General features: G+C 33.7%; 3 protein-coding genes, 1 long non-coding RNA gene and 1 pseudogene across 4 annotated transcripts; 1 reads left to right on the top strand and 4 right to left on the bottom strand.

Moving 5' to 3' along the window:
* Nucleotides 1–513: 513 nt before the first annotated feature.
* On the bottom strand, nt 514–6,530 carry LOC112007702 (DEAD-box ATP-dependent RNA helicase 8; the record flags this gene model as incomplete). The annotated part of the gene is given in 6 exon segments (XM_065779682.1): nt 514–694; nt 784–1,035; nt 1,605–1,843; nt 2,077–2,311; nt 3,553–3,613; nt 5,354–6,530. Coding segments are annotated over 6 exon segments (1,315 nt in total), but the record flags the coding sequence as incomplete, so codon positions are not given.
* A 4,939-nt stretch (nt 6,531–11,469) lies between these two features.
* Nucleotides 11,470–12,238, bottom strand: LOC136070153 (uncharacterized). The gene is made up of 2 exons (XR_010631407.1): nt 11,814–12,238; nt 11,470–11,637 (listed from the first exon to the last, which is right to left on the bottom strand). It is a non-coding gene; the product is annotated as an uncharacterized LOC136070153 (long non-coding RNA).
* Nucleotides 12,239–24,078: 11,840 nt separating this feature from the next.
* Nucleotides 24,079–31,890, bottom strand: LOC112007716 (acetyl-coenzyme A carboxylase carboxyl transferase subunit alpha, chloroplastic-like; annotated as a pseudogene).
* A 1,373-nt stretch (nt 31,891–33,263) lies between these two features.
* On the bottom strand, nt 33,264–39,882 carry LOC112007680 (pre-mRNA cleavage factor Im 25 kDa subunit 2). The gene is made up of 6 exons (XM_065779681.1): nt 39,759–39,882; nt 35,293–35,386; nt 35,149–35,222; nt 34,507–34,593; nt 34,301–34,411; nt 33,264–33,846 (listed from the first exon to the last, which is right to left on the bottom strand). The coding sequence occupies exons 1-6, from the start codon at nt 39,786–39,788 to the stop codon at nt 33,775–33,777; spliced, it is 468 nt and encodes a 155-aa protein (XP_065635753.1). The 5' UTR covers nt 39,789–39,882; the 3' UTR covers nt 33,264–33,774.
* A 6,750-nt stretch (nt 39,883–46,632) lies between these two features.
* LOC112007678 (phenylacetaldehyde reductase) lies at nt 46,633–52,606 on the top strand. The gene is made up of 6 exons (XM_065779680.1): nt 46,633–47,101; nt 49,319–49,488; nt 50,224–50,415; nt 50,945–51,107; nt 51,870–52,056; nt 52,271–52,606. Exons 1-6 carry the CDS (start codon nt 46,984–46,986, stop codon nt 52,413–52,415), a joined length of 975 nt encoding a protein of 324 aa, XP_065635752.1. The 5' UTR covers nt 46,633–46,983; the 3' UTR covers nt 52,416–52,606.
* The last annotated feature ends 3,773 nt before the right edge of the window (nt 52,607–56,379 follow it).

The raw sequence follows: 56,379 nt of genomic DNA, 5'->3' as shown, positions 1-56,379 counted from the left end.
TGTGGAAGGTTTCCTTGGATTGCTTTTATTAGTTTCTGGATTTGCATTTCCCTGAGACTTTAACAGGATATGGAGTTTTAGATTGGCTTATAAATCCCGGGTAGATCCTGGGTCCAGTTCAGAGTTGACTTAGATTTTATTAACAGATTGGTATCATGCTATTTACTCCTATTCTAGTTTAATTGCTGTTGAACCGTTGAAGGGTCCCCCCCCCAAAAAAAAAAAAAAAGGCAGGGGGAGAACCAAGTCTATTCCATCTCCCTAAAAACCAAGGTTCAATAAGATGAGACTAGATCTCAAAAGAACTTAAGTATACACAGGTCCAATCAGTACAAATATAGGCTTCTCCATCAATCGAAAAACAAACATGGAAGCGAAAATACTTTGAAAGTTATGAAACATAGAGAAAAAATCATGTTGGTTGGAACAATGAACAGAAAATAGGGAATGGAGGGAAATGGTTTGGGAGGATAACCACAACAGCCACATGACTGAATGATTAAAATATCATACCAGTACAAACAAGATTCCTGCATGCACCATTGCGGAAATCATGAAACACTCTGTTACGATGGTCTTGCAGCATCTTTGCATGAATATAAAAACAAGAATAGCCAAGTTCTGTAATTTTCTTGGCCAACAGTTCAACCCGATTCACTGAATTGCAGAAGATGATTGATTGGTTTATTTGCAGCTGGGAGAAAAAAAATTCCATTATTATATCATATTCATATATAGAAGGAAACAAAGAATGCACGCATAAATAGTTCATATGAAACAAACCTTGGAGAACAGAGTGTTTAGGCAGTGGACTTTCTGTCTTTCTTCAACAAAAGCATAAAATTGTGTGATACCCTTTAGAGTAAGCTCATCCATAAGGTTAATTACATAAGGTTTTTGAAGATATCTGTCTTTAAAGTCCTTGACTGTAACAGGAAATGTTGCTGAAAACATCAAAATTTGACGACTTGTAGGCAAAAATCGAATCAGCTGCTCTACTGAAGGTTGAAATTCCGGGGACAAAAGCTTATCAGCCTAGAGACATTAACGAATACATCTTTAGAAGCTTGCAGTTCATGACGTTTAAACCAACCAAATTGCATGTAAAAGAAGAATCAAATAAGAACACTACCAATGTCATAATTTTATTCCACAAGTCAGATTTGAACTAGAACAAACAACTAAAGAGGCCAGGAGGAAATGTACATAATCAGGGATCAAAATAAAATAAAATTCACTTCACAATCATGTGTGTAAATATTCACCATAAAGAAGCTACATCAAGTAGGAATTAAAGCATTTTATTTCCGAAGTAGCTGGTAGAATCCGAGCCATTTGAAATATTCAAAACTGTAACACTTATAAATGTTTGGATATTTTGAATATGCAAAACTGCTGCTTCACCTATCAACTTGACAAAAACGTGCTGCACATTTATATATGTTCAGATACATTGAATACAATTATAGAAAAAGTATAAAAGAAAATAAAATAAAAAAGGATGAAATAAACTTGAGAAAACCCTCACATGCATTTTTTTAGACAGAAAATGAACAGTAAATAAAAAAACTATTGCCAAGAAAACTGAAACATCAAGTATTTACCTCATCCATAACAAGCATAGAACAGTCCTTCAAAATGCAAACACCTTTTTTTGCAAGATCTAAGATTCTTCCTGGTGTTCCAACAAGTAAATGAACTGGTTGATATAAACGCATGATGTCATCCTTTAAACTAGTACCACCTGTAGTAACCATAACTTGGATTTTCAAATGCTTGCCAAGCTCTTTACACACTTGTGATGTTTGAAGAGCTAACTCTCGAGTTGGAACAAGAATAACAACTGCATGAAAAATAACATTTCAAGTAAATACACAAAATGAAGACAATTCAACCATCAAAATAAATTAAAAATCTGTAATAGCTCAAGCTGTGCAATGAAGATGACAATAGCAATCTCAATCATGCATCAAAGGTTCCACATTCTTGTCTTAAATAACCATGATAGCCTCTGCCATTTGACCAACACTACAAAATGCTTTGTAATTAGATGTATTCAGATACTGGTGATCAAACCTTGAATAACATTGTTATCTTGATCAATCTTTTCCAATGCAGGAATGCAAAACGCAGCCGTCTTCCCAGTTCCATTTTTTGCTCTAGCAAGAATATCACTCCCAGTTAAAGCAATTGGAATACTTTCTTCCTGAATAGGAGATGGTCTTTCGAACCCCTTCTCGTATATTCCCATAAGCAACTCACGCTTCAGAAAGTAATCCTCAAATTCATTTCCCTTAGTTGCTGTCACATCCTGATGGAAAAGATTAATATGACCTTATCAGGCTAATTTGAAGATCATAATCTATATGGTCAACCAATAAACAGTAACATTCATTATTCCTTGTTGCTAAATACCAAAAATAAGAATTACCAGATCCAATACTTCAACAAAGAAAAAAAGGCTTATTATTAGTACATAGCATATGTTGTTCAGTGCCAGAAAACCATGTGACAAGATCAACTTCTGACACAATATTCAACACACAAAAGGAATGTTTATGAAGTTATTTGAACTTTGGAAACAATAATTTTAGCAGGTGTTTAATAACTTTTACTCATGTAAAATGAAATTAGTACGTTACCATTCCTTTTTTGTGTTTACATGAATAACACAAGAATGAAACTATATTTCACACAAACAGCAGGGTAAAAACCTTTCCTATTCAAGTAGACGCAAAACAGGTTAACATCCATGTACACCTTTAATGTTGCAAATTAATTTTAAAAAATTCTGTTCCCAGCAGACAAGGGCTCTGGCTGTGGGGTCTAAAAGAGGTGGTTCGCAGGCAGCCTTAACCCCAAAGGCTGATTCCCAAACTTGACTCCTGACACACCACTTGAGTGGAGGGCACTTGCCATCACACTAAAGTCCAATGTCTATTGTAACAAAGGATACTATTAATAATTATCCACAATAACATCGAAAATTTTCAAAATATATAATAATAATAATAACAAACCTATGTTTCCGTCCTAAGGAAAAATATTGAAAATAAATTCAGAAGTTATGGACCAAACAATAATTCGATTATAAAAATGTAGTTTGTTACTTAGTGTCAAGGCCTTCCAACTAGTGAAGGTAATGCATATACGCATGCTGATACAAGCATATTCTCTGTCAACTGTCAAGCAATTTCACTGACAGGGAAACTTATCCAAGATATGGAAAAACATACAGTAAAGAGACTTGTTGAAGTGATGTATAAACTTGGCAGGGTGTTTTATGCAATCCATAGATAAAGTAGTGTGCCAAAGTAAACTGAAACAAATTTCCATCCTGTAATCTAAATTACAAGGATCCTTTTAAAAATTAATTTCCACAACCATGTATCCATGCATAAATGCCACAATCAACCCAAGTAAATGGGAGCAAAACAAGAATAAGAAACTAATAAGAATACAATGCATTGAATTCAAGCATCCAAAGTTCTCTAAGTACATAACTGTTTAATGCTTTATAATAATTAATAACAAACACATACACAATCATACCTCGGTTCTGAAGCGTGTATCAGGTGGTGGTATCTTTAGCCTTGCCTTCCAATCTTGTGAACTAGAGAGGGGGGAAAATTAGGATTATCATTAATGTAAACTATCTGCTGTAAGATATACAATTTGCAGAAAACGAAACAGAGAGGATTCGGCAAACAATTGAACATCAACAGAAATAATAACATATGGAATAAAAAGCAAATCTTTTATGTTCACTACTTAGCCCCAATACAAAAATTCCAATGTAAAATTAAAAGCACTTGTGCATCAGCTTTTTGTAAAATCAAGGGCAATGTGAAAGATGCTCGATATAAAACACCTTGGGAAATTTTTTTTATGTGAAAGATGCTGATTATTGATTTGCAACCTGTTTTGAGTGGTCTCGAGTTTGGGGCTTTATTATTGTACCTCTGTTTTAGAGTTTCATGATTCTATTAGCTTTGCTTTCAGACCCTTTGTGTTCATCATCGTGAACATAAATTGTTTGCTTTTTCTTCAATAAAGAATTTATACTTATCAAAAAAAGAACAAATGCCTTATCCTCTACAAGTAACAAGACACCAATTAACTCTTCTCCAACAAAAAAGCAACCATGAACCTAGTTGCACAATGCTTCAGTCATAATATAAACTAAACCAGACCTCACCAGAGGCGCGACTTTGTAATTCTTACTACAACACACACTGAAGGACATAAATTTACAAGAAAAATTACTCACACAAGGAGTGGATTCATATTTACAAATGATATCGTATCTTTATCAAATTGGGCTACTGTTTCATGCAAAATGAGACTTTGTAAGAGACCTCTTCCATATAAATAAAATTTATAATCTTTATAAATACGAGATACATACATACAAAATAGCAGAAAACAAAAATTGTTTCAGGGACACTTCTTTCTAGATTTGGATGGCCCAAGCACAAGTTGCGCCAGGTCCTAGTCCGCTTTGGCTATTGACCTAATTTTCTTCTAAACTCCCAGGCCCTAAGCTAGTCACTCAATTAGATCTATTGTCGGGTTCCTTCACATGTTGCATAATCCATATAATACTACCAAGAGTTGGCACAAATTAGAGTATAACACATTCAGCCGGGACAAAACACCAGTTGTATTAGCTCAGAACGAAATCCATGACAGAAGGGAGCTAGTAATGGGTTTTCATTACAAAAAAAAATAAAATAAAAAATTGTCCCCCTTAAAACATTAATCAACCAATCATATGATATGGTTCTTGAGGCAGCCCACTTCCAAGCAGGGATAATAGCTCCTTTACAATATCTAAGTTTCTGACATGTCAACTCCAGCCAAATACCCACTCAATACATAAGAGGGTCCTATTACAAAATAAAAAACCATTATACATATTTATCAAAAACAGATTTATAACATATACAAGGTGATTAGACAAGGAGCAAGCAAGCACGACTACGTACTTCAAATTAGCATCCATATCTGACACAAATATGGCAAGAAACCCACTTTTCTCTCTCTCTCTCTCTCTCTCTCTCTCACACACACAGAGTGAAACTAACCGCTTCTTACTTAGTTGTGTTATTTAGACATAATTTACACCTTTTATCAGAAGTTACTTATCTTTTGATACACATCCAGCACCATAATTTCTTTCAGTTTTGCCCGGAAATGACCATTTCCACTATCATTTTCTTAATTCCAACATTTCAACTAAAATCGCAAAGGTCACATTTCTACTCTTCTAATTCTACTATTTCCATCAACATTCTCATCATCCAAACATACAAACACAGCTATTTACATCATTCAAAAGAAACATACGCACCTCGAGTCAACGGCCTCGGACTGCACGGTCTTCTCAACCTCATCGACACTCGAATCTACACCGCCCAATTGGCCTCTCCTAAGCCAATGCTGCTGCTGTTGTTGTTGTTGTTGTTGCTGTTGTTGCTGGTGGTGCTGTTGCTGTTGCTGGTGGTGCTGTTGCTGTTGATGATGATGGTGTTGTTGTTGTTGTTGGTGATGCTGATACTGCTGGTTCTGCAACATGCTCCTCTGCACGTACTGTTGCTGCGGATTCCTCGACTGGAACGGCGGGTTTGCGTTCATGCCGCCGCCTCGGCCGGCGCCGCCCATCCCAGGCGGATACCTCCCTCTATTGTTGTTGTTCATTTCACCGATTCAAAGTTCCAAACCCCAAAAAATCGTCCCCAAACAAAAATATCGGGTCGAAAAATCTAGGGTTTGTTTGGAAAAAAACCAAAAACTAAAAGAGGAAAAAAAAAAAAAAACTAAAAAGCTAGGGTTTCCGGGTGGTAAGGATCGCAAATTAGAACAAAACCGTGAGCGTTTTGAAAACTCTTTCTGTGCTAGAAATTCTCTAAAATAAAAACCTAATTACACAAAGTTTCTAGGGTTCCAAAATGGCAGGATCGCAAATAAGAAGCGAAAATGAGGGTAAAGAGACTGCGCTGGAGGCAAGATTCGAAGTCTGATATGAGATTCAGAAAGCTAGGGTTTTCTCGGTGGCGGGATCGCAAATACAGAGAAAGATCCGAAACTGTTTGGAAATGGTAGAGATTCAAATACGAAGCAGAAAAATTAGGGTTTATAGCAAATCCATGAGTGATTTGGGGCTGGGTTGGAGCGTAAATTAGGAGCAAAACCGTGGGCTGAATTTGAAGAGATCCAGATCGCAAAAGAAAAAAAAAAAGAAAAAGAAAAAGAACGAAAAAAGAGAGGATGTGGCTTTATTTATATGGGAGAGTAAGAAAGAGAGAAAAAGAAAAAAAGGAATTTGGTTTTGAATTTTGAAGATTGATGAAGAAGTTGAGGAAATAGTAAAGAGAAGAGCAGAGAAGACGAAGACGAAGAAGAAGAAGAAGTATTGATGATGATTAGCGTCCACAGCAAGTGAGAAAACCAAAAGGGAGCCTAGGGCGTCACACTCTCACAGACCAACAATCTTGTTTCTTTCTAATTTTCTCAATTCCCCTTTGGCCCCATTTTTTTGGTTATATTCTTGAACCTACCGATTCTCTCGGGCTTTTTCTTTTTTTTTTTAATTAAATATATCTCCCTCTTCTCCTTTTTTGGTCAAAATATATTGGATTATACAAAAATAGAAACAAGTCTATTACTGCCTTATTACGGGTGAGCAAGTTTTCCACCATAGCCGGTGAATAATAAAAGTTACAAGTGTAGAGTTTAGATTTAGCTCGTTTTGCCGGTGCATCAGCACATTGGTTAGTTTTTACTAGCTTCTGAGCATGCGCGTGAGTTATATTCTTGAATCTACCGATTCTGTCAGGCTTTTTCATTTTTTTTTAATTAAATATATCTCCCTCTTCTCCTTTTTTGGTCAAAATATATTGGATTATACAAAAATAGAAATAAGTCTATTACTTGCTGCCTTATTACGGGTGAGCAAGTTTTCCACCAAAGTCGGTGAATAATAAAAGTTACAAGTGTAGAGTTTAGATTTAGCTCGTTTTGTCGGTGCATTAACACATTGGTTAGTTTTTACTAGCCTCTAAGCGCGCGTGCTCAGAGGCTCTTCTATTTTTTGGGTAAGGGTTAATTTAGAGTATTTATTATAATTTAAGATTACTATATTCTCTAATCACAAAAAAAATAAATAAATAAAAATCCTAGGAGTGTGATGAGTATTATGAGTGATAAAATAATTTTTTCATCACACCCCTAGGTTTTTTTTTTTTTTTTTTGGTGATTAGAGAATGCAGTAATCCCAAATTATAATAAAGACTCTAAATTAACCCTTACCCAAAAAATAGAAGAGCCTCTGAGCACGCGTGACGAGCGTGAGCGCATGCTCAGAGGCTAATATTTCGTAATTATTATCCATTTTTGTCAATTTTTTCTATGCAGTAATCAATGTGTTATTGATTGGAAGATGATGCAATAATTTAGTATTAGCCTTTAGGGTGAGGAAAAAAAATCCTCTAAAAAAATCATATAAATAGTGCATTTATTGAAAATGCATAATAAAATTGTAACAATAAATCTACTTACAAAATACATGTGATGACCTTTACAAAAGCAATTATGAAGAAGTTGGTGGATCAATGTAGAAAACTGAAATATTTACATCAGGTAAAATTGTAAAATAATGCACTACATCTGAAACATGGAATAGGTGAACTTATTAATATTATGACAACTACGATGGAGAAGTTGGTGGATCAATACTATTTGTTTCACTGGTACAGATATGAGTATGATATGGTGACCTGAACAATTTTTAAAAAATTATAATATGATATGATAAATAGAATACCGTTACCAATCAGATACGACATGAGTACAGTACTCCAAATGAAGCGTCCGTGCATCCTTGGCCCACACACCGCGGGAAGAAGGACACCCACTAAAGCTTTGTAGTAGCTTTTCATTTGTAATACTTAACTTTTTTTGCTGAGATTTGTAATACTTAACTATCAGAACAAAACCCAATTATTCAAATCACTTTATCTACCTTCCCCCATGTCAAATCTTTGAGCACATAACTCGTTTAGAAGCTGTGTCACTGATTCTAGTTCCCAATAAACAATCACCAAAGCTTTACTATTGTCATAACACTGATACAATCACAAAAAAAAAAAAAAAAAAAAAAAAAAAAAAAAAAAAAAAAAAATTGCTAAACCTCAATACTACAATTCTTTCTACTCAGACATGTAAAGGCACCAATGTTAATTTAGAAACGGTTTTGTAATCTTACGTTGGATGTAACGGTTAGTGAATCTATATAAATCAATGGAGAATTGCAATAAGTATTTAACGAAAGGATTACCTAAATCTTGTAGAGAAGCGTGAAAGTTCAATTTGAGAACAGAGCGAATTACAAAACTAAGCAAAGAAAAATTAATTAATTAATTAATTAAACAAAAGAAAAATCTTACAATTTGAAAAATCTTCTTCTTCGTCTCGTCACCTCCCATTCGTTCGTTTCGTTGAAGGACAGAATTTTGAAAAACTCCTCGGCACTAATAAAAAGTCACGTGATCCATATGTTTTTCTCTTCTATAGGCAACTAAACCATACGCAGGCTACTTTTATACAAAGATGTAGCCACCTGACAGAAACTGTATTTCAATTAGGAATAAGAATAGTAATCTTTGATAAACGATTGAGAAGAGTTTTTGTTGATGTGCAACTGACAAAAATTCTATTTCAATTAGGAATAATAGGAATAGACATGGGGAAGAAGAGTTTTTTTCTATTTCAACTGAGAATTTCTTTTTTATGATAAGTTCTATTCAGAAAATATGGGAAAGGTACATACGTGGACTATATGTGGGGAGTTTTTTAATTTATTGAGTAGAAGTAGAAATGGGGAGTTTTTTTAGCTATTAAGTAGAAGTAGGAATTTATATCAACATAGAAGTAGGAATTTATTATTTTTGTCAATTTACTGTTTTAACACCATATTTAAGTTTTAGGTCAATTAATTTAGGGGTATTTTTGAAAGTAAAAAAGTAATAATTAACTTTCTAAATCCTCAATTTACTATTTTAACCTCATTTTTAAGTTTTAGGTTAGTTAATTTAGAGGTATTTTTGACAGTAAAAAAAACAATAACTAACTTCCTGAATCCTCTAAGCGCGCACGCTCACGCACGTGCTCAGAAGCTTTTCTATTTTTTGGATAAAATTTAATAATTTGCATTCATTATAATTTGGGATTATTATATTTTCCAATCACAAAAAGATCTAGGGGTGTAATGAAAAAATTATTTTACCCATAAATGCATATATAATATTCATCACACCTTTAGATTTTTTTTTTTTTTTTTTTGTGATTAGAAAATATAATAATCCCAAATTATAATGAATGTAAATTATTAAATTTTACCCAAAAAATAGAAGAGCCTCTGAGCACGCGCGTGCTCAGAGGCTAGTATTTTTTTAACAAAATATCACAAATAACTTAACATGAATTTATGAAATTAGTCAAAATTAATGCTACTAAAACTATCTAATAGCCAACTACTTTATTTGAAAACTCCTATGCATGACCATAATGAAACGAAAATACAAATTTAATGGAAAAATACTGTGTGATTCAAAAAGAGCCTATTCTTAAGTGTGTACAATGAGTTTTTTTTTTTTTTTGGTTTAGTGTCATAATTTTTCATTCATCCCAATTTTAGGTTTACGCATTTGTCCAATAATATTACACATTGCAAACTACTGATACAACCATAAGTGTCATGAGGTAAGCTCCAAAAAATGAACACAAAATTTGTTAATTGATTAATTTTTGAAACATTAATATAATTACAATTAGAATTAAAATTTGTAGGACATAAGTCAAATTGAATGGTTCTACATTATGGGTGTGGCCAATCTTCTATTTTTATTGGTTAAATTTCTAGTTATTTTTTTTAGTCACATTTGAAACTTATATGTTTTTCAATGTCATGACCACAATATATAAGGATCTCATAAAGTAAACAATGTCTGGATAATAAATATGTTTTCTAAAAATTTCATCCATAAACCATATATATATGATAGTGTATGACAAAGAAGATTATGATTCAACATCTTTTATCAAGCCTTCCAAATGTTTTACAACAACATTTGCTGTTGTAGGGTTAGGATTTGTTGCCCAAGCCCAAAAACAATAAATTTGTAGAGTGTATATGATAGAGCTAGGTTGACTGTGGAGCTTATAACAGTTGATCACAACGTCCCAGTATAAACCAGCAGGAAAATACATGTAAAGATCAAGTAAGTTCAAGTCCGAAGAGACTTATGATAAATTGAATACAGGTTACAATTCTTAGGGTTACAGTAAGACCTCTCTTTTCTTCTTTCCCTCTTTTTTCTTCCTTCCACTCTTTCTATTAGGAGCCCTTCTTCTTTATATAGCATCCTCCCCCATCATCCCCATCGTCCACTTGTTTTTCATCTAACTCCCTACTTGAGTGCATGTCATGTCATGTATCTCCCTCAGCTTTTTGTGAGTGGCGGTAGCTGAAGTTATACTGTTCAGGAGTCTTCTCTACATAAATGCGGTAAGAAAAGTTGTTGCAGTGCATTTAATACAGTGGTGGTAGTTTTTCCTTTTAAATATTTCTCCATTCTTCTTATCTCCAGGCGTGTCCAAAACTTATCTAGACTGCTGAAGTCACTAGTAAACTCATTCGATCACCCCAGATATTTATATGACCCAGAATCTTTACATCTGAGGATAATGATCTCTTTGGAACACTGATGCTCTCTTCGGACCAATCTTCTTCGCCCCCATGTATCCTTCTTTCGCGCGAAGTACCCCTTGACGATTTTAGCCTCCTCGGACATACAATAACCTTCACATTGTGCTTTAGGCCCACTACGTATGGTTGGGCTTTTCCCCCCCACAGCTATTATCCTGTTATGTTTAAAGATTTTTTTTTTCCGCTAATAAATTTTGTAAGGTTATATGTAATGAATAAATAAGAAAAGATGAAAATTATCTTATGAGAGATTCTCATGAAACCTCACTCCTACAATCTGTGTGGGTTTCCTATATTGTCATTACATACTACCACAAACCCACCTAAAATGTTTTTCCTTTTGATATGTTTGTAGTCATTTTGTCTGGAATCTTTTTTTTTTTTTTAAAGGCTTCATAAAATTTATTTGTTACTAAAATTTTGATCCGCCTTATATTTTTATTTTTCACGATCTCCCTACTAAAATGTTTGGATAATCAAATTTAATGGTTACTAAAATATACTCAGAATTATCTATATCACTCCTAGCTAACTTGCACTATCAAATGACAAAAAATATAAAATATAAAAGGGAATAATATTAAAAAAAAATAAAAAATCAAGAATATAATGCAACATAAAAAATGAAAAGAATAGTAAAATGTAAACAAAATGATTTTGAAAATTTGTTTGTGCCCTCTACTAAGTCCACAATCAAAAGATAGTTTCTCAATAAGACGAATAAATGGTAAAAAAAAGTCAGCTACTTACAATACATAATATTTACTTTAAAAAAAAAAAATACATCTCTCTTAGATCTAAAGCCAGGGCAGTCAATTGTTCTCCCATCTTGCTAATATCCTCATGTTCTTTGCACATGTACATAACATCTGCAAGAAAAGAAAAAATGGTAAGACCAATGGGCTCCACACAAAGCACAAAATGTTGTTGTAGAGTAGAGGCCAAAGATGCAAATGGTCAATCCGAAATAAAACTAAATAAATTGTGCAAGCAAAGGAATGATCGAGTGGCACAACCATCCATTGAGTTCCACTGATTTTCTTACGAAATTAAAGAATTAATGGGATTTTGAGGAATGCTCTGCATATTGGGTTCCACGGTTTGCTAACAGCACCACACGTGATCTTGCCTGGCTTGCAATTGAGATTAAATCCATTTAATTTTTGTTCAAAAAAATTCTAAAATAAATTTATTACAACATAAATAAAAAAGCAACCCTACTCACCTTAGATTCTATATGACAATGGTTGCAACCCGGGACATTAAAAGTTTGATAACAATGAATGGAACTCAAAAGAAGACACGTTGAGACCAAAAACAAATACAGTATTTTAAAGCAGCAATTGAATGTAAGAAATAGAAAACTAAAAAACAGGATAAGTAAAAGAAAAATATTTGCATATATACTTATCTGGATATCTTGGAAGTCAAGTAATCAAGTCTTTTGTTATTCCAGTGCAGAAATATTCTATTCGGTTTTTTTTTTTTTTTTTTTTTTTTTTTTTTGAAAGAAGAAGAAGAAGAAGAAGATGAAAAGGAAGGAGGATATAACCTGAAACTTAAATAAAATAAAATAAAAATTGGATAAGCAAAAGAAGTTAAAGAGAAGTTAAAATTTTTAAATTTGATAGTAATGCAGTTTCTTAGGAGTAAAACATGGGAGAGTGGAATTCAAGCAATTTGTTAGGAGTAAAATGTGGGAGTGGAATTCAAACATGTTAAGTTTTTTTTTTTTTTTTTTTTTTTTTTTTACAAAACGTAGGATTTTATTATTATTATTTTTTTTTCAAAATAGAAACGTGGTAGATAATTTTTTTGATACAACATGGCTTTTTTCATTAGGTTTTTTGTTTTCAATTTTTATCAATTTAAGATTTTAAACCATTTCTTATGATTTAGAGATAAAGATAAGTGTATTAAATTAAGGGTATTTCATTAGTTTTTTTTTTTTTAACTGAACGTGAGGTTTTTTCTAAGAATAAAATATTAAAAATTTTACTATTTAGTTTTTTTTTTTTTACTCAACGTGAGTTTTTTTTTTTTTTTTTTTTAAGAATATAATATTAGAAACATGAGTTAGAATAAGTGGGTTAGTAGGAGTGTTTCTATTTTTTAGGTAATGTTTTTTCAAATTTATCTAAAATTTAGGACTAGAAATTGATAATTTTACATGTCTAACCCTACTATTTAAGCTTTACAAACTAATAAATTGAGGATATTTTGGGTATCAAAATTGAGGAATCCAAACAGGGAAGCCCCTTAAATAATAGTATAGATAAAAAATTTAATGCCAAAAACATATACATTTCAGTCACCACAAACATTTCAAAATTACATTTAAAGAGAGAGAGAGAGAGAGAGAGAGAGAGAGGAGAGTTAACGTGATACATATATATATATATATATAAAAGAGTAGAACTCAAGGCTGCAACATACCTAAATAAAAAAATTTAACGCCAAAAACATATACAATGATGGTAAAAAAAAAAAAAAAAATTCTTCAGATTTAATAACTATAATAATTCTTGTAAAGTCTCTCACCCGAAGTTAGCGTGCGTGTTATTAAAGATAATAGCATAAGTTTGTTAGAGTTTGTGTTTGATTTAAATTTTGATGAGATCATTTTTCCTAAAAATCCTATTAAAATTGTTCAAAATAAAGATACATATCTAACTCCCTACAAAATAGAACAACTTTATGTTAGTTTCAAAGCAAACTCACTTCACTTTCCTTACTCACGTTTAAAATTATTTAGTCACCACAACATTTCAAAATTACAAACAAAAAAAAAAAAAAAAAAAAAGAAAAAAAGAGAGTTAACGTGATACATTAGAGAGAGAGAGAGAGAGAGAGAAGTAGAACTCAAGGTTGCTACAAACCTAAATAAAAAAATTTAACGCCAAAAACATATACATTCAGTCACCACCAACATTTCAAAATTACATTTAAAAAAAGAAAAAAAAAGATAGTTAACGTGATACATATAAAAAAAAAAATAGAACTCAAGGAAAAACGAAAACTTTCTTAAAAAGAAAAAAAATATGAAGGAAAAAAAAAAAAAAAGAGTTAACGTGAGACATATAAGGAAAAAAAAAAATAGAACTCAAAGAAAGTCAATCATAAATAAACAAAAGAAAAGAAAAGAAAGAGGAACTTGCAAAAGATAGAACCTGAAAATTTGTTGGAGCCTCCAACAGTAAATATCTTTAATTTGAAGAAAAAGAAAGGAAGATGTAGAGCTAAACTAAATGTCTTCAATTTGAAGAAGAATGAGAGATAGAAAGTGAGATAGAAACTGCAAAGCATACGTGAGTTTGTAGGTCTTAAAGTGTAGGAGTTTTAATTTACATATCTATCCCCGTTAATTGAAAACTTATAAGTGAGTATGATGAGGGTATTTTAGGTATAAAGAAAATAAAGGAAAGTGAATTTTTAACAGAATGTCCTATAGTTTTGTATCTACTTAAATATAGAGGTGCAGGGCATTTTTGAACTAAAAAAATGAGGAATCCAAACAAGGAAAGCCCCTTAAATAGTAGTATAGATAAATATGTGATCGATTTGTGTCAAAGGAAAAACTATAAGAAGATTATTGAATTAAGGCATGAATCTCTTGCTCAGTGGTGTGTGAGCACATCCACTTAAACGAGATCAAAGCACTCAACAACAAAATCCATCCAACAAATCTGCCCCATCAAAAGGGAGAGCATCAATAATAGCATTAGGTAATAATTGGGATCGGTTTTTAATTCAGTCATTTTATATTGTGTTTTTTTTTTAAGTTTAATATTTTTTAATTTAGTTTATTTTGTTTAGTTTTTGTCCAATGCTATCATTAATTTTAGTATTTTTCACTTTTCAAAACAGTATATTTTTGTCCAATTTAAGATGTGGATGGGATGGAGGTGGACGCAATGACTACATTGGAAATAATCGAAAGTTAAATTATTGGAAATTTTCTTTAAAAAAAAACGAAAAATGACTGAATTGAAATAATGTCAAACCTAGAAGGTGTTATTCTTATTTCTATTCTTGCTTAAATAGTTTGGACCAATTAGTAATTAAGATTTGTTAAAAAACCAAGGAAAAAAAAAATGTTCTTGTTTCTCCAAAAAAAAAAAGTTCCTGACTACAATTTATTTTTTTCTTTTACTACGAACTTGATTACTTAATAACCTAGTTGGTTTCTTTTTTTAGAGTGTTTAGAGTGTTCCTACTTTTAGTTTTAGTCAATATATAATTGTGTAACCGTGTAAATTTATATTAACACTATTTATTTTACATTTAGTTTTTTTTTTCTTTACGTATCCTGCTGATGAAGGAATTGAGTGAATAGTAGTTGTTGTATGCAAAGGGAGAAAAAAAAAAAGAAAAGAAAAAAGAAGATATTTTAATTAAATATAGTATAAAATAGATAATTTGATGTGTTATGTTTTGAAAAATTAGTATGAAAATAAAAAGAATATATTCTTATATTAAAATAGATTTAAAAAAATTTGCGTGAACTGTTACAAATGCTTTTACTATCCAAATTCCTCCCCTCCCCTTCAACTCTATATGTGATTCAAAAACTAGACAACAAAGTTTAGAATGTCTTATGAACACATTTGAATGAAGTAGTGTTTTAGGCATTAAAGTCACTTCTTAGTTTTACAAATCAAACAATATTTATCATATTGAAAGTTTTTTTTTTTTTTTTTTGGGGGGTAGGGGGCAATATTCTTTATTTAGGAAAGAATTGATCGCAGGTGAAAAGAGAATCGATCAAAAGAAAAGTTACGTTTGTACTTTGTGGTACCTTATTTTGTTTTTGGCAATGGATGAAAAGGAATAGAATATTAGGAAAATTTTGAGAGGCATTAAGATTGTGTTACAATTTTTTATTTTATTTCTTTACTAAAAAAGACAAATTTATAGCTAGGGATGACAATTTTTTCCCACCCTGCTTAACTCGCCCCTCCCTGCTTCGCCCCGCACGGGTTTTCCCCACCTCGCAAAGGTTGTAGGGCGGGGATGGGGCAAGATTTTAGCCCCATCCCCCCCTCCCCATCTCCACCCCGCCCCTCATTGCTAAGGGTTATAATTGTAAATTTTGTATACCCTAAAACCCTACTATTTAAATAATCATATCAATATTAATTTATTTTATTCTACCTAATGTGATTCTTTGTCTTTATTTTGTTATGTTGTACTATGAGATTTTTTTTTTTTTTTTAAATAGTCTTGTTAAACGCTTGGATATATTATTTAATTTTTTCTAAAAATTAATTTGATTTGATGAGATAAATTTAGTTGTAATTTTAAGTATATTTTTATTAATGAAATAGGTTTCATTAAAAAATTTGTACTAATTGTAAGGCAAATTAACAAAAAATATAGTTTTACGGGGTGGGGTGGGGCTTTGTGGGGTCCCAAGGGGCGAGGATGAGAAAGTTTTTCCCGTCATGCGGTGCAAGGTGGGAATGGGGTAAGATAAAACCATACGGGGTGGGGATGAAGACGCCATCCTTCGACCCCGCCCTACCCCGCCCCTTTGCCATCTCTATTTATAGCCCATAGATGATAGATGTAATGTGCCTCTAGTAATAATAATAATTAAATAAAGTCCAACTTATTTTCCCTTTTTTTTGGAATCAACTTTAGATGGAACTTGGAAGTGTATTTTTGTTCATCTCAATCAATTCTCTCTTTTGTCTTTTTTATTTTATTATATATATATATATATATATATTTTTTTTTTTTTTTTAATATATATATATATATATTTTTTTTTTTTTTATACAAGATAGAATTCTACTCTAACTTAATCCAAGTGTATACGTGTGTAGAGCTCCATCCTGGAGACTTGAACCCCGGCTCTTACCCCCCACACCCCACAAACATTTATACTTGTGAAGTGACTATCGCACTAAGGATGTGCGGTGATTCTCTTTTGTCTGATATGAAAAGTGAATAAAATGTGAAAGTAATTTGGTTGCCATTTTTTGAAATTTTATATAGAGACGTCTAGACTCTATGGTTTAAATTATTTATCTTCTAATTATTGAATTATAAAATAAAAATAAAAATATCGTTAAATTTGTTTGCACACACACTTCTCTTTCATTTTTTTTATTTCAATCCAAGCACATTCCATCCTAGCATTTCTAAATAACATTTCATCCTCTCTCTCATTGTTGTAACTATCAAATTATTATTTAAAAAAAAAAAAATTAATTTCAAATTTTGTAAACTTTGGCCAATTTATAAAGTTAAAGACCACATTTTCTATCTCACACCATCAACTTTTCAAAAATACACTATATAATTGAATCTTTATTTTCTTACATCCAATTAACATATTTCTTTATACGGAGTTTTCTTACAAACTAGTTTGGAGGCAAGTTCATCCAACCCTCTACGTGGCAACTTAAAAAGCTATCAATGTGTAATATTAGTCACGTGCACGGCTTGATAGCCATGTGATTTGTTTAAATAGTTTAATAAATAATGTGATTTGATACACTAAATCGTCTTATGCATTGTTAGGTAATGATTGGAGGAGAAAATAAGAAAAGTTGTACAAAACACTATAGTGCTCTCCAAACTTGTGAGTACTGAAGTGTTTTGCAAAAAATTCAAATATTGTTTCTTCCTTTTTTTTGTGATTCTTGACTACAATGCTCTCTATTTTTATTTTTTAATAATTTGATTGTTACAATGGGATGAGGGTTTGGCTAAAAAAATGCTTTGAAGAATTGAATACTGATATTGAATATTATTATGCTTAAAATCCCCCATCCCCGTCCCATATAAAATCTAATGATATAATAAAAAATAAATGGGAATATATTGGGTATACTATAGACTTCAAGCAGATTCCGATTACAAGTAATGTATGAATTCTGCTTGAGATTTTGGATGCATCATGTATGAACTGCACGCCCAAACTAGTCCTACTTTCTCTTGTAGGCACGCGCTTTTTCCCTTAATTTCTTGACCTTTAAATGCCGTGGAAGCAAAGAAATCAAAGGTTAAACTCAAATTTGACAACTGTTTAAGCACTCTTTCTCCAATTAGTGATATCAATAATCTAATATATATATATATATATATAAATTGAGTAGGAGATTTTTATATGATGGAATTAGAGTGGAATCATCTTTCTTGAGCTAGGACTGTCTTTTTTTTTGTCTTTTTTTGTAATAGATTTTTATAATAATCTAGGAAGAGAGAGAATTTTTAATGTTAAGGGAACCATCTTTTATTTTGACTGTTTCATCTGTGAAATATTTATATGATTGTTATCCTTAACATTGCATGAATTGGAGTGCCAGAATATTCAAATCCCACATAGATTTTAACTATGATTTAGTTTTATGTAGCATTTTAGATTTATTTCTAATGAAGAGAAGACTTTCTTTTGCTTGATGAGTGAGACAAAAAAGGGTATCAATTTCAGATGATTAGTAATGTCAGTCTCAATATGATTGTAAACTTATGGATGAGTGAGCGTAAATGCATAATCAATTTGTGAAACTATGAGAAACTTTTTTTATCCAATCCTCCATATGCCCTGTGTCCAAATTTGTCTTCTTCTTCTACTTCTTCTTATTTATTTATTTATTTATTTATTTTTTTTAATTTATAAAACAAACTACTACTTTTAAGTCCTCAAGAACTTATGCAACTCATCAAGTCACGAGCTTAAATATACCAGGTGCGACTTATCAAGCTTGCACGGCACTTATAATGAATTTGCTTTGAATCAAATCAATTGCAACTAATTAATAATAATTATCATATTGTAATTAATAATGAACTAGCCTTGAATTAAATCAATTGTAACTAATTATCATATTCAACCATTGCACACCATTAGTGTAATGGTCACTCCATAAGTATAAGTGTTTGAGGGGTGTGGAGGGTAAGGGTCGGGGTTTAAGTCTCCAGAAAGAAGTTTCACACACATATACACTTAGATTAGTAGAATTTATATCATGTATAACAAAAAAAAAAAAATTATCATGTTCAAATTTTGTATTGCATATGCACTTTTGACAAAGCAAGAAGTAGAACACTAGCTAGTTCTTCAAATGTTATTGGATGTTGCATTTTGAATATGAGCTGGCAACTTTTCATAGTAATGTTCATACATACCTACTAAGTTTGAGAAGGACTTTTATCAAAAAAAAAAAAAAAGGTTTGAGAAGGACTGCTTTGAATGATAAACATCGTGAAATTTCTCTTACAAGACAATACTAATTCGATGTTTTTTACTCTACCAATTTTTTAAATCTACATTTTTTTTTGCCTTATTGAATGTATATTTTGGTGTTTAAAGCTAATTGAGGTTTAAGTTACACTAACATATTTTCTCCCAAAAAAAAAAAAAAAACACTAATATAACTTTTTATTAATATTTTACCATTTTTAGTGTCCGTTTGCATGATTAATTTTGCCAACTTATTTTACTATTCGGCTTATTTTTGCTACTATTCATAGGTCTCATTGCATTTTTTGATATTATTCATGAGTCTCACTATACTATTTCAACTGACTTTTACCTTTATTTACAATATTTTCAGCAAAAAGTTTTCAGTTTAACCAAAATAAGTATATCTCAAATAGACCCTTAGCGTGTGTTTGCCAACAGCGTTTTTTGCATTTTGCAGTTTAAATCTTGGGCCCCACGGCACTGTTCACGGACCAGCCAACTTGTGAAAAACGCAGCAATAAGTTTGCTACAGTGTTTTGCATTTTAAAAATTATTTTGCTACAGTATTTTCAGTAATATGTTTTTAGTTTTCAACAAAATAAGCGGTATCCAAATAAACCCTTAATTTTAATTGATTAATATTTTTAATTGCACACGTCTCCTCACTTATCTCTCCCCCAACTAGAGCTACGTTTGGATAGCGCTTAAAATGACCTGCGTTTGGAGTTTGGTGTTTTAAATAGTGGGACCCATGGCTATAGTGGGTTCCAAGGGCAACTATGCATATGGCAAATCAGGCAATTTTCTGAGTCCCACACGACACTATTCATATTTAAAAACTATTTTGCTATAGTTTTTTTAACAATAAGTAGTATTAAAACAGACCCTAGATCTCCTATATTTCATTAGATAGTCTAGATTAGCATGTTTTATTCATTCCTAACATGAATGCCAAAAAAATATTTTTAACTATCAGATGGGTAAAAGGTCATATTATGTGTATAATTATTAAATAAAAAAAATAAAAATAAACATTTTATAGATAAAATAGTCATTAATCTATAAATATAAGGAATAATTTGTCAAATATAAGAGGATGATATAAGCCAATGATGATTTTGATCGTAACCCATATACATGCATGTCTTCAGATTTTTTAACGCATTGCACAAGTTAATGGGTGGTTTATTATTTTTATAATTTGATGCAACTTCTTCTATTTTTTTAAAAACAAAATAACCAAAACTACACCCGCCCATGTCGGAAAATGTACACAGTAAATTGGTGTCCCTACGTAAATCGCACTTAGAAATTCAAGGACCAACGACCCAATAAAGCAACTATTTTGGAAATTTTATAAGTGGGAGCTCCATGATTTTTCTGATGTTTTGGATTCAAATTGTATTGATAATTAGTATTTTTAATTGGTCTTTATTTTGTTTTGCTTTAGAAGATTGGAGAAGAAACAAAAAGCTGAAGAGCGCGCTGGGGCGAAAATGGGTAACTATTTTTTTTTTCTAACTATCTAGTTAGTTGTTAAGGTTTTGAAACTATATTTTTTACTAGCATCTCGAGTTTAAGAGGGTCGATTTTGGCCTATAAATCGAGTCTCAGAAACTCGATTTCTATGATTTGATGTGGCATTTTTTTCCACTTGGCGCTCGGCTGGAAATCGAGTATCTAAGACTCGATTTCCAAACCAAAAAAATTTAAAAAAATTTGATTTATAATCTCCTCAAACGCGGAAACAGCAGAAAGAAAGAAAAAAAAAAGAGAGAGAGAGAAACGCAGAAACAGCAGAAAGAAAGAAAAGAGAGAGAGAGAGACAGAGAGAGAGAAGCAGAAGCAGCCCAGGCCACGCCGCGCCGTGCAACCCAGGCCGCGCAGGCCAGCGGCGCGACTCCGCGCGATCCAGGCCTCGCAGGCCAGGCCAGGGGTTTGGGTTGAAGATGGGTTTTTTTTTTTTGATAGATTGAAGATGGGTGTTTGAGCTTGAGAACTCACGTCTGATGGGTATGATGGGTATTCGGGGTTTGGGTTTGCTCTCTTTGTATTCTTTCTCTCTTCTGAGACTTAAAATTTTTTTTAATTTTTTTGGTTTGTAAATCGAGTCTTAGGGACTTGATTTCCAGTTGGGCGCTATGTGGAAAAAAATGTCACATCAAACCATAGAAATCGAGTCTATGAAACTCGATTTATAGGCCAAAATCGACCCTCTTAAACTCGAGATACTAGTAAAATATATAGTTTCAAAATCTTAATAGCTAACTAGATAGTTAGAAGAAAAAAATTAGTTACCCATTTTGGCCGCGCGCTGGTCAACAACTTTCTTTTAAATTTTTTTTTTTTATTTAAAACAAGATACATTATACTTTCTTTTGAAATTTTAATTTATTTACAATAGTATTGGGTTTGTTTGGAATTCGTTTATTTTACTGAAATTAAAAATTTTTTGTTAAAAATATTGTAGATAAAGGTAAAAGTTTGTATTGATAATTAGTATTTTTAATTGGTCTTTATTTTGTTTTGCTTTAGAAGATTGGAGAAGAAACAAAAAGCTGAAGCGCGCGCTGGTCAACAACTTTCTTTTAAAATTTATTTATTTTTTTATTTAAAACAAGATACATTATACTTTCTTTTGAAATTTTAATTTATTTATAATAGTATTGGGTTTGTTTGGGATCCGTTTATTTTACTGAAATTAAAAATTTTTTGTTGAAAATATTGTAGATAAAGGTAAAAGTTAGCTGAAATAATATAGTAAAACCCATAAATACTAAATAGTACCAAAAAATGCAATTGGGTCATGAGTAGTAGCAAAAATAAGCTGAATAGTAAAATAAACTGACCTTTTAATTTGAAGTCAAACCCATAATTAGGGTTTGTTTAGATACCACTTATTACTGAAAATTGAAAACTGAAAATACCGTAGGAAAATAATTTTTAAATATATGAATATAAAGGTGTTAATGTTCGACCCAACCTACAAACACAACACGAACCCGACACGGGTTTTTTCAGGTTAGGGTTGGGCCTTAATGGGTTTGGCTCATAAACGAGTCGACTTGAAAGCGATACGATAAGAAACGTGTCATAAGCAGGTCAACCCGCGTAATCCGCAATAGACACGTTTGACACTCCAATTTATTTGTGTCAACCCGAAATGACCCACTTAACCCAACCCATTTAACTTGTATAACAAATAAATATTCATCTTATTTTAGATTTATCAAATACCTTTTATATCCAACATATATTTTAAATTTAAAAAGAAAAGTGAGTAATTACAAAAATTTATAAGGGATATAATTGAAAATTGAAACTTTACAAACCCTAAATCTCTAAACCCTACAAGCCCTAAATCTCTAAACCTTCTTATAAATATCTACCTTTTTTTTTTTTTTTTTTTTTTTTAATTTCAACTATACTACTCTTCTCATGCCCAATTTTCAAACTCAAAGTGTCAACTCTCAAACCAGTTATCTCTCTCTCTCTCTCTCTCTCTCTCATGTGTTTATTTTTTTCTGCATAATGCTTTTGTACAATAAACTTTGAACCCATGTGCCTTGTGTTTTTCTTGATTGCATGATATGACCCACTTGTTTTTGTTGAACTATATTATTTTATTTTTGTTAAACTATATTATTTTGAATTTGGGTTGAAGTGTATTCACTTTTTTTGGAGTGTAAAGAACTTATTTCTAGATGAATGTTATATTTTTGTTGAATTATATTATTTTGAATGCGGGTTGAAGACTTGAAGTGTATGCACCTCTTTTGGGATGTAAAAAAAAATTATTTCTAGATGAATGTTATAGTTAATATTATGCAGGTTAAAACGGGTTGTGTTACATTCGTGTCAACCCAACATGACTCGTTTATTAAGCGTGTCAAATGGGTTGAGTTAGGTCAACCAGCCTTATTAACAGGTCGGGTTAGGGTTGAAGGATCATGACACGATTATTAAATGGGTTGGGTTAGGGTTGAGCCATTTAGTCAAATGCCCCTACCTTGACACGACACGAACTTGACACGCTAACCCGAATTGACACCCCATATGTGAATAGTACCGTGAGACCCAGTTTAAAAAAAAAAAAACTGTTGAATGAAGGTACTTGTGGGTCCCGTGAATGGTGCATGGGACCCATACAAAAAAAGCTTCTGTTGGGAAACGCGCAAAACGCGCTTCCCAAACAAAGGCTTAAGGTCTTCTTGAGATCTATTTATTTTACTGAAATTGAAAACTTTTTGCTGAAAGTACTGTAGATAAAGGTAAATGTTAGTTGAAATAGTATAGTGAGATTCATGAATAATACCAAAAAGTGTAGTGGAACCCATGAATATTAGCAAAAATAAGCTGAATAGTAAAATAAGTTAACAAAAAATAAGCTAACCAAACAGGTACTTAGAAATAACTTTTTAAAACCTCGTTTTTTTCTAAATACTAACTAAACTTTAACTAACTTTCAACAAAACTTTTAACAAATAAACTTCTAGCAAAAAGTTACATCCAAACACAGGAAAACCCTACAAGCTAAAGTGTTTGATAAATCCAAGATAAGGTCAGCAAATTTTCAAAAGTATATAGTTATGTGCAATTATTAAAAAACTTATGGCACTTAGCGTTACCTGGCTTCAAGAGGGATAAGAAAACAGGAAGAAATGGAAAAAAACAGAATCATGCCATGATAGGGACACATTCCTTTTCATGGTGGGAAGAGATGATTTGATCATGACAAGTGCTCATTTCCTCTCTCTCGTACTCTCTCTCTCTCACTAAAGGTCATATCATGTTTTTCTTTTTCTATTTCTTCATTTTAATTTTATATCCGATTGACAATTATGGAGGATCTGAATCATTATTTTATAGACTCATGAAGAGATATTGAGAGAGATTGAAATCCCACTTAGAATATATCAATTGGCATGCAATCAGAGTCTCAAAAGCAAAAGAAGCATGTGTGCTGGAAGTGAAACCTAACTGATGCTTTTCTCCCACAAAGTTGGCTGCTTTTAGTGATTGAACAGTCCTTAATTAAAGTTCATTTAAATCAGATATGAAGAACCAGTGAATGCTTTATTCCCAGTCATTGATGAAATGAAGTGCACAATAGGAATATAATATCACCATTCTATATATTCTTAACTTGAAGTTAATAAACAATATTGAAAATGAATAATATAAATACAATAAAATGTTCAAAAAAGAAAAGAAGACAATAGTACATACTGTGAATACAAGAAGATGTATCATTGTGTGCAAAAAGCAAGTTTTTTCACCATTTGCCATTTTCTGCACCAATTTGATCTTCAGTAACTCTTTCAATTGAGGATGACAATTCCACTCTGAGTTTGTCAACATTTTCCTTCAGTGCTGTGACATCCAAAGCAGCAAGAATTCCCTCCTTGATCTCTGCTTGCAATTTTTCTATATCTTTTGAACTTGATCCTTTTGCTATTTCTGCCTTCAACTGCTTAAGTTTGTATCTAAGACCTGCTTCATCTATTACTCTCTCAATCTCATGTTCAATCTCTTTATTCACATCCACTATCTTCTTTCTTAAATCCGGAGATGGACTAGCCAGCTTTCTCTTAGTCACCCCAACAATTTCCAAGTTAGCTGACTTGAGAACCTCTTCTAGCTCTTTCTTTGCTCTCTCTGCTTCCTCTACCAAATCTTTGCTCATGGAATCCCCTTTCGATAAGTTTTCCTGAGCCTTGTTCAGAAGTTCCATCTTTTCTTTAATCTCAGCTGGAATTTTCTGATTAATCTCTGCCTTTAGTTTCTCACTTTTCTCTTTAATCTCAATGAGCCTGCTAGCCAAATTTAACTTGCCAAGCTTGTACTTTAACCCAAGATAGGTCCCCAGCTGTGACAATTTGTGTTTAAATTCCTGCATTATATCATCCATATCTTCCTTTAAATTATGATTAGGGGGCTGATCAGTTGGACTTGGAACTTTAGATAACTCTGACTTAATTGATTCAAGCTTCTCTTGCAAGCCCATTGAAATTAATGCTCTGTCAATCTCCTGGTTTACATCTTGCTTGAGTTTCTCAATTAAGTCAATGTTAGTATGATCAGATGGTCCTGCTTCAAGAATCTTTTTTAAATTCTCAAGCTCTGATTCCATATCAGCAGTCTTTGGCACGTCGCTATCTGATGGCTTCATGTTACGTTTCTTCTCTGGGTCCACTGCAATGCCTTCTTGGACGCCACCAATTGACCGGAATTTGAGCCTGCCGTGGTTGAGCAACTCTTTCTTATCCATATTTGCCAATTCTTATGTACATTTGGTATTATAATGAGTGGTGGATGACTAGGAAACGACCAAAGATGAAAAGTCAAAGTGGCTAAACCAAGTATGTTTATACAAAGAATATAGATGGGCAATTCCATTATCAATTGTAATTGCTGATTAGATCAGCTATCAAATTGGATAAATGGAATTTAACTACAACTTCCACAAAACAGGCTACTTTATGTTTGAGTGGAAAGTCACTTAAATGGCAGAAAAGAATTATGCTGTACAAAAATAAAAGCAACAACTCTCTGTCTCTCTGCTGGGAAGAAGAAACTACTGATTGCCTTTACAAGTTCTCAATAAATTAATGGAGAACAAAACTTTTCTTGGAAAACATCACTGCTTCAAACTTCATTTTCTTGGAATAAGAATGTTAGATTAAATGAATAAATTCACAATCTCCTATTAGTTTAAGCTTTTGGGAGAATCGGCAATCTAACAAAGAATACTCAATAAGAGAAATGACTCCCTAGAAACATATATAGTAACACAAATACAAGAAAAGTTATCATGATCATGGAACAGTTGTAAAATATGTTTGGGACTAAAAAAATATTACAGTACTTCAACACATAAATTTCTCTTCCAATCCGTGTGTAGATCTTAATAGCACTTACCTTCATGGCATCGGTGATTGCAAGCTTAATTTGTTGGGAAGTTCAGACAGGATCTGTATGTGCACCACCAAGAGGCTCCTGCGAATAATATTAAGAGCATCAACCATGAAAAAGCCTATACCAATGGATTTAATCATCGCTCAATAATAACAGAAAATGTAATGTTGGTTGATTTTTGTGTTGTACAGACAACAAACTTATTAAATTCAGTCAAACAGTTTTGAGCTTGTTTTTAGTTATTTTTGCTTTTACTGTGACAAGATTCCATAGAGTCTGATGAAGAATCTGCAGATTTGAGTAAACACAGAAACTTGTCTGTGGATTATCATATATTTGATATTTTAGGCAATCATCATGCAAGTTAGCAGTAAATTTCACATTCCTACAGTACCCTTGAACTCCAATCCATCATGACATGTTTTTATAATTTAAAGCCTATACCATGAAAAAGCCTATACCAATGGATTTAATCATCGCTCAATAATAACAGAAAATGAAATGTTGGTTGATTTTTGTGTAGTACAGACAACAAACTTATTAAATTCAGTCAAACAGTTTTGAGCTTGTTTTCAGTTATTTTTGCTTTTACTGTGATAAGATTCCATAGAGTCTGATGAAGAATCTGCAGATTTGAGTAAACACAGAAACTTGTCTGTGGATTATCATATATTTGACATTTTAGCAATCATCATGCAAGTTAGCATTAAATTTCACATTCCTACAGTACCCTTGAACTCCAATCCATCATGACATGTTTTTATAATTTAAAGCATAAGTTAGTCACGGGAACTAGTATCAATCTATATGATAGGTCTACAAAGTACAAACCCTTAAAACCTGGGAGATTCTATTACGCCTATCTTTGCATATGAAAAGGTTTTACCTAGGAGATTTTATATTATACTTATCTTTGCATATGAAAAGGTATTACCTTATTTTTGTCTTTACAAACTTTTAGGGATTCAACTGTGCTCAAATGCTATGGCAATAAAAAATGATTGCTCCAAATTTATGCATTGTCTTGCTTTGACCCAAGATATAACTGAAGATGGGTAGAAGTGGCAGAATGGAATATTTGAACTTTAACCTCCAAAAAATGGAAAAGAGATTCATTATTAAAGACTAAAGCACTTGATGTTGTCTTTTCAATCGGAGGCCCCTGTTAGGGAGATAACACCTTGGGGTGACTCCATATTAAGTAGTTAATATAATATATAAGGACACGATTTAATCCAAAAGTTTAAGTCTATGAGTTTGGGCCTAATTATTTTATATTAACCACCCACTCTTCTCATTATAATTCAATGTGGGATTCCACTCACATTTGTATACCCAACTACACCCCTTAACAAAAGATATGGGGCATCTCAAAGACCTAAATGGGTTGCACACTAAGCATAAAGCATCACAAAACTGCGATGTTAAAACAAAAACCAAGTGACAAAAGCCATTTCCCATTATACTCAAAATGACTCATGAGATTACTAGAAATTTTGATTGCTAAAAATGAAAGGAAAACTCCATACATCACTGGTAAAAGGCGCACAAAGTTTTAACCTTTGTTGCCAAGATGAATGCCTACCAGAAAAAGAAAGTGGAATCTCACCACTGTTGTTCCCATATCAAATTTCTGTATGACTTTCAGAATATTATTGGAATGTTCTAGAGATATTCTAGAATCTGTTAGTATTAAATTTGCTTGATTTTCAAGCCTTGATTCTCTATTTTTCTTGAGGACCACTCACTGTGACTTGTATATAAATTTGTACAGAAACAGAAATATAGAATTGCCATCCACTCTCTTTCTCTTTTTCTTTTTAACAGAGACAAAGGAACCAAAGATATAACAATGAAAAATATATTTAAGGATTAAAATACTTAACAGGAATTACACCATCAGCAATTTTAAGCTTGTAGTGCTCTTGAGCTGTTATCTTCAGTCTTTCAGCTGCCTGTCACAAGTTTATCACTAACATAATCAATTAAAATGGCCCACATTGCAATGAACTGCAATCATCAAATTATTCAACTACCTTAGGAGCTGCTTGGGAAGATTTCCACAATATAGCAGCACATGCCTCAGGACTGGTAAGATAAACAAGCCACAAGAAACATTAGAACTTCTGAGGCTGTGAGAAATGCTATAGAGTTATTACTGTGAGACACAAACCAGAGAAATGCTCTACTCATGGCATAAAAGACCCATGAGAGCTATAACAAGGATGATGACTTTCAGAAAAGGTGGTCAATATCTGTGTGTGTGTGTGTATGCTAGATGTAGAGCACTAAAGAGGAATAACGAATTCAAATTGGTTCAATATAAACATGAACATAAGCAATAAATTTTAAGAAAAATGGGTTTTTTTTTAGTATGAGTATCATCATAATTATTATTTGTTGCTTCATCAACTTCAGAAACTAGAGAGAAATAAAAAAATTAATACCATTTACAAACTAAAGTCTACAGTTGTCTACTTTCTCTTTAGTAGCTTTTAATGATAATACTAAAAAGAAAGAAGAAAAAAATAATTTTATCACCTTGCAACATAGAAAGCAGAGTTCTCTAGCATAAATAATTTATTGGCACAAGCAATGGCAAGAGCTCCACCAGAGCCACCTTCACCTGTTACAACTGTTACAATGGGCACATTCAGGCCAAACATGGTCCTCAAGTTATGCGCTATTGATTCACCCTCCATAAATACAGACCAATTTCATTATTGAAGTATATCAGACAGTACAACTTGCAGAGTGAGAAGAAAAGTTGAAAACACACTTGACCAAGTTCCTCAGATTTGAGGTCAGCGAAGGCCCCTGGAGTGTCAACAAATGTTACAATAGGAAAACCATGATGATCTGCATATTTCATCATACGCAAAGCCTTCCGATAACTGTTTACAGAAAATGGTTTTACTGAACTCAGCCATTATTTATTTAAAAATGAAGATGATGCTTAAAGAAGAGAATTAATTTCAGCAGTTTTTTTGATAAGCAAAGGCCATTGTTATATGTGAAGTCATGTGTAATTGAAATCTCCTGTAATAAATATGAATAAGAATTTAAAAAAAGTACCCATGGGGAGTTGGCATTGCAAAGTTGCATGCAATGTTCTCCTTTGTGTTCCTACCCTTTTGATGACCTATAAACATGTAGGTCTTACCATCCATGCTGCCAATACCAGTCACAATAGCGGGGTCATCATAACCTGCACGATCTCCATGGAGTTCCACCCACTATATCATAAAGGATTAAGTCAGAAATTATTCTTTTTGTTGTGATAAAATGAAATAATGTAAGTTATAAACCTTCTCTGTGATATTAAATATATAATCAAGAACTGTTGGTCTGTTGGGATGTCGAGCAATAGTTAGGCATTGCATGGGTGTTAAATTTGTGTATAAATCTTTAAGAGCCTGAATTTGAAATGAGAAATATTAGAGTGATTGCTACAGGAATTTAAAAAATAGAAGTAAAACAACAATGTGGATTGCTGCCTACCAAGAATAAGCAAACAAATAACTAAAAAACCATCAGAAAATAAGCTAGCAATTGGCCAAGGCTTCTGGTTGTTATTATTTCAATAAATAAACTGTACGTTAAGGAAGTCCAGGCTTCACTTTGAGCAGACATTTATTGTCTTTTCCTCACATTATTACCCTTGAACTAATGCCTCACAAGTATGCTTTCCTTTTCCATAATAATGTGACAAGTAGGAAGGATGCTTGTAGAATTTGTTAGAACTAGTCAGAATCTTCAGAGCAAGTGCCAGAAGAAAATATGAATGGTAATGCTGAAACTGAAATTATTTGCATAGACTAAAAACATAGCAAATGATCATCATTCATTTCTCTCCTGCAATTAATTTTAGAAATTCTTTTAGATCTAGAAGGCCATCTTAGAATTAGTTGCAATTGATGAAATGTTTTGAAGTTACAACACAAAATGAACATGATAAAGATGCAACTCTGACATGATAGAAATTAAGCACTTTTGAAAATCACCTGCTGGTACTTTCTTTTCAAAGAACCAATTCGATCACTAAAATCTAGGCCAGTTTAATCGGCCATCCTACACACCTGCAAGAAAGATCTTAAGTTAAGCAGAAGATATATGAAGGGACGGAGTATTTGAGGTCTGTGACTTGTAAAGGCCTCACATGTCAAGGGTAAACGGTAAGATGTTATGCCTCTATGTTGGTAGCTTAAGAATGAAAATATTGCTTTAATTAACAGGAAAATTTAGAAGACAAACCATACTTAATGGGCCTTCATGAATACTTAATGACCAAATTTTCTTAGCCGTAATGCCAAATGTCATTTTTATTAAACTTGTTTACTAGAAACACAAACTTATTAACGTGTAGTTCCCAAAATGAAAATCTCACCTCAATAATCTTTTGCTCCAAGTCTACCAGTGGCTTCTCAAAAGGAAGAGCCACTGGCTTTGGTTTCTCTGATAGAGGCTTGAAGTGAGACAGGAAAGTTAAGTAACTGCCAGTGAAATTTGGATCAATATCATCTGGCCACGGGTAATCATGATTCTTTCCCCTTTTAACTTTTGCACTGACACGAAATCTGTTCCTGCTTCTAATGCTAGAACCTTCAAAAGCCTTTGACCAATTTCTGTTTACTCCTCTAGAAGAAGTTCTAAATAGATAGCTACCAAAAAAGTCCTTTCCAAAATCTAGATGAGACCTGGACTCGAATCCCTGGTCTTTGCCTTCACTTCCTCCTCCACACTTTCCAGTTACTATTGATAAGGTAGCCATCTCAACATTGAGACTTTGTGCAGATATTTAAAGTTAATATACCAATACATCACCTGTGCTGCATTCTTGCAATTACATCCCTATAAAGCTTAAATTCTTTTTCTGAAAAACAATTTATAATTTCTTTGTTTGGAGACGAAGATTTAAAAGGGAAGCATCATATCTTTTCTCCTCTAGATAAAGACTTGCAATTAGTATGCACTTCCCTCCCCCCCTTAACTTTCCACCCATCCATCCAAAGCAATGGCAAGAAAAACTCCTATATTCTTTCATTTCCTTTCAATTCCATGGTTCCTAAACTGCGATGATTTTATTGGCATTTTTTTTTTTCTGAATTACAATTGATTAACCCCCAAAATTGAGAAACTTGGCAAAGAGAAGCCCTCTCAGGTTAATCACTTGATTCATAACTTCCTTAATATGAAAGAACATCAAGATATAAAAATTGATTAACCCAAGCAATAAAATGTATTCCATAGCATCAAATGCCTTAATGTTTTTAGAGCTTGAGAAGCTCCAATGACACAATTCTTAACATATTTAAAAAATACACCCTCCAACACAATTACTTACATAAAATTAGTTCCAAATATAATCACCCCAATCTATTAAACAATCAAATTTCAATATAATCTTTGAAAACTTACAGTTATGCATTGCTTTACAGATAAACATTTAACTATTTCCAAACTCCCCAAAATTACTGGTAATCTCATAGCAAAAACTATATAAATCACCAAAGAAGCTCAGAGTAAATTTTCCCAACAGGAAAAGAAAAAAAACCTAACCAATATATATCCTAAACCATAATGAAAGTAGAGATTTTTTTTTTTTTTTTTTTTTTTTCAATAAAATATTATAAAAGTTTGATGGTCTGGTTGGTTGCTGAGAAAATGTAGTAAAAATAGTAGAATTATACAGCTTAAAATATTTAAGCTTTAGCACAATTATTCAACTTAATTGAAGCGAACTGTTTTTTCTTTAGAAACCCGTAACAAAAAGAAGATTGTATATATGAATTGCTGTGTTGTCTGAGAGAGCAAGGGGAGAGTGAGAGAATTGGATACCTCAATATTAGGACATCAAGAGCTGGCAAAGCTGAGAACTCAACAGAGACACAAACACATGCAAACTATTAACAAATACTATATGGCTAAAGACTAATAAGATGTTTGAGGACCAATGGTTCTGCTCATTTTACTGCACAAAAGCGTTTTCAGATTAAAAAAAAAAAAAAAAAAACCAGTGGCAACAGCATGTTTTTTTTTCAATAATGAGGTTTGTTTTGTATTGTTATTCACTTGTTCTCATAGACTTTGCCTTTGCCTTGTCCCAACTTTTGCTGGTGGGAGTGGAAATTTGGATGCTTTTTAGAAACAGGAGTTTGGTGTTTCATGCAGATACGAGCATTGTACTGTTCAGGCAAGTGGCCTACTATGATTGGATAGTAGAAGTCACGCGCATGAGTGGGGGATGATATGATATGAACCTAATCCAAAACCAGAAGATAGACATGTCATCACATTAGGATAAATGCAACCCCAAATAATGAGTAGCCCATCAGATAGATCACCCAGCAATCTGGCCCACCGTCTTCGGCCCTACAATCAAGTGGTGGGCCAACTGTGCTTTCACTTTCACTTAGGCCTCCCAGCCTTAAAAAAAATTCTAGATGGGCTTTTTCGAAATTCCAGTAATGCAACACCCAGGCCCAGCAGCACCATGAGATTGGGAAGTCAACGGCGGTCTAAATTCATTCATCTGCATCAGGACCAATGCTTCTACATATTCAACAAGTTTTTCTCACATTTTTTATTGATATTTGAGTTAACAAAAGTTTATACTTGTTTTACGTCATTTTTTTACCTACCAGTCTACCACTGACTAACAATTTGCCACGGGGTGTGATATTTTTTGTCTCTCTAGACTTTTCTTCTAAATCAATATCTGATTCTCTGCTTTTTGCACTCCAACAAGTAAGATTGGTGTCAGTGACTATTGACTAACCAATAGCTTTTGGTGATTGTTAGTGATTGAAAAACGATATTTTTCCTTTTTCGGTAATTGAAAAACAATATTGGAAACTAGTTATTTGACAAAATATTGTTCCTGCGTAGAAATGATGTACAATGCTTTTGCCAAAATCATTTTTCCTGGATACTTTTAGGCTTTGCTTGGTTGGAAGGATAACAAATACATGTTTTCTATCATTTGTGTTTGAAGGATGAAAAGAGTTGAAAGCTAAAAAATAAATTGCTATTATTCTCTTATTATTAAAAGTAGAAAAATGAAAAAAAGGGAATAGCGTTTTATACTTTCTTCTCAATGCCATTTTTTCTCCTTGTCTCCCCAATTTGGAGGGCAAAAAAAAAAAAGAAATAGTGGGCCAGGTGGAAAACTTTATTCACTCCATTCTCTTTCCTCTCCCCATTTGCTTCAACAAAACAAAGAAAATCACATTTAACCTCCCTCTTTCTTCCACCAATTTTTCATCCTCTCACTTTTCACCCTGCTAAACATAGTGATTTAAAGTAAACCATCCTAATACACGTAAACAACAAGAAAAAAATATAAAGAAAACAGCTAAAGCACTCATAGCCAGGAATAAATAAAGAAAAACAGCAAAAGCACATCACTTGACCTGCAAACCTTTGTGTAAGTTTTCATACATGATCAGTCATGAAAGTCCCCCTTCTTTTTTTACCCTTCCTCTCCCAAGCTTTTAGAATGTGCCATAATTTCTTGGTTAACAAGTACAATGTTGGTATCATCAGCTTGGTTCTTACAGTTTCCACCTAAAAAATTTTCTGGAGAAGCACAAGCTACAATCTCCATAGCCCCACACAATACTCTTGAAACATGAAAATAACAGTGGACCTTTCTTCTTTTTGTCAGCACAAAACAAACAAAATTTCAACCATGCAAAGGCCTTTGAATTGGAGGTACACATTACAGTCTCATATGAAAGACCACCGGAGTAGACCATAAAGCTAAGCTACATTAGCTTGAGTAACAAGTCTATTTGCTGATTAGGAGAATCCTAATTTTGGTAAGTAGATGTCATATATGTTCTCCTAAAGAATGATTAGTTCTGATGGCATGGATTCCTTTATAAGCCTTTCAGGTGGTGATCATGTTGAACTGGAATCTGGACAGCTGCTGTGGGATTGTTGAAATAACAGGTCCATATCTCTGAAATGGGGCAAAAGTAATACTTCAGGCTTCAGACAGCATAAATTTTGAAAAGCATTATGAACAGAGTGGACTGCAAGCCACAGTCAATGACTGTCCTACAATTGCAGCTGCAGCCAATATAGCAGGTCATATGTTAAAAGTAGGACCTAGCAGCTATGAACTCCATGCAACACATGCTCCAGGTTGGTCACGTGTAATGCATGGTTCACATTTATTTGAGAAAAAAAGATACAGGTGCTTTACAGCCGTGACTATGGCTAGCATTCTCCTCATATGAGTAAGCATTACTAGGCGTAACATCAGGGAGACCATTATCAGCATCTCTTTCTCTGTTTGACACATTTGTAGGATGTTAGTGCCTCCTCTAATGGCACTTGCCTTTGATTTTGATTATTGGGGAACCATTGTCACACAGGCAATAAGGAGGAAGAAGGCTTTAATGTTGCCATACCTGAACATTATCATAGAGCTCAAAAAGGGGAACAGCAAGCAGTTTCAGATTTTTCGGTACAGCAAAATACTCTCTTTCAGACAAATGAACAATGTAAAGCTTCTTACACTCCTGGATCATGAAAACTTTTAAAGGTAAGTTCAGCTCAAAAGACAACTTTGATTAGAAAAACATGTCCATTGTTTTGAAAGAGATAATGGCTGTACCTTGGGTTTTGTGATGTGGGGAGGGCAGTAAGGATACATCACTGTTTCAAAGTTTGGTCTCCACCAGATTGCCACGCACTCACCAATCTGCAACAAAATGCAACAATCTTTCAAATGCAATAAAGTATTTTGACTACATATTCTAAACATGTTTCCTGCCAATCTAGTAAGATGCCTAGATATAAGGGCCAAATAACTTGCAACAACATCAAAGCCTTAGTGCGATTTTTTTTTTTTTTTGAGTCGGCTATGGATCCTTAACAAATCAGCTAGGGTCGGCCACATGTAAGCAATGTGTTTGGAGGAACAAAGAAGAAGAAGAAGAAGAAGGATATGTTGTCTATCCTTACGTTTGGGTAGCAAAAGGAAAAATAAAATTATAAATATGGGAAGCAGGAAAGGAAATTACAAGAGAAGTGCTTGAAATTCTTTGGCATCCATCATCAGGTAATTTATGTGTGCACCAACCACACACCCCTTCCCCCCCCCCCCCCCCCCCCCCCCCGAAAAAAAGAAGAAGTAAATAATGCTGATTTTTAGCTCTCTCTGTTTGCATTAATCTTCTTCCAAAATTTAGTTTTGGAAAACAAAAGCATCTAAAAATATAGGTACATATGCGTCATTACAAGGATAATTACAAACCTGCCAATTAGGTTGAAGTGCAGGTTGATTAGCACCCAATTTGCTCGTCAATTTCCTCTTTAAGCCTTCAATTTCTGCAAAGATTGGCAGAAACATCAGAGAGAGAGAGAGAGAGATGCAGGGGAATTCCTGAATAAATAGTACCATTTTCTCCCGGCTTCAAACGTCCCCCAGGAAGTTTGCAGAATGTGTTTCCAATTTGCAAAAGAAGAATGTGAGGATGCTTATGTTCTTGCACCTGCACAGTGAAAGGAAAATGTTCAGGGGAAAATTAAAGAATGGAAGTGTGTATACAGTCAGTGTGTGTTTGGATGAACTTATTATCACTGGCTTATTTTATTTAAAAAATAAGTCACGTGAAAGTACAGCTGGACCTTGAAAAAGTGAAGCCTTAAAACGTTGTACTTAAGCTAGAGGTGAAAATACACTGGCATTTTAAGCTAAAACAAACAGAGTCAACAGACACTAACACAACTAATTCTAATTTCATTCTCTGGATAGTGGTTACAGAGAAAAGAACTCTATGATGCAGCTGTACTTATTGCTCATCACCAAAGCACAGTTACAATAAAATTTGGAATGACAATATTTTTAGTTCTGATGCCAAGTTCTGCAATATAAAGCCTACACCCATTTTTTTTTTTTTTGGAGAATTGTTGATTCATAATGCATTTTTGTAAGCCTGGGACATCAAGCATTAATTTCATATAGAAACTAATGCTATGTTTCCAAAATTATTACTTATATATAAAAAAAAATGGGGAAAGAAAAGAAAAAACAAAAAGCAATATGCTAAGGCTTTTTTTTTTTTTTTGATAAATAACGGAATTGTATTAAAAGAGAAAAGCCAGGTACACTGGGGGTATACATGAAAAACAGCACATCAAACACTTAAAATTACAAAGATCAAGCATTTCTAAAAAATTAGAACAAGGAAAAAGATTAAAGGACGAACTCCACTCCAGCAAGGTATGAAAAAGGAGAGATTTAAGAGCCAAAATAGACCATTCCTTCCCTTCAAAACATCTTGAGTTCCGTTTTCGCCAAATACACCATAGGACACAATGAGAGACAGCCCTCCATAAATCAATGCTCCAATGCCCACCAAATGAACCTTGCCCACTTGAAAATAAATCAGTAACACTATGCGGCATAACCCAAAGGAGACCAAAAAGGGTCCACACCATAGACTATAACTCATAGGCAATAGGACAATGAAGAAGAAGATGATTCACCGATTCCCCACTTTTTTTACACATATAGCACCAATCAATAACTGCAACACACTTATACCATAAGTTCTCAAGAGTCAAAATCCTACCTAAAGCGGCGGTCCAAGAGAAGAAAGCAACCCTAGGATGGATCTTTGAACGCCACACAAATTTCCAAGGGAAAGAAGTTACAGAAGTAGAGGAAAGAGAGAGATAGAACTCACTCACTTTAAAATACTTATTCCTTGCTGGTTTCCAACATTGTTTGTCCTGACCTTCACCATCAAAAGGCATAGAATTGATAAGATCTAGAAAGGTGTAGAAGTGTTCCGTTTGCCAATCTTGGGGAGCCCTAGAAAATTGAAGATCCCAGTGAAGCCTCTGATTAGGAAAGTGCATAACATCTTCAATAGAAGACTCCTTAGTACAACTAATGTTATAGAGTTCCAGAAATGCCTACCAGAGGGTACAACCCCCACACCACACATGATGCCAAAATTTAATTCTATTACCAACACCAACCTCGAATTGAATGGATTTTGACAAGGCTGGCCAGCCTTGTCTTATGGTTCTCCAAAGACTAACACCATGAGGAGTAGAGACTCCTTTTGTACACCAACCACCCCAATCATTCCCATATTTAGTCTCAATGACCCGCGTCCAGAGGTGAGTTGTCTCTCTTCCATATCTCCACAACCATTTCCCCAACAAAGCTTGATTGAAGATTCTCAAATTTCTAATGCCCAAACTGCCGAACTGCAAGAGAGTACAAACCTGGGCCCACTTAACAAGATGGAATTTACAGGACTCATCTATCCCACCCCATAAAAAATTCCTCTGAAGTCTCTCAATACGATTAGTAGTATCCACTGGAATAGGGAAGAGTGATAGGAAATAAGTAGGCAAGCTTGAGAGAGTGCTTTTAATTAAAGTAATCTTACCTCCTTTTGATAAATATAACCGCTTCCAACTCAATAACATTCTCTCCATTTTTTCTAGAATAGAGTTCCAAATCGCCCTATCCTTGAATTTAGCACCCAAAGGAAGTCCCAAGTAAGTCATTGGCAGAAAAGACTATCTACAACCCAGCAATGCCACAAGCTCCCCCAAATAAGACATCTCTCCAACTGGAACTAATTCTGACTTAGCTAGGTTAATGTGCAGCCCTGACACCACTTCAAAAGAGGATAAAATCTCCAGCAAATATTCAATCTAACTTATAGAAGCATCACAAAATATTAACATATCATCTGCAACGAGAAGATGGGTCACCATCAATGGAGTATTTGTCTTGGTACCAACAGTGAAACCCGAGATGTGTCTAGCCAGAACCACATCGTCCAAGCGGCTTAATGCCTCCATAACAATAGCAAATAAGAGCGGGCAGAGACGATCACCTTGGAACAGCCCCCTAGAGCTCCCAAAAAAATCCTTAGGGGTGCCATTTATTAGAATTGAAAATCTCACCGCGGAGATACAAAACAAAATCCACTTTCTCCATTTCTCAGAAAACCCACACTGCCGCAACAGATACGTAAGAAAATCCCAACTGACATGATCAAAAGCTTTCTCCACATCTAACTTACATAAAACCCTTGGAATCCTCGCCTTAAGTCTACTATCCAAACACATTAGCAATCAAGATAGAATCTAGGATTTCCCTATCCAAAACAAAGGCATTTTGAGACTCGGAAATAATCCCAGTAATCACCCTTCTTAGCCTATTAGCCAGCACCTTGGAGATGACTTTATAAATACCACCCACTAGACTAATAGGTCTAAAGTCTCTCACATTAACAACATCTACATTCTTTGGAATAAGAGCAAGGAAAGTTGCATTAAAACTTTTCTCAAAGACAGCTTGTAAATGAAAGCTTGCAAGAAGCTCCATGATTTCAAGTTTTAAAAAGCCCCAACAAGCCTTAAGAAAAGCCATTGAGAAACCATCTAGTCTTGGAGATTTATCACCATTACATCCTTGGATGACACCAAATACCTCATCTTCCTCAAAACCTCATCTTCCTCAAAGGGTCTATCCAACCAAGTAGCCTCCTCCTCAAAAATTGTAGAGAATGCCACTTCATCTAGCAGAGGTTTTTGACACTCATTTTTAGAGTACAATTGTTTGTAAAATTGAGAGATGCATGCTGATATAGAATTCGGATCCAATGTCAACTCACCATCCACCAAAAGATTGTTTATGGTATTAAACCTTCTGTGGGAGTTTGCAGTTCTATGGTAGCAATATGCTAAGGCTTGCCTAAGATTCCTATACCTAATCTGCAGTGTTTACACTATCTCACATTGATGCAGGAAGCAAGAAGAAAATTTAATTTCAATTAGTTTTATTTCATTTTGGAAGTCAACTATATTTTATTTAAGGTACTATTCGTTAATTGGGTTATTAGTATTTTTATTTAATTTCCTTGGGTCAAGGTTATTTTTGTGATTCAATTATTTTGTTGGCAACAATGGCTTGGGAAACATAATTTTGATATTTGGAATTTGGTTCCAGGCTGTTTGATGTGGATTATTTGGACAAAAGGAAATCAGATTTCTTTCAAGGATACTAAGAAATATCTAGCTTAGGGTGTGTTTGGCATGAATTATTTTTGTCAACTTATTTTACTATTTAGCTTAATTTTGCTACTATTCATGGATCCCACTACACTTTTTGGTACAATTCATGGGTCCCACTGTACTATTTCAGCTAACTTTTACCTTTATCTACAGTACTTTTAACAAAAAAAAATTACAATTTCAGCAAAATAAATGGATCCCAAACGAACACTTAGTTGATAGATTTGTGCCAGCGAACTCTCTTCGATTGGATTCGGTGTTGGGGTCTCTTGGACTATTCTTCTCTTAATGAATTTTCTTTTGTCTCTTAGCATAGCTTTTTGATTCCTTTGTTTCTTTATTTTTTGTGTTGTTCTTTTTTCATTATCGTTAACACCCTGTATTCTTTCGTCTCTCTCTTTTTTAATGATATTACTAGCTATAAAAAAAAAGAGATCTCCCGAGTCAATTACAATTAGGGTTTCCTAAGTCAACTAGAATTAGGTTAAGCCATAGACTATATCAGCACAATATTGCACTCCTATGGAGACAGTTTACTTTACACGTTTATGATGAATAAAATTTCCGTTAGAGATTTCTCCAATGCTCTGGTGCAGGGTCCAGCCAACCCTGGGTGTTGACTTTAAGTTTGTTCTCTCTTACTTGATCCTGAGTCTCCTAAGTCCCAACTCCTAAGTTATCTATCTTTACACACACACAGCCATACAACACAAATGAGCAGCAATAAAATGAATAAATTAGGTAGAAGAAATAATTATTCAAACATCTAAACAAAAAAGAAAAAGGTGGCTATTTTGGGTTGAAGTGGCAAACACTGACCAGTAGGATTGCTTCAACACTAGTCCTCATGCCTTCTTTAAAATAGCTGTAAACCAAAAGTAGCTTGTCAGTCCACCCATCATAACATGAAGACAAGTTGGAATATCAGATTGGTTCAATCAATTATACCAAAAATCACTTAACATTATCAGTCAATTCTCCCTAAAATTAGCTATGAGAATTAAGAAACATATACCTAAGTGGGAACCTCTTATCACAAAGTAAGCTCTATGATATACATATATAACAAGGCAAGTCCGCATGATCCTCCTTATCCTCAATATATAGGTTTAAGAATCAGTTCAATAGGGGGAATCTAAAATTGATCAAAATGCAGAGAAATAATCAAAATATTACCTTTTATTAAGTAAACTCTTATTCAAAAAAGGAGAAAGATCAACCACACAATGTGCATATTGAACTACTCCCAAAGAATTACAGTATCAAGTTGGTATATTTTTAAAAACCTAGAAAAGAAGAGGAGGGGATGCTGCCAAATACAGTCTTCCAATCATACAATGATCTCAATATCAACTATCATTACTGTTCAACACTATCAAAAGTTCTACTATTTGCCTCTCTAGCCAAATGATCCACACAACACACAAGGGAGTAGCACTCCCAATCTTTTATTTCCTACGATGATGAAATTTCCATTGCCAACATTCCCACATCTAAATCACTGTCTTCAGCTGAACCCAAGATACCCTGAAGAGAGTAAATAAAAATGACCATAAATTTCTCACTATCAAAAAAAAAAAAAAAAAAAATGATCAACTGACTCTCTGCTATTCTTGCACGTCTAACCTATGAAGCACGGGTGTGCCTAATAATCTCAACCCCACTAGAGGTCTTATAGCATCAGTTGGTGGGAATCCTAAGTGAACCAACATCATGGCCCATGGATTCAAACTCAGGACGCAAACCCTGACCAAACTGCGTGGTAGTCGTGTAGGTTGGGTCATCTACCTATGACATATTAGGTTTGTCATTGGGATCTCCTCTTAAGGCTTCTGCAGTGTCGAATACAGTAATTGAGGAAAATGGTGAGGAGGTTTGCAGGATAGAACAAGCTTTTTCAAAGGGGGGAGATCACTCTTCTCAAAAATATATTAGCTTTTTCATGCCACCCTTTACCATGCCCATCCACACTGCCAATAGCTTATATAAAAGATTCAAAGAGAATTTCCTTCTTCTTTTTTTTTTTTGGGGGGGGGGGGGTGGGGTGGATGGAGAATGCAACAAATTTCATTTGGTAGTCTAGAGGGTATTATGCTCATCACTGAGTGAAGTTTGAAGATAAGACTGTTCATAATTGGAACCCTTGATTTTGTTAGCCTTTCCCAGATTGGGAGCTGGAACTCGTGAATAGTTTCTTTTACTTGTTGCACTCTCATTTTCCACAAGGCTAAGCTTAGGATCAAACTTCATAGAGCTTATATAAGATTGGAAATTTTGAAGTATGGTACCTTGCAAGATCGCTCATTTTTCTCTTCTCCCCCCCCCCTTCCCTTTAGATGGCAGCCCTAGGGAAAATACTAACAGTGAATTATCCTCAGAAATGTCACATTTTGATTATTAATTGGTGTTAGACGCTGGGATGCACGGACACAGCGCCAGAGGGGCCGCACTCGCGTCCGACGCGGCACGATGCAGCGATGCGCAAGGGACGCCTCTGACCGCGCATCGGTGCCGCATCAGGCTGCATCTGCCACATATTTTTTTTTCCCCCCCGACTTGCACTGACGCGGCTCGAACTCAGGCCGATTCGCGCTAATTCACATCGACTCAGGCCGTATCAGGCAAAACCGCCGAAATGGCTGGTTCAAGCCGAAACCACTGAAACTAGTGGATTTGATATGCTGCTGTCGCCGTCTTCACCGGCTTAACCCCTTTCTTCTTCTTCTTTTTTGCTTCTTCATCTTCTTCTTCCAGCGTTGCGCCATTGCCGGTTTGTAACTTCTGTTCTGTTTTTTTTTTTTTTATAAGTCTTGTTTTGTTTTTTTTTTTTTTTTGAAAAGAATGAGGCTTTATTTATTTATTTTTATTTTTTTTGTGCCTCTCACTTGAGCCACATCTCCCCTTTTTTCTTTTTTTCTTTTTGTACATTGAGCCACTGAACAGCTAGCCTTTGGTACGTGAGCCACTAAGCCTTGGTCAGAGAGGCTTTATTTTGTACAGTACATTATTATTATTATATGATTTTTCTATTATTATTATATAAAAAAAAAATGCCTAGCAATATTTAAAATATATAAATAAAAATATTTTAATAATTTTTTAATCGCCGAGTCCCGCCGCACCCGCACCCACCTTTTTCAAAAATTGCCGAGTCCCTCACCCGAGTCCCGAAACACACCCGTGCTTCATAGGTTAGACGTGCAAGAATAGCAGAGAGTCAGTTGATCATTTTTTTTTTTTTTTTTTTTGATAGTGAGAAATTTATGGTCATTTTTATTTACTCTCTTCAGGGTATCTTGGGTTCAGCTGAAGACAGTGATTTAGATGTGGGAATGTTGGCAATGGAAATTTCATCATCGTAGGAAATAAAAGATTGGGAGTGCTACTCCCTTGTGTGTTGTGTGGATCATTTGGCTAGAGAGGCAAATAGTAGAACTTTTGATAGTGTTGAACAGTAATGATAGTTGATATTGAGATCATTGTATGATTGGAAGACTGTATTTGGCAGCATCCCCTCCTCTTCTTTTCTAGGTTTTTAAAAATATACCAACTTGATACTGTAATTCTTTGGGAGTAGTTCAATATGCACATTGTGTGGTTGATCTTTCTCCTTTTTTGAATAAGAGTTTACTTAATAAAAGGTAATATTTTGATTATTTCTCTGCATTTTGATCAATTTTAGATTCCCCCTATTGAACTGATTCTTAAACCTATATATTGAGGATAAGGAGGATCATGCGGACTTGCCTTGTTATATATGTATATCATAGAGCTTACTTTGTGATAAGAGGTTCCCACTTAGGTATATGTTTCTTAATTCTCATAGCTAATTTTAGGGAGAATTGACTGATAATGTTAAGTGATTTTTGGTATAATTGATTGAACCAATCTGATATTCCAACTTGTCTTCATGTTATGATGGGTGGACTGACAAGCTACTTTTGGTTTACAGCTATTTTAAAGAAGGCATGAGGACTAGTGTTGAAGCAATCCTACTGGTCAGTGTTTGCCACTTCAACCCAAAATAGCCACCTTTTTCTTTTTTGTTTAGATGTTTGAATAATTATTTCTTCTACCTAATTTATTCATTTTATTGCTGCTCATTTGTGTTGTATGGCTGTGTGTGTGTAAAGATAGATAACTTAGGAGTTGGGACTTAGGAGANNNNTTTTTTTTTTTTTTTTTTTTTTGAGAAGAAGAAAGAAATTTTTTGATTTGGAAGGAAAATGACAAAATAATTTATTAGAGAGTTATAGTGAATTTCACTACCATGTATCAGATACATATACATCTAACACCTCAAATGCATACCATCTTTTTTCCTCACTCTAGGAGTTGTTATAATTAATTTTAATTTTAAGAGGGTTGTTGATACCCATTTCTGTGACACATTTTCTACGAGCCCAATTCAACAAGCCAACTTCTTTGTGGGCTCAATTCATGTATTATATTATATTTTATTCTTTTAAGCATGATCCAGCCCATGTGACTTATGGGGGAAATTGAGGAAGTGTGGTTTGGAGGGTATGGATCGGTTCCTTTCGGAACTTTTGCATGAGTCTAACTCATGCGTGCCACCAAGTGGGCAAGGGAACTGGCAACACCTCAGGCTCATGGAAGAGGTCTTGTACCCAAAATTTCTACCTTAAAAGAGCTTTCATGCTCTGGGTGACTGAACTCCTAATTTTCAGCCCATCTCCATTTTCCACACCAAAACACAATTGACTCTAAGAAAAAGGCTGAACAGCCTAACCACTCAGCCACCCCAATGTAGTTTTCCAAGGCCTGCAAAGACCAGAGATAGCAGCCATGAAAAGGAAAACTTTGTTTCCAAAATTATGCTAAAAGCATGTGAAACTCTTTCCTAAACAAAGCAACTCAAGCCAAAACACCAAATTAGTATCATGGGGGATGAAAACCTCTTCCACTACTCAAAAATCAGTTATTAGCAACACCCCAAACTCTATATAAAACTCTCTCATAGTTCAAAAAAAGACAAACCACGTTCTACCTAGAGACCTGAAACTTCAGAGCAAAAGCTCATTTAGCTAGTCAACAATCTCACAATTCCGAACTTTAGGGGTGGAAATATGGATACAGGAGAACCTTTCCTCTCTTCCACACGACCTCTCTCAATTTCCTCTTCTCAGTGACTGTAAGTCAAAGTTTCAGATCTGTTGAATCACGTTTTCCCCATAGAGCTAAAACTTGAGAGCAAAAACACACCGAGTCAGGAAACATTCTCACAATTCCGAAATTTAGGGGTGGAAATATGGGTATAGGGGAACCTTCCCTCTCTTCCTCACAACCTCTCTAAATTTCCTCTTCTTGGTGACTGTGGGTCGAAGTTTCAAACTTGTTATGTTTTTATACTTTTTCTACACTTTTGTTATTAGCATTTTGATTCTCTCTTGTTAAAGCACCATTAGTCTTTTATTTATTATACATTTGGAATTTTGGGCTTGATTATCCACAATGAACACTTCTAAAGAACCCAAGGGGAGATTTTGGTCATTCTCGCATTTTCGGCCCTTGTCGCATTTTCGGCCCTTGTCGGGGACGTTTTGTGACAAGGGTCTTATAAAATGAGAGTTAAAAGTTATAATAGAGGCTAATTGGAATAGGTTTTGGTTTATAACTTTGTAAAAAAAGAAAAGAAAAAAAAAAGCTAAACCGACAATATTTTTACAATAAATTATAGGTAATAAGTTATTGATTTTAATTTAAACTTACCAAAACTACTTTTTTATTTATCAATAATAACCTGTAACAACCTGTTATTCAATATTTATTGTGTAAAAATATCATGAAACGTATTATTTCAAAGAAAGTGTTGTGAAAGTATTTCTAAAACAAATGCACAGGGAGGGGAGATAGATGCTGTTGGATATTCTCCTAATTAGCTTTTATTAATTTGGAGTAGCTTTTATGAATTGAATATAACATTTTAACTATTTTCTTTTCAATAAAATTAAAAAAAAAATTACAGGTGCTACAGTTCAGTAAAATTGATCAAAATAATTTACCAAAACAATATGGTTAAAATATAGATTTTACTAATATATACCTTTAAGACATATATTAATAAATTATTTTAGTAAATTTTTTTATAAAAAATAATAAATTGATAAACTTTTTTGATAAATTTTTAATTTCTTATAAAAAGTTTCTAATGAATTAATGTCGGCATACAGCAGCCTTACAGTATAAGTATATAAGAGTACCCTCATCAGGTGTGCCTAATGCCAATATTTGGCATTTGGCACACCAAAAGTTACTGTTTAAGCTTCATCAGATGTGGTAAATATTCTATAATTATAGAACATGCTACATTACCGTCTCATACCAAAATGCCATTTCTGTATATTAATTTTTTATTCAACATTTTTCTCTCCTCTCAATATTTAATTCAATTTTTTCTCTCTCTTCTCATTATTTCCTCTCTCTCCAGCCGATGCTCTCTCTCTCTTTCTTCTTCAGATCACCCTCCCTCACCCTCAAATCAGCAGCGATCAAGCCGCCATCACCGATCAAGCTGCCGATCACCGATCAATCCGTCTCATCGTTCTACGTACGCCATCGTTCAACGGTACGGCGGCCTCACCGATCAACGGTAGACCATCGTTCTCGCCATCGCCACGCCGATCTCCCATCGCCGATCTCGGGTTTGTGCCGGTGGATGTGGGTTTCTGCCGGTGGTGGGTTTGTTTGGTTCGATGGGCGTGGGTTTGTGCTGACCTCTGTTGTTGTGTTTTTGATCACTAATTTGCTAGCAGGACCAGTTTGTAGGGAGCTTAAGGCGACAATGGAAAGCCAGGACAGAGATGAAATTCATAATTGTGTGATCAAGCTGGTAGTTTGCATTTCTTTCCCTTCAATTTCTTTCATTTTGGTTGTTGTTCATTTGGTATGGAGAAGCAGTGGAAGAGATGAGTATGTTGAACGTTAACTGCAGAGAGTTAATCCTCAAAAGCGAAGGGAGAAGGTTTATATTGGCTGTGGAGCTGGGTTTGGAGGTGACAGGCCAATGGCTGCTCTTAAGTTGCTTCAGAGAGTTAAAGGCTGCTCTTAAGTTGCTTCAGAGAGTTAAAGAGCTAAACTACCTTGTACTGGAATGCCTAGCGGAGCGTACTCTTGCTGAACGGATCAGTTTATGGTGTCTGGTGGCGATGGTTATGATTCTTGGAGTATGTGTCTGCTATTCATACACGGTTCTAAATTCTAATATCCTTTTCAATAAAGTTCATATATAGTCCACCTTCAATCAACAAATTTTTTTAAAGCTCAGTGACATTTAATTAATGGTCTGGTTTATGTCCCCTCTAATGTTGCAAAAGTTGGGATGTGCACCGCCTAGCATAACCATTGAGAGGAAGTCTAACCTTTTTTTTTTTTTTTTTTTTGAGGTGGCGTTGGTGGATGTAGGATTGTGCCGGTGGTGGCTGTCGTGTTGTTGCGGCAGTGGCGGTGGCCGTTGTTGTGGCAGTGATGGTTGTCCTGTTGTTGTTGTTGCCGATGATGAGAATGAGGGAGAGAAATTAATATATTATTTTAATGAATAATAAATATTATTTTAATATATAAAATTAAAATATATAACATCTAATAAATGACATGTTAAAAATGTGTGTTAAAATGATAAAGTAGGTTTTTAGTATTGTAAAATGAATTTTTTATGGGAGAGTTAATGGAAAATGCTCTTTCTTTTTTTCTTATGAGAAAGGTAAATATAACACTCATTGCTAGGTACTATAAAAAAAAATGACACTCATTTCTATGTAGTTCGACTTTCTAGGCACAAGCAACTTCAACCATTGCTAAAAAAAAAAAAACTTCAATCATTAACCAAAGCCGCTCATGTTTCCGAACAACAACAAAAAAAGGCCACTCATCACTCCGTCCTGACTCGGACAAACACTATACCTGCTATCACTCCCCACCATAAAAGCACCAACACACACTGACACACGCACAACCGAGTCAACAGCTTCACACTAAAACACACAGACACACAGAGAGAGATAGAGAGAGAGTCACAGAGAGCATGAGTGGAGAGGAGAAGGTGGTGTGTGTGACTGGAGCTTCGGGTTACATAGCATCATGGCTTGTCAAGCACCTGCTCCAACGTGGGTACACTGTAAAAGCTACAGTTCGTGATACAAGTCAGTGCCTCTCTCTCTCTCTTTCCAATATGTATCAACCTGTTACTATGAACTGAAACTGCATGCACTTTTTTAATTTTTCTTTTCGGCTAAATTGTAAACAACACCTTCTAAGTTTGAATGAAATTTATGTAAATTGATAAGGGTATTTTTACTTGAGTTTTTAAGTTTCCTAATTAATTTTGTTAAAAAATATATAGATTTTTTATGTGATAATTTTTTTTTCAAAAATTGTTTTTTCATTTTAATTGCATATTTAACCACAATTTTTTAAATGAAATTGGAAGGAATGACTGAATTAAATAAATTTGAAACTTAAAGAATTCAATCGAAAGAAAACAAAATTATAGGACTTAAATGAATTTTAATCAAATCTAAGGATGCAATTTGCATTTTAGCCTTTTTATTTATTTATTTTATCTACCAATATATGGACTGTTATATTATTTAAATGGGGTGTCAGAATTGTACAATTTGTTTGTTCTAGGTTTACAAAATCTAATTTTGAGATCATGAAATGAACCAAATTTGAAATGAGATAATCTTTTTTCCTAGTATCTGTAAACTATGCGCATGCCTATCAATATGGTTATCTATGTTGTAATTGACCTTAGCTAAAATGGGAAATTGAATATAGTTCGGTTCTTAGTGTTAACCCAACCAGGCCTGGCCTGACTCATCTTAGACATGACATTGATATATGTAATACAATTTAAGAAAAACCGAATTTACTTATACTTCATTTGATTGGGGTAAGTTTTATACACAACAAGCCGATCATGCTTTATTCAATTATAGGATTGCTTTCTTGGAATGGGAGCTACTTATGCACACCCATATAGGTTGTGGTAAATGACCCACCCACTTCATTTTGGGCCCAAAAGTGAGTAACAAATTGTCTACATAGATCCACTGTGAAAAGTGATACACTGGAAGTCTTTAATTTTTTGAAAATTTTGTAACTTGCTTATCATGTGACCATAGTGAATCTGTGCACATGAAGTGCACACCAGTGGTGGTGCATCAACTATTCACAACTGTGTGTTGGATAAAAGAATTGTCATACTAAATGATATTATATAGGATGAGACAGTCTATGGATATGAACTTTTGTTACAACTCAGATGTAGTTGACCAAGAATGCTGGAAAGTAGAAGAAATGGTATAGGATCTAATAGTAGATTTTTTACATGGTTTGGTCACAAACTCACAATTAGGGCTGTCCAAGGACCCACCAGACTCGACCCACACGTTGCCGACCGAATTGACTGCTCCGGCAGTCGGCAGCGGATTTCATTCCCCAAAAACCGAGATTAGCGGGTCGGATATCGAATCTCCTCTCAAATCTAAGAAACCCGATCCGACCGACTTATCTATTTTTCAAGTGAGAAAGTGTAGATCCGATGTATGTTGGGATTTTTTCGGGAAGACCTAGCTGAGATCTTGCCGAAAATGACCGAGATCTCGCTGGATCTGGCGAGATCTGGTCGGATTTCAACCATTTTTCAAATTTTTCTCGTCAGATTTTTGCTGTTTTTCATCTTTTCTTGGCCGGATTCTCGCCGCTTTCTAGGTAATCAACCTAGACCGATCTACCCAACATCCGTGGAAGCTCTGACCTGTCTGATCTGATCAACCACTCCAGTCGGTGGTAGGTTGAAATTTTGATCACCCAATCTGGTTGGGTCAGTTCCAAGTTGGGCACAAACCTAACCCGGACTGACCCGTGGACAGGCCTGCTCACAATCATATTGCATTGTAGGCACACTTATTCTTTACATTTTTTTTCTTTTTTATAATTGTGAATGAGATATATTATTAACAAGTAACAAAGTACGAAACCACACAGCTTAGCTCTAATCACTAACCGAAGGACTAACTTAAATCTTTCCAGAAACACATACAAATATCAGTGAGGGAGTACTACCCCACTCCTCCAACAGCAAACACACTCAAGTTCTGTAACATAAGAAAACAGAACATCTTCAAAACAAACCACTGATCAATTCCCTGCTCAAGCGCTCTTATCAGTTATCAAGAACTTTTGTAGAAATACCCCACCCCAAGCATAAGCCTCTGTTTGAGGCAGAGTTTTGATATAGCAAGCACAAAGTGCTTTTAACTTCATATTTTTCTTTCTTACCTTTATTTTTCATGCAGTCATTGCTACTAATAATTTAGCCTTGCAATTGGAATTTATGCATATATATTCCACAGATGATCCGAAGAAAACAGAGCATTTACTTTCACTTGATGGGGCTAAAGAAAGACTTCAGTTATTCAAAGCAGATTTACTAGAAGAAGGATCTTTTGATTCTGCTGTTGATGGATGCCAAGGTGTTTTTCACACAGCATCCCCCGTTACTCTCACTGCCAGTGACCCACAGGTTCATCCCGTATTGTTATTTATTGCCTTTGTGTAATGTATAATCAATATACTGTGATCATTTTTTAGTCAATATGGTGAATAATTTATGGATCTCATACCAGCTAAACTGTTTTAGCAACATCTGATTCTTAAATGTTCAATACGTTAAAACATTATACTGAAACGGGGAAAATTGAGCAACAAAAATAAGCACTTAAACTTAACATTTTAGGGAAGTATTCTCAATTCTTAATCCAGAAGTAGAGAGGACATTGAAGAAAATTGTTTTTAGTGGAGGTTTCTCTAATGCAGGGACTTTGGAGGGGATTCTTTTTTTTTTTTTTTTTTTTTTACTGATCATAAAGATTGTCAAAGAACTACTTCTATTTGCTAAAGGACTCCTCCACTCCTAGGAAGGATACCTAAGTCAATGCCTTCCGAAACAATTATCAATTTGTATTCTAACTGCAGCTCAAAGAAACAGGATGTTTCATGCATTCAACATTGTTGTCTGCAATTACTTTTGTTTCCCCACATTGTTGCAACTGGAAAATTTTGAAAGTACTGTTTTTAGATTTAATTGCTAGATTGTTTCTAGAAATTATTCACAAAGACATTAGAGAAATTCTACAAAGTGACACAATAACAACATTGTTACATGATAAACTTGTCAAATGAAATGTATTCAGTTTACCCAATATTTTTCATAAATTTATTCTTATGGGACCTACTTTCACATTTTTTTATATTTCAGTCAGAATTAATTGATCCAGCAGTGAAGGGCACACTTAACGTTCTCCGATCATGTGCAAAAGTTCATTCTGTCAAGAGAGTGATTGTAACATCTTCTATGGCTGCAGTTATGTTCAACAAAAAACCACTGACTCCTGATGTGGTTATTGACGAGACGTGGTTTTCGGATCCAGTTGCTTGTGAGGAGTTGAAGGTGTGTGTATTTCCCTTTAAGTGTATCTTTAATAGGACTATTATATAGCATTAATCTTTAAATAGTTTTAATGAAAGATCTATGATAATGTTTTGATGATGATTTACTAGAAAGTAGAAATGTAAGGGCTATAATATTTTGACTTTATATATCTAGTCCTATAGGTATAGCTGTTTTCTGAGAAACATTAGAGAATATCATCACAGGGTTTGTTAACTTGCATTCTCAGTAAGAAATCCATGTCAGCATCTAGGCTCTTTTTACTTTCTTGTAATCATACTTTTCTCAATATATGTATATATATATTTTTAATGTAATTATAGTACCTAGTAATTATTTCATGTTCTAGAATCAGATATATGTTGAATTTATAGATTTCGATGTTTCCAAACGTAAAAGTAAATTTTATAGATTTCCAGGCAGCTCTTAATCAAATCATAGACATATTACATATATTTTTTTCTAGTCCTACATTTCATTCCTTTTTGACCAAGAAATGTTCCCATTTAATAGTTTGGGGTTTTTTCAGCAATGGTATATGATTGCAAAGACCTTGGCTGAGGAGGCTGCTTGGACATTTGCTAAAGAGAATGGCATAGACTTGGTAACAATAAATCCAGGCTTTGTAATTGGCCCACTCATTCAGCCAACTCTTACTTTTAGTCTTGAGGGGTTTTTGAAGATCATACATGGTACTCTTTTGCAACCAATGAGGACAACGTGTATTGTGTTTCTTTCTACATAAATTCTAAATATTCAAGTATGATTAGCTTATCATATGACAAATTAAAGTCATAACTGGTTTAGTGGATGAAGTAAGTATGATAGGTGTATATAGGCCTATTCTAGTAAATTGTGAGTGCTACAACTTTTTAGAATACTATGAGTCTATGAGCATTGAGCTAACATTAGAACTTACTAGGTATTTTTTGAGTGGTAAGTGACCATTTTACGAGACTTACTGCTTCTCTGGAAATTACTTGTCCTCTTTCTCACACAAGGCTTTACTTAATCCTCTTAACATGGAATGTAAAAATTTCTCTTTTACTTAGTTCATTTGAAAACAAGGAGGTTTAAACTTGACCTTGATCTGCAAGTGCCAAGCCCACTAATGCCACCTGAAATGTATAGGTTGTGGTTCAACCTATGTTCCATGGATAAAAAAAGCTTCTATCTCAACATACACAGCTTGAGAATATGCTTTATAACTTATATATATATCTTGTACAATTTGAGGACGATAATCAGCATCTGCTAAATGCAGGGTATACTTGCTATATAAGGTGAACTGTTTCAACAATGATCTCCAAGCATATTCTTTTGATAAAATGGTCAACTGATCAAAATGAAAATTGTGTGTTTAACCATATTTGGCGTATTGAAATTTACTCTCTCTAGCTACATCATTCCATATAATGCTATTGATTAACTTGTTCACTCCTTCCTTTGTGCAGGAACTCAAATATTCCCTGATGGAATATACAGACTTGTTGATGTTAGAGATGTTGCAAATGCACATATTGAGGCATTTGAGAATCCTGCTGCTAGTGGTAGATATTGTATAGTTGGAGGAGTTGCACACTATTCCGAAGTTTTCAAGATATTGCGCAAATTTTACCCTAGTTTGCGGCTTCCTGAAAAGTGAGTTATTTATTTGCATGATATTGAATGTCCCTTATTGGTGCCATTTTGTAATTGACAAGTATGACTCAAGTGGAATACATGCTTCATTTAACTAAATGATTAGTTCAATTAATAATTTTCTTTTAAGAATTTGCTTTTGTCACCCATAGTAATTGTTCTTACACGTCACAAAAGTTGAAGAAGAGTCAATTTTATCTTTCATTTTTGGCAGAAGTGAAGATGACAAGTCTTTGCAGCCATTATACAAGATATCCCAGGACAAGGCCATAAGTTTGGGTATTAACTTCATTCCTTTGGAAGTGAGTGTTAGGGACACTGTTGAAAGCTTTAAGGAGAACGGCATCATCACTATTTGAATTATGTTATTAAAAGGGAAGTGATGCTAATAAGTACAAATAAATTGTGTATTGCTCATCTTGACCAGTTTTTGTTGGGCTTGAATGCTCCCATTGTATTAAGATTTATAAACTGTAATGCTTTTGGAAATATTTTAGCTACGCAATTTATAAATCAAGTTTCACTCAATAAGAAATGAGACATTGAATTTGATCTTTGCGGTTTGGATTTGATCTTCATCGTTTGGGTTTGGTCTTCGTGGTTTGATCTTTTCGGAGCCTTTGTTGTTTCTTCTTCGTTGTGATCTATGTGGGTTTGTTGTTTCTTCTTCGTGGGTTTGATCTTCGTATCTTTGTGGGTTTGATCTTTGTGGTTCGTGATTTCTATTTGGGTTTGTTTTTTCTTCTTCATGGGTTTGATCTTCGTTTCTCTATGGGTTTGATCTTTGTGGTTCATTGGGTTTGATCTTCGTGGTTTCTATTTGGGTTGTTCTTCGTGGTCTTTTAGGGAACTTGTCCACGTCCATAATTTTTCCACCTTAGCTCTGCCAGTACATGGAACTCGAGTCCTAGGAACTTGGGTTGCTACAACGAACTTGGTTAGAGGGGTAGAAAAATGGGAGGATAAAAAATGGAGAGAGAAATAGGATAGAAAGTAAGAAGATAGAATAGTTTTTAGTTTTTCTTTATGGTGTATAGTTTGAGAGTAGAAAAATGGAGAAATAGAAAATATATTTTGTAAAAATTTACTTTCACGCACCTAATAAATAAAATAAATAACAAGTAAGAAATAAAATACAGACAAACAAAAAAAATAAAAGTACCAAAAGTGTACAGAGGACAAAAAAAAGCTGAAGAAGGAAATTTATTTTAAAAAAAAACAGCCGACACGTTAAAAAAAAAAAAAAAAAAAAAAAAAAAAAAATTTTGTTTGTTTTGTGTGAGTTGGTGATTTTCTAGTGAGGAGCTAGGAAGGGATCCGGATCCTCTCCATTTTCCTTTGAAATGGAGAGGCTCCAGTACACGGTGGGGATTTAAACTGAAGAGTATGAATGGCCAAAACGTGCCACGTTATTTAAAAGAAAAAAACACACTTAACTCAACAAATTCAACTCTGATTAAACTAACCGGACCTTTTTTCTCTCACCAGCCATTCAAACTCTCTCTCTCTCTCTCTCTCTCTCTCTCTCTCTCTCTCTCTCTCTCTCTCTCTCTCTCTCTCTCTCTCTCAAATTTCAGAGTTCAAACTCTCTCAACCTCCACATCTAGCATTCTCAACTCAAACCCATCAGCAAAAACAAAAATGTTATTTCATTTTAAATAAAAATACTAATAGAAATAAACTAATTCGGTCTAATTCAGTCAATCTATTTTTGTCTAATTTGGTCTATTTTGTCTAGCTCGGTCTATTCAATATTTGTTCCACTCCATTTCGTGCACTTATCTTAGAATAGAAAAAGAAATGTTTAGGATAAAACTTAAGAGTACTTAATAAAAATCCGACTTTTTTTTTTTGAGAAAACTATTATAAATCCGACTTTATTAAAAAAAAAAACCTTAAACTCATTCAAACTTCTATTATAAAGTAATTATAAAGAATGGACGTCATATGTTAAAACTCTAAAATAAAAGTATTAAAAAAAACATTACTTATTGTTAAGTTCTAAAATACTTTGAATTGCTCACTTATCACTTCTTTATAGTATATACTTTTATTCTCTAAAATAAATTTGTACAAAACTAACTATATTTTATTGTAGAAAATTCTTAGAAACCAATCATTATCCATCTTTAGTTAATTATTTGGTTCTGGTTTTTCAAATAATTTTTTTAAGTTACAACTCTATAATAATTTTCATTCCATTCCATAGATATGTGAACAACGACCAAAAACGACAAGCAAATTAGAAAAAAAAAAAAATGGCGAGCTAATCAAACTCTAAACACAAACTCCTAAAACCCCTTTCTTTCATTTTTTTTGCAAAATAACATCATTTTGCTATTAATTTTGTTAGTTAGCAAAGTTTCCAAATTATTTATGAAACTAACATCTCAAGTATCTTAGAGTGTGTTTGTTTGGAGGTGAAATAGAATAAATAAAATAGATAAAATAGTAAAGAAATTTTTTTGGAATATGTTTGGTTAGGTGGGGAGAAAGAAGAATAAATGGTAGGGTCCGGATGTTTTTTCCCTAACCCCACCAAAGAGATCTCTCGAAAATGGAGAGAAAATATTTGGACAAAAAACTCCCATTTGCTAACCTTTTTCTTTTTCTTTCTTTTTTTTTTTTTTTTTTGAGAGTTCCCCCTGCTAAAATGTTAGGTACTGTTCATGGTCTCTTTTTTTTTTTTTTCCTTGCTTTCTTTTCCGTTTTGTCTTTTTTTTACACGTTTTGTCTTTGTTTTTTTTTTTTTTTTTTTTTTTTTTTTTTTTTTTTTTGTGTCAACTACTGTTTCTTTTTTTTTTTCTTTTTTAATTTTTTTCTTTAATTTTGTCTCCAGGCCTACTAAAAAATTTCTCTTCAAAATGAAAATAAAAATTTTTGGACAAAAACTACCCCTGCTAACTTGCTAGGTACAGTTCACAATCTTTTTTTTTTTCCCTTGCTTTCTTTTCCGTTTCTTTGTAATTTTTTTGCACGTTTGGTCTTTTTTTTTTTTTTTTTTTTTTNTGAAGAGAGAGGAGTGACAGATAAATTTTAAATATTATTTTATTATATAATTTATATTATTTTAGTGTGTAGGATTGTAAAATAAAAATTGGGATGTTGGAAGTATTAGAAAATGGTATGGTATAAGTAGTAAAAGTAGTTTTTTGGGATGGTAAAATAAGATGAGATGGCTTTTCCAGCTGTGGATGCTCTAACATGTTAGCAAAGGGGACTCTCTCAAAAAAAGAAAAAAAGAAGGTTAGCAGATGGGAGTTTTTTGTCCAAACCCTCCATTTTGGAGAGAACTTTTTAGTGGATTTAGGGAAAAAACACCCGGACCACACCATTTATTCTCCTTTCTCCCTACCCAACCATACACAATCCAAAAAATTGTTCTTTCCTATTTTCTCTCAAAAGTATTTTATTTATTCTATTTCACTTCCAAACAAACACAACCTAAGAGACTTGAGATACTAGTTTCCTAAATAGTTTGAAAATTTTGCTAACTAACGAAATTAATAGCAAAATGATGTTATTTTGCAAAAAAAATGAAATAAAGGGGTTTTAGGAGTTTGTCGTTTAGAGTTTGATTAGCTTGTCATTTTTTTTTTCTTTTTTCTGATTTGCTTGTCGTTTTTGGTCGTTGTTCACATATCTATGGAATGGAATGAAAATTATTATAAAGTTGTAACTTAACAAAAAAATTATTTGAAAAACCAAAACCAAATAATTAATTAAAGGTGGATAATAATTGGTTTCTAAAAATTTTCTACAATAAAATATATTTAGTTTTGTGCAAATTTATTTTAGAGAATAAAAGTATATACTATAAAGAAGTGATAAGTGAGCAATTTAATGTATTTTAGAACTTAACAATAAGTAATGTTTTTTTTTTAATATTTTTATTTTAGAGAGTTTTAATATATAACACCTGCTCTTTATGATTACTTTATAATAGAATTTGGAATGAGTTTAAGATCTATATATTTTTTATTTAAGTTGGATTTATAATGAGTACTCTTAAGTCTTATCCTAAACATGTCTTTTTCTATACTAGGGCCCGTTTGGATGCAGCTGAAAACTGAAAACTGAAAACTGAAAACTGAAAACACTGTAGCAAAATAATTTTTAAATGTGTGAATAGTATCGTGGGACCCATTTTTAATGAAAAAGTTGCTGAAAAGTGAAAATTGTGGGTCCGTGAACAGTGTAAAAATGTACTGTTTATTGTCAAAAGTCAACAAGTGCGGCTACTGTTCATTGAACAGTAGCCGCACAGTACCGAAAAGGTGAATTTATACGGCTGAAAGCAAAAAAAAAAAAAAAAAAAAAAAA

This window comes from Quercus suber, unplaced genomic scaffold, assembly GCF_002906115.3.
Source record: "Quercus suber isolate HL8 unplaced genomic scaffold, Cork oak 2.0 scaffold_215, whole genome shotgun sequence".
Classification (NCBI taxonomy): domain Eukaryota; kingdom Viridiplantae; phylum Streptophyta; class Magnoliopsida; order Fagales; family Fagaceae; genus Quercus; species Quercus suber.
The sequence above is the reverse complement of the archived record's forward strand: the minus strand, read 5'-3'. Positions and strand labels throughout refer to the sequence as shown.

Excerpts from the sequence above, each read along its gene's own strand:
- LOC112007678 (XM_065779680.1), top strand. The coding sequence starts at position 46,984 with ATGAGTGGAGAGGAGAAGGTGGTGTGTGTGACTGGAGCTTCGGGTTAC. Across the intron at positions 47,102-49,318 it reads AGCTACAGTTCGTGATACAA|ATGATCCGAAGAAAACAGAG; the intron begins GTCAGTGCCTCT and ends TATATTCCACAG. Across the intron at positions 50,416-50,944 it reads TTGCTTGTGAGGAGTTGAAG|CAATGGTATATGATTGCAAA; the intron begins GTGTGTGTATTT and ends GGGTTTTTTCAG.
- LOC112007680 (XM_065779681.1), bottom strand. The coding sequence starts at position 39,788 with ATGAGGACTAGTGTTGAAGCAATCCTACTG. Across the intron at positions 34,412-34,506 it reads CCCACATCACAAAACCCAAG|GAGTGTAAGAAGCTTTACAT; the intron begins GTACAGCCATTA and ends TTCATGATCCAG. Across the intron at positions 33,847-34,300 it reads AGCTCTATGATAATGTTCAG|AGATATGGACCTGTTATTTC; the intron begins GTATGGCAACAT and ends GCCCCATTTCAG.